The sequence below is a fragment of the Phoenix dactylifera genome, unplaced genomic scaffold (genome assembly GCF_009389715.1).
Source record: "Phoenix dactylifera cultivar Barhee BC4 unplaced genomic scaffold, palm_55x_up_171113_PBpolish2nd_filt_p 000430F, whole genome shotgun sequence".
Classification (NCBI taxonomy): domain Eukaryota; kingdom Viridiplantae; phylum Streptophyta; class Magnoliopsida; order Arecales; family Arecaceae; genus Phoenix; species Phoenix dactylifera.
This window is the reverse complement of record NW_024067866.1, coordinates 250,800-322,888: the sequence shown is the minus strand read 5'-3', so window position 1 is coordinate 322,888 and position 72,089 is coordinate 250,800. Positions and strand designations below refer to the sequence as shown.

Sequence of the window (72,089 nt, the reverse complement as noted above, 5' to 3'; positions counted from 1 at the left end):
TGATGGTGGCACAAGCCTCATCTCTCATTCAACAATAGATTGCCCCAAAATACAAGGACCCTGGTTGCCCCATCTTTGAAATTAAAATAGGAGAAACCATCATTTGGAGAGCCCTCCTAGATTTAGGAGCTAGTGTAAACTTATTATCCTATTCTGTTTACACATAGTTGGGTTTGGAGGAATTAAAACCCATAAACATCACTCTTTCTTTGACAGATAGGACTGTAAAGTACCCCAAAGGAATTGTAGAGGATGTGATTGTAAAAGTTAATGAGTTCTACTACCCTGTAAATTTTGTAGTCCTTGAAACTGAACCAGTAAAAAATCCAGAAAATTATATCCAAGTGATCCTAGGTAGACCATTTTTGGCTACTTCAAATGCTGTAATCAGTTGCCGAAATGGAATAATGACTCTAGCCTTTGGGAACATGACTGACTAGCTCAATGTTTTTCACAGTAGTAGTCAGTCAACTGAGATGGACGATTTGGAAGAAATTCACATGATCGAGAACATAATTAGCAATTCTTTTGAAGAGTCGAGTTATTCTGATCCATTAGAAAGATGTTTGGCTAATTTCGGTCAAGATTGTGAATCCAATCAGGAGGTAAACGCATTGTTAGATTCCATTTCTATGATGGATACTAATAGATGGGCTACCAAGTTCAAATCATTGCCTATTTCAGAATCTCAGCTAGTGTCATCCAATGTCAAACCTCCCCAACTAGAACTTAAAGATCTTTCCGAAAACTTGAAGTATGCATTTCTTGAAAATAACAAGAACTTACCTGTTATAATTGCGTCGAATCTGACTAAAGAATAGGAAGAGAAGTTGTTAAGTATCCTTCGGAAGAATCAGAAAGCTATCGGTTGGTCTGTAGCTGATATTAAGGGGATTAGTCCTTCTGTGGTCCAACATAAGATCCATCTAGAAGAGGATACAAAACTCTCTAGAGAGCCACAAAGGCGACTTAATCCAGTCATGAAGGACGTAGTTCGAGCCGAGATCATCAAGCTTTTAGATGCAGGGATTATATATCCTATTTCTGATAGTCAGTGGGTAAGCCCAATTCAAATCATACCCAAGAAGTCTGGCAACACTGTAGTAAAAAATGATCACAATGAGTTAGTCCCTACTCGAATCCAAACGGAATTGCGAGTATGCATCGACTACAGGAAGCTTAATACCATGACTAGAAAAGACCATTTTCCTCTATCCCTCATCGATCAAATGCTAGAATGTCTAGCTGGCCACTCTCATTACTGTTTCCTCGATGGTTATTCTGGATATAACCAAGTTCCTATCTAGACTCGCCCAGACAATCCACCCATCGGGGCACGTGAGGATCAAGAGAAAACCACGTTCACCAGTCCTTATGGCACTTTTGCCTATCGTCGCATGCCTTTTGGGCTATGCAATGCACCGGCTATATTCCAGCGGTGTATGATGAGTATTTTCTCCAACATAATGGAGAAATTTTTAGAAGTTTTCATGGATGACTTTTCTGTATTTGGATCAAATTTCGATGAATGTCTGCACCACTTGACACTTGTTGTAGAACGCTGTAAAGAGAAAAACTTAGTTTTTAACTAGGAGAAGTGTCATTTCATGGTAGAATCAAGGTATTATTTTAGGACACATTATGTCACAAAGAAGAATTAAGGTGGATAAGGCCAAAGTAGAATTAATTGCTAAATTGCCACCTCCCAAGACTGTTAGAAAAATTCGATCATTTTTAAGGCATGCGAGTTTTTACCGCCGCTTCATCAAGGATTTTAGCAAAATATCGAAACCCTTATGTGATTTTTTGGCCAAAGATGCTATTTCAATTTTTTGCCAACTTGTGTAGCTGCTTTCGAAAAACTGAGTCTGAATTGACTTCAGCACCCATCATAAGGTCTCTTGATTAGAGTCATCCTTTTGAAATCATGTGTGATGCATCTGATTATGTCATAGGTGCCGTCTTGGGTCAGCGAGTGGGGAAGCTTCCCATGTTATTCATTATGCGAGCAAAACCCTGAATGACGCCTAACTCAACTATTCCACCACTGAAAAAGAATTGTTGGCGATTATTTTTGCTCTAGATAAATTTCGTCCCTACCTGATAAGATCTAAGGTTCTTGTTTATTCTGATCATGCTGCTCTTAAGTACCTTCTCACGAAGAAGGATGCCAAGGCAAGGCTCATTCATTGGATCGTACTGCTCCAGAAGTTTGATCTCGAAATTCTAGATAAAAAAGGATGCAAAAATGTAGTGGCTGACCACTTGTCCAGACTGATTGTTGAGTCATTTGTAGAATCCTTACCTGTATCCGAAACTTTTCCTGATGAACTTTAGGACTTAACCATAAGAGAGGCACCCAATCCTCTTTGGAAGAGGATTAGGGCAACACAAGAAGGAGGGATCACGCCCCTCCTCCTCTCCTTGTGTGCGGCATGAAGAGAGGGGCCGGCGCCCCCCTTCCCTCTTTGGAAGATTGTCTTGGAGCTCCTAATTGTTAGGAGCTCCACTCCTTATAAAAGGAGGACTAGGGCCGGCCCCAAGGTAGAAGAGCCCTCTTCCTCCAAGCCGTGGCCACCCTCTCCCTCTCCACCCTTGGTTCAGCCACCATCAGCAAAGGAAAAGAAGAGGAGGCGTCTCCCTCCTCTTGGTCTTCTTCCTTGGCTTCAGCGCGTGTGAAGAGAAGAAGGCTGCGAAGGGATTTGATCTTCTTCTTCTTCTTCAAGATCCTTCTTCTTCCTCCTCTCTAGTGCAATCAAGAGTTGATTGAAAGAGAGGACATCAGCCATCAAAGCTATCTCTGCAAGGGAGCTGGCACCCCGGTGAGATAGAAAGCTTGGATCGAATCCTGCTTCGTGTGGATACCCGTAGAGGCCGGACGTTTGAACGGCTTCAAGCGAACCCTCTTCCAAAACCACGAATTCAGATTTGCGGTGATCATCTACCCGCACAAGGTGAAGATTTGATCTTCCTAATAGTTTTAAAAGTTTTAATTCTTACCTAATTACGAAAGGTCTCGAAACAACGTTCATGCGATGAACGTCGAACCCATGCATGCCGATTCCGCTGCCATCTGAAAAATTTTTGAAATATCAGCGGCATGGGCGGGTTCCCAACAGTGGTATCAGAGCCTAGGCTTCGTAGATTAAGGTAAGAATTAAATATCTAAAGGCTTATTAGATCTGAAAATTGAATGATCATGCATGCTGAAAAATTCTGCATGCAGATTTTTCAGGGGTGCTGATTTTTGCATGCTGATTTTTATGTGATAAAAAGATGATTCTAATTGCATTGTTAATGGGATTACAAAGTTTAGAATCATGATTAGCATGATCAGCGACCTATGTCATGATATAATCAGTTAGTTTTCAGATCTGAAAATTATAATTGTTGCATACGGTGATGATCATAGGATTCAAACCCTTTTGGTATCAAATGTAATGACCTGCGATGTGATCTGCGATGTCATGTAATTTTTCAGATGCTTGCATGCATCTTATTTGATGTTTTGAGAGGCCTGCGTGCCTCCTAAAAGGAGATGTAATTTATTTTTATTTTTACATCTGGTTGTATTTCTGTGATATGATGTACATCAACGATCAAGCTGAAGCAAAGGCATGAGATGAAAGGTGATCTAAGCGGTTGATGGCGATGGGATCAAGAGTTGATCAAGGATCGAATCAAGGAGGCTTAGAACCAATTCAAGAGTTGAAGACCACTTGATCGATTGATGTGCATGTGCTTGTAATACGACCTAATTAGAATCCATGATCATCACCTATTTAAAGTTTAACTTTATTTGATGCTGCGATTATAACTGCCTGTGATGTACCGTTTGCATGAGATATGAATGCGAGTCGGGTAGATAGGTTTACATGTGATGTAGCAAACCCAATTGAGACCTAAATCAAAACCTCCTCAATCAAGTCGAGAGTGAACCGACATGAGCAAGTCATATTAGATTAATTGATCTAATTGGTGTCTAGGAAAGCATGAAAGGTGGTTACTTAATTAGGACCTTACTCTCTGAGTAAGGGGAGCCTCCCACCTGCTTACCTGGCCAATTGTTCGATTACCTCTTATGAAGGGCTCAAGTTGCAAACACTAAATTAACCAATATTAAGTCAATAGGTCTTCCACTGTAGTAGAGCTGCTAAGGCCTTTCTGATGTTGATTTGTCTCGGCTGGACACAGTGGTCAAGTTGCATCGGGGGGCTGGACCTCTCTATAGACATGAGATGTTGTAGGGTAAAGGTGGGGTTGGGCACCAATAACTGTTAGGTGAGGACCCAATGACGACTTTATTCCTACGGTTATACGGTGGGTCTGACTTAACTAAGAAATGGGACCGATAACTGTTAGGTGAGGTCTTCATGGCTTAGAGACCAAGTTACACTGCAACATGCTTGAGAAGCATTGTACAAGAGTTGTACACTCATCCATCTATGTGTCACCAATAACTGTTAGGTGAGGTGGCATGTAAATTGGTGGGACCGCAGTACCCACTAGAAACCCTAGTCGTGTGGAATTTTCCGTTTCCCTACCAGGGGAGTGTGAGGGATTCGAGAAAATAGTGGGAGTTACATTTGTTTTAAAAGACCTTAGAACAGATTAGGATCAAGTACAAAAGTCTAACTAGAATCTTTACTCTCCGCAGATACAATGTCGGCTTCAAACCCTTTGACCCGTATTCTTGAGACCAACCGACTGACCGGAACCAATTACAAAGACTGGCTTAGAAATCTCAAAATAGTTTTGGACTGTGAGAAGATAGGCTACATACTCGATTCAGATATCCCCACACTACCAGCACGTCCTACTGATGTTCAGCGTGAAATGCATAAAAAGTGGTTGGATGATGACATTAGAGTAAAATGCTATATGATGGCATCCATGTCTAATGAACTCCAATGCCAGCATGAAAATATAAAGACTGCTAGGGACATACTGGCACACCTGCAAGAGTTGTATGGTGAGCAGAGTCGCACAGCTCGTTTTGAAGTGTCCAAGAGGCTTTTCAAAGCGAAGATGCGCGAGGGGCAGTCTGTCCATGATCACGGTCTGACCATGATCAAGGACCTAGAGGAGCTTGAGAAGCTCGGTATGGACATGCACAAGGAATTACAAGTGGATTTGATCCTACAGTCACTTCCTGATTCATTTGGTCAGTTTATAGTAAACTACCACATGAATAAGATTGAATGCACTAAGACTGAACTAATCAACATGTTGGTAACTGCTGAGGGAGCCTTGAAAGGTTCAAGGGGCAATGTCCTTGCTGCTGAGTTGACTTCTGGTTCCAAGAGAAAGTCTGCTTGGAAGAAAAAGAAGCCTGCTAAGAAGCAGAAGAAAGACAAGAAGCCAAAGAAGGAAGTTCAAAAGAAAAAGGCTAACGACAAAGGAAAATGTTTCCACTGCAATGTCGAAGGCCACTGGAAGAGAAACTGTCCTTCATACCTCGAGAGCCTGAAGAACAAGAAAGGTGACACACCTTCAGAAGGTATAGACTTGCTCATAATTGAAACTAATCTAACGGTTTCTTCTACTTCTAGTTGGGTTATAGATTCTGGTTCTAGTGCTCATCTGTGCACTACCATGCAGGGTCTAAAGGAAAGTAGAAGGCTGGCGGAAGGTGCGGTAACCCTTAGGGTTGGCAACGGGGCAAAAATTGCTGCTGTGGCTGTGGGCACCTACCATCTGCGACTACCCTCTGGATTTAGTTTAATACTTAGAGACTGCTATTATGTACCTGTTGCTAGCAGAAATTTGATTTCTGTTTCATGTCTAGCACAGGAAGGTCATGTTTTTACATTTGACAAAGACTGCTGTTCTATTTATTTAAGAAATAAAATAGTCGCACGTGGTTTCATGATCGACAGTCTCTATCATTTACATATGGATGTATCTGTGAATGTTACCGAGCAAGATATGAGTGCCAAAGGATCCAAAAGATCCAGAGATGAGATAAACCAAAGATATTTGTGGCACCTCAGACTTGGCCATATTGGAGAGGATAGGATGAACAAAATGGATAAAGATGGGCTTCTCGGCTCATTGACTTCCGAGTCATATCCAGTTTGCGAGTCCTGTCTTCAAGAAAAAATGGCTAGACTGCCCTTTGTAGGACATGGGGAGAGGACCACTGAAATACTTACCCTAATACATACAGATGTATGTGGCCCATTCGATGTGCTAGCCAGGGGACGTTATTCTTACTTCATTACCTTTACCGATGATTATTCATGGTATGGGTATGTGTATCTTATGAGACACAAGTCTGAATCCTTTGAAAAGTTCAAAGAGTTCAAGAATGAAGTAGAAAAACAAACTGGAAAACCTCTTAAGGCTCTTCGATCAGATCGAGGAGGAGAATACCTTAGTGGGGAATTCCGGGACTATCTCAAAGAAAACGGCATAGTCTCACAATGGACACTTCCGGGTACACCTCAACTCAACGGGGTGTCAGAGAGGAGGAATCGGACCCTATTGGATATGGTCAGGTCCATGATGAGCTTCACTGATTTACCTATGTTCCTTTGGGGAGATGCCTTACTCACAGCAATTTATTTATTGAATAGAGTTCCCTCTAAATCCGTTCCTACCACACCGTATGAGATATGGCATGGTAAGAAACCAAGTCTGGGTCATCTCAGGATTTGGGGATGTCCGGCCCACGTCAAGCGATTACAGGCGGACAAGTTAGAGGCTAGGACCATAAGTGCTCGTTTTATAGGATATCCTAAAGAGTCATTAGGATACAATTTCTACATCTCAGAGGATCACAATGTGTTTGTGAGCCGTCATGCCATCTTCTTGGAAAATCAGTTTATCCTTGATAGAGGCAGTGGGAGGAAAATTGAGCTTGAAGAGAAAGTCTCTGAAAAGCAACGAGTCATGGATCCTATAGAACCCATTTATAAAGAGCCAGTACACGATGTCCCTCAACCACCTCGTAGATCTAGTAGGGTCTCCCATCCTCCCGATAGATACTTAGGTATACCAGAAGAGGATACCGAGGAAATGTTCCTAGTGGGAGATAGGGATCACATACAGGATCCCAAAACCTACAACGAGGCGATATCTGATATCGATTCCGAGAAATGGCTGGAAGCTATGAAGTCAGAGTTAGACTCCATGCATTCCAACCAAGTCTGGACCTTAGTAGATCCACCAGAAGGTATTGTACCTATTGGATGCAAATGGATCTACAAAAGGAAGATAGGTTCGGATGGAGAGGTAGAGACCTATAAGGCAAGGCTTGTGGCGAAAGGGTATAGTCAACGCGAAGGCATTGACTATCAGGAGACCTTTTCACCTGTAGCCATGCTAAAATCCATCCGAACATTGCTTGCCATTGCAGCATTTCATGATTATGAAATCTGGCAGATGGATGTGAAAATTGCTTTTCTGAATGGATATCTTGATGAAGATATCTATATGGAACAGCCTTTGGGTTTCACTTCCAGTGATGGAGATCACAAGGTCTGCAAGCTGCAAAGGTCCATCTATGGACTAAAGCAAGCATCTCGGAGTTGGAACACTCGTTTCGATGATGCAATCAAAACGTTTGATTTCATCAAAAACGAAGAGGAACTGTGTGTTTACAAAAAGGTTAGTGGGAGTGCTGTCGTTTTTCTCGTACTGTACGTAGATGACATTCTCCTGATTGGGAATGATATTCCCATGCTAACCTCGGTCAAGGTCTGGTTGTCAAAAGAATTCTCCATGAAAGACCTTGGGGAAAGCATCCTATATTTTGGAAATAAAGGTCTATAGAGATAGATCTAAAAGGATGCTTGGCCTTTCACAGAAGATGTACATAGAGGAGGTGCTGAAGAGGTTCAGCATGGAAAACTCCAAGAGGGGTCTCTTACCCCTAAGGCATGGAATTCATCTCTCCAAGAAGATGTGCCCCAACACATCTGAAGAGATTCAACGCATGAGCAAGATTCCTTATGCATCGGCAATAGGAAGCCTCATGTATGCCATGCTATGTACACGACCTGATATAGCTCTTGCTGGATATCAGTCGAACCCAGGTGAAGAACACTGGACAGCTGTGAAGAATATTCTTAAGTACTTGAGAAGAACTAAAGATTTATTCTTGATTTTTGGAGGATCATCAGAGTTAAAGGTAGAAGGGTACACAGATTCAGACTTCATGACTGATGTCGATGACAGGAAGTCAACATCTGGATATGTGTTCTTGTGCAATAGTGGTACGGTAAATTGGAAGAGTTCTAAACAACCGATCATTATAGATTCTACCTTAGAAGCTGAATGTTAAGCCGTATCTAAGGGTGCAGTGGAAACCTTCTGATTAAAAGTTAATTGCAGAGTTAGGTGTAATGTCATTAGATGCCATAACACTTTACTGCGATAACATTGGCACCATAGCACTAGCTATGGAGCCATGGTCTCATCAGAAGTCCAAGCACATAGAGCGGCGCTTCCATTTCATACGCGACTATGATGTAGAGGTGCAGAGAGTAGACTCCGCGGATAACGTGGCGGACCCGTTCACTAAGCAGCTGAGTCAGCAAAAGACTGAAGCCCACCTTGAGAAGATGGGCCTAAGATATATGACCAATTGGCTTTAGTGCAAGTGGGAGATTGTTAGATGTATGCCCTAGAAGCCAATTTGGCTGACACATTGTTGATTCTAGCGACATAATTTTGTACTTGACTATTTATTATTGAATAAATAAAAGGCATCTTTTCATTCATATTGTTTATGTGTCTATGAATCGTCCAAGAAATTAATAAGATGATGATACATATTCTCAAGAGTTGAGAATTTGAGCCATGTATCATTGGTGATTAATTTCTAAATGCTCCTGATCAATGGATCATCACGAGGACGGTGATCGATCCGATCAGTGCACAGATCACTTTTCTTCTGGATGGACGAGACTTGAGTCCACAGTGTAGGGACACTGAAGTGATAGTGCAGGTGCTTGTTAGAGAACAAGGGTACTGAGCGTGACCAAGACAAGAAGTCACTTGGATGTCTATCCACTCGTCAGTGACTTGCTTGATGTTGCAGTAGTGTGACTGGTCCTTTGACCTGCGGTGCTTCGGCTACTCACAGTGAGGTTATTGTAGTTTGACTGCACACATACATGGTCTCTAGCCATATGGGTCCATGCAGTGTAGATTGGCTGCAGTAGGTTCACTGTAGGAGTAGGGTATGCACCTATAAGGAATCTATCGACCTTGATAGAAGAGGAGTGATCCTATGTGATTTGTTAGACTGAGTTCTAAGACCTTGGCCAGGGCAGTAATATAAAGTGGAAAAAGAGTTTTCCACTATCGAACTCAAGTCGAATAAATCTTGACATATGACAGATGATGGGGTTTGACGAGTTGTCCATGACCTCCGTCCTGTAGGGATCCACGATAGTAGGAACTGTATCACATGTTAACTGCACCTAGAGGTTCATCATTCCATTCTGCTGGGTAGCCACTACATGCTGCTAGGTGTCACTGGTGGATGGTGGGACTCACAGGGATTATCTCGATGATCGATAAATCCTAATGAGTTGAGTTGGAATCGTTCCAACCCATTGAAAGGAGTTTTCAATGATATTGAGATAGAGATCACAATATATCTCACTACCAGTCAGAATAGAACCTATGGGGTCACACACACTAGAAGTATTGACCGATCCGATGGTTGAAATCGTGATTAGGAATCACAAGAAATCAATTTGATTGATAAGAAGTTGAAGAAGGAACAAAGGGAATTAATTAATTGGACTTAAACACAAATCCTATTTCGGGTAGGATTCTTAGAGTCCTAATTGGATTAGGACTAGGAATCCTAGTTGGAGTAGGACTGGGATTCCTATTTGGAATAGGATTCCTACAATCCTAATGAGATTAGGAATTTTGAATTGGATTCCTACTTGGAGTAGGATTCCTAGAAATCCTAATTGGATTAGGACTTCGGATTCAAATGGAGTCCTAATTGGATTAGGACTAAAATTAAACAAATCCTAATTGGATTAGGATTCCTTAAGTCTAAATTAATTAATAATCTAATGAATCAACATGACTCCTAATTGGATTAGGATTGAAGAGTTCAATTGAGTCATGGTTCATTCAAGTCCTAATTGGATTAGGACTAGCGTAGATTGAACCCAATATGGTCAATCCTAATTAGATTAGGACTTAACCATAAGAGAGGCACCCAATCCTCTTTGGAAGAGGATTAGGGCAACACAAGAAGGAGGGATCACGCCCCTCCTCCTCTCCTTGTGTGCGGCATGAAGAGAGGGGCCGGCGCCCCCCTTCCCTCTTTGGAAGATTGTCTTGGAGCTCCTAATTGTTAGGAGCTCCACTCCTTATAAAAGGAGGACTAGGGCCGGCCCCAAGGTAGAAGAGCCCTCTTCCTCCAAGCCGTGGCCACCCTCTCCCTCTCCACCCTTGGTTCAGCCACCATCAGCAAAGGAAAAGAAGAGGAGGCGTCTCCCTCCTCTTGGTCTTCTTCCTTGGCTTCAGCGCGTGTGAAGAGAAGAAGGCTGCGAAGGGATTTGATCTTCTTCTTCTTCTTCAAGATCCTTCTTCTTCCTCCTCTCTAGTGCAATCAAGAGTTGATTGAAAGAGAGGACATCAGCCATCAAAGCTATCTCTGCAAGGGAGCTGGCACCCCGGTGAGATAGAAAGCTTGGATCGGATCCTGCTTCGTGTGGATACCCGTAGAGGCCGGACGTTTGAACGGCTTCAAGCGAACCCTCTTCCAAAACCACGAATTCAGATTTGCGGTGATCATCTACCCGCACAAGGTGAAGATTTGATCTTCCTAATAGTTTTAAAAGTTTTAATTCTTACCTAATTACGAAAGGTCTCGAAACAACGTTCATGCGATGAACGTCGAACCCGTGCATGCCGATTCCGCTGCCATCTGAAAAATTTTTGAAATATCAGCGGCATGGGCGGGTTCCCAACACAACTAATGATGATTTTCCAAACCAATGTTCGATGGTATGCTAATATAGTCAACTACCTCGTTACTGGACAAATGCCCAGATCTTGGACCAAGCAGGAGCAATTCATTTTCTAGGTCGTGTGAAGTGGTATTTTTGGGATGAACCATACTTATTTAAATACTGTCCTGATCAGATCATTCCGACGGTGTATCCTTGAATACGAACAAAGGAAAGTCCTTTCCTTTTGTCATGACCATGCTTGTGGTGGTCATTTCAGTGGTAAAAAGACGGCTGCAAAGATTTTGCAGTGCGGATTCTATTGGCTCACACTATTCCATGACTCACACGAGTATTGTAAAGCATGTGACCAATGTAAAAGACTAGGAAAAATTTCAAGGAGAATTGTTATGCCCCGAACCCAATCTTAATGGTAGAAATCTTTGATGTTTGGGGTATTAATTTTATAGGTCCTTTTTCTATGTCGTTTGGGCACTAGTACATACTCTTTGCTGTTGACATGTGTCCAAGTGGATTGAGGCTGTCGTATGTAAGACCAATGATCACAAAGTGGTGATCAAGTTTCTTAAGGAGTCTGTCTTCGCTCGCTTTGGCACCCCACGTGCTATCATTAGTGATGGGGGGAAACACTTTTGCAATAGAATTTTTAAAGCCCTTGCTAGGAAGTAAAACATCACCCACAAGGTCGTACACCGTATCATCCACAAACGAGTGGACAAGTTGAGATTTCCAATAGAAAAATCAAGACCATCCTTGAGAAAACTGTCAATCCATCTCGAAAGAATTGGTCCCTTAGGTTAACAGATGCATTGTAGGCATATTGTACGGCCTATAAAACACCAATTGGAATGTCTCCATACAGGATTGTCTATGGTAAGACTTGTCATTTACCTGTTGAGTTAGAGCACAAGGCCTATTGGGCAATCAAACGCCTAAATTTTGATCTCGACAAGGCAGAAGAGCATAAAAAGCTTCAGCTCGGTAAGCTTGAAGAAATTAGGAACAATGCTTACAAGTGTGTTAAGAAGTACAAGGATCGCATGAAGGTCATACATGATAAAATGATCACTCATAAGGAGTTTCACGAAGGACAAAAACTCCTTTTATATGATTCTTGATTACATCTATTCTCTGAAAAACTTAAATCTCGCTGGACTGGCCCATACACGGTAGAGAAAGTGCATCCGCATGGTGCGGTAGTAATATGCAATACAAAGGATGATAGGTCATTTTAAGTCAATGGACATCGTTTAAAACCATACCTTGAGTATATAAGTCCAGACGTCGAGGAGATACTTCTGACCGACCCTGTCTATCATGAATGAATTAGAATTGTCCGGCTGAAGACATAAAACTTAGCGCTCTTGGGAGGCAACCCAACATGTAAAGATTAAAATTATTATTATTAAGTTACTAACATACAGGTTTGGAGGTAATTTTTTCCAATCTTTAATTTATCCAGCCATATCAATGTCCAAAAATCAGGTAATGTCTCCTCTGCCCTATTACTGCTTTAATTTTCTCAACATTGAGGACAATGCTGAATTTAGGTATGGAAGTGAGAATATTTTTGATTTTTCTACCTAAAAAAGATCTTAAAAAAAAGGGATTTCAAATTTTTAACTCTAATTCTAATCTTTTTTGGCTGTATAAACTAGAAATTGCTTTGACAATAGCTTTGAGTTAAGAAATATGATAGCAGTTCTAGCTTGAGTCTTCGTCTCACCTGTCTCCTGCTAATATGATAGAAGATGATTTAGCACCTACACGTAAGCACATGAATAGTGAGGTATGTAAACTTGCAACTAATATGAATACTTTTAATTTTCTGGATAATTTAAAGTTGTGTGAGTGATGAACACCTAAAAAAAAAGAAGAAGAAGAAAAATAGAGAGAGTTTATTTTAAGTCTTCTTACTGAGTAACCAGGCCTCTTGCCTAGCAAGCAGCGAGTGTCCGCGTAAAAAGGTGAGGATGACTGGGATTAAACTCCGAGTGACTAGTTCGGCCTTGGAGCCTAGTTGACTTGAGTTATTAAGCATGTTAGGGTGTCTCTACACCTAGTGCCCTGAGCCATCCGGATCGGGAGTCATTGGCCTAACACTCGTGATGCTAAAGTAAAATTGCTCTCCCAAGTGCAGGAGAATCGCACAAGTAATATAACTCGGGAATCCGAGGTCGATTCCTCAGGGAACGATCTATAGATTATTAGCGTAATTTTTAGATGTAATTTTCAGTTGATTTTCAAAATTTAAAAGCAGAGGATTAATAGATAATTAAACAAAGTTCAAGAATATAGAGAAGGCTAGGGATTCGGAATCCTCCTTAACAATATTACTTTCAACAAATAAACTCGGTGATTCTTGATTAAAGATTAATAAGATAGAGTAGTTCAAATCATGGAGTATACAATCTGAAAACATGAATTCAACATCTAAGTATTTATCGTGCCGGTTACGTCTACGACAAATCAAAAATCGAAACAATCCATGCATCAATACCTATATAAACCATAAAAGATCTATCAAATAAATAAATATTCAAGAATTCAAAACATACCAATAGATATAAAACAATTAGAATAAAAGATTAGAGTATACTTGATGAAAGCAACATGACAAGGATTCATCCATCACCCTTTGCCTAAGAAATTAGCAACCATTACAAAAATCAGCATCTCTCCCTTTTTTACTCTTCTTTTTTTTATCTCTTTTTTTTTCTTTTCAGAAACAGGGGATGCCCTGTTTCTTCTTTTCAATGACAGGGCTCGGCTCCCCTCGTCTTCCTTCCACTCTTTTCCTTCAACCCCAGCTGGCCGCTCTGCTCCTCTCTTCCTCCCGTCTTCTTCTTCAAATCGGAGCTCCCGCCGCCCCCTCCTCTGTTCTTTTCCCCTTTTTATACACTCAAAACCCCTCAAATAACCTTCCAAGCAAATCAAAACGGACACTGGAATCTGGGATGCGGAAACGCTCGCTAACGGCTGGGAGGAACTGATGCTTGCTCACGGCTAGGATATTGCGGAGAAATGAAGCCGCGGACGCTTGGGACGCTTCACGGCTGGCTGGGACCATTCACGGGATGCTGTGGAGAAGGCGGACGGATCTTTGGACGCTGATTGCGGATGCCATGGTTCACGCTTGGGATGAGCGGATGGCTGGGATGCGGATCCGGAAGCAAGGGAGCCAATCGCGGTTGAGGACGACGCGCGGACGCTGCTGGGAGGCGGACGGACGCTGGCGGATGACTGGGCGTTGATCACGGACGGCTTGGGATGTTTCACGGCTACCTGGGATGGATCGCGATCGCGGTAGCTGGAGCTGGAGCGTGTGAGGCACAGGGTGAGCGGACGTGGTGGAGACGGGGTGCTGGGATATGGGGTCGCAAACGGAAGGAGGAAGCTGGGAAGTGCCTTAAACGGGCGGAAGATGAGGGCCTTGATCGCGGGATCTGGATGAGGGGTTGCGGGAGATCAAATCACAAATCCGTTGCGGGCTTTTGGATCCTCCCAGATGATGGAATTAGACCCTTAGTGGATCCATCTTGTGCTGCCTCCGGATGGCTGCCATGTGTCCCTCGGGTGCAAGTGTGCTTGACCAGGTTCAATTCTATTCCAGTGTAATCAGGCTTGAAGTCAACCAAATGCACATTTAAACTCTGATTTACGATAATCTGTGCCAAATAAAATATAAAATTAATGCAGCCTTTTTATCATTATTTGTTAGCAATAAAATTAATTTAAGCAACGTGTATAACGCACTTTTGTGCTCTCATCAACTCGCTACATGGATCAGCTAGAAAGCTTAATAAGGCTAGATATTGCACAAGTCATTCTTCTTAGCATTCAATCTGATTAAAAGTTAAATCTTGGATGTTCATTACCATTTAACTCTAAAAAGTCTTGGAAATTAGAGTGATCATGTTGGAAGTAAGTGAAAACCACTCATTTATATGATACTACCTTGCACCTCACTACATTCTTGACTTGTTAGCAGATAGATGGGGTGTAATGAAACTCGAGTTAGAGTCTGCTTAAATATGATAGCAATAAGTCTCTATTGTCCTTGCAATTCTAGGTTCATACAGTAATACTTATTCAAATTTCGAGTTAAACATTGAAAATACCTGACTGATAAAGTTTGTGGGTAACTTCACTATAAACCCTCACGAGACAACACTCGTTCACTAGGGTAACCTAGGGGTTTAAAGGCCTCTTGCATGTGCTAAGTGAAATCGTGATTCCCTACGAAAATGGGTATGTATCTCAGCTTTGTGTACTTAGCTTCAATAAAAAGTCATAAGTTAGACTACATCTTTTGTACTCTCATTTTATCGTTTGCTTGTTGATTGCTAGAGACTAGCAATAAGCTAGTTGGAGGGTGTCATGAGAGCACAAAAGTGTGATCTACATATCACTTAAATTAGTGTTATTACTGACTGATAATGATAAATTCACTGATTTAATATTATATTTTTTGTTTGGCACAGGTTATTATAAATTAAAGTTTAAATGCGCATTTGGTACAGATTAGATTTAGAGAGATGCATCATGGCCTCAAACTGCGCGGGCCCAATCCTGCCGTGATCTGATCGAGCACATTTGCAACCAAACGTCCGAGCCTACGTGCGATCTTCCAGCGATCCGCGCGTTCCATCCTTTCCGGATTGGCACCCGCACTCTTCCAGAATAGAGATCCAATTCTCCACGCCCGTCCGCCTCTTCCGCGTCAAAGGGAGGACCAATGATCCAGCCGTCCGCATCCATGTCCTTCCGGATTTTCTCCCTGCGTCCCCCTTCTGGGTTCGAGACCCCCCCTCCTCCACCTCTGCTTCACCGTCTGCATCCATGTCCTTTCGGATTTCCTCCGCACGTCCCCCTCTTCCCGAGTCTGCCTCCTAGCAGCCCAAGATTCCATCAGCATCCCATGATCCCAGCTCCTGGATCGTCTCCTCCAGCGATCTCGTCTGCAATCACCCGTGATTCAGCCATCCGTAAATCACCTCCTCCACGAGCGTCCGTTACACCTCCATCAGGAGATCCATCGCCGGCTTGAAGGGGTGGGGAATTAGATCCATATAAAAGGGGGAGAGGCCATCGGCTGAAGGGAGGAAGGGGGGTTCTCGGTTGGGGCCAAGAAACAGGGGAGAGCTTTGTTTTTCGAGAAGAAGGAAGAAAAAAAAAGTATTTTATTTTATTTGTTTTAGGAGTTCCACTGGAGGGAGAAGCTTCTTGTTTTCTTTTCTTTATTTTATTTGCAAAAGAGAAGAAGCATTAAGCTTCCAATCTCCATTTTTATTTGTAATCAATTTTCTTTTTTATGAAATCCATCAATTTTCTTTCATGCAATCCGTGTTCTAGGTTCAGTTTAATTTCTGCTTTTTATGCAATTTATTAATTTTTCTTTTATGCAATCCGTGTCTAAGTTTTAATTTAATATTTTGCAATTTATTTTATGCATTCTAGAATTCTTATTTTATATGCAAAAACTCTTTTTCTTTTCTTTGTTTAGTTTTTTTAGAAAAATAGCACTTCTTGGTTAGAGATTAATCGAATATCCTCAATGAATTTTTTTTAAAAAAAATAAACCATAATGGAGTTTCTATTCTCTATTTGTGTACTCCAATCGCCTCCCTGTGAATCGACCTCCTACAACCACTATTCATCGAATAGAGGATGGTAAGAGTATAAAAAAAGAATATTTGTTTGTTTGTTATGATTTAGACAACGACATCCTTTTTAAGTCATCCTCGGGTCTACAAAAAGAAAGCTGACAACACTAGCCATCTACAAAATGACAGATGAGCAGAAGTTATGAACTGAAGCCTAGAAAATCTCTTGAAAAAATTTTTGGCAACCATGTACGACAATGCAATCTCTTGTTGGCACATGTTGAATTGCCTATAACAATTCAATGAGCCAAGCAACTGGAAAATATCCTTTTGAAGCTGTCTATGTGATCTGATCGAGGAGAAAGAAGATTTTTTTTAACACACTCAACTCGAATCTCTCAAAAAAAAATAGAAGAAGATGGAAGAATTTCAAAAATAGGATTTAAGTCTTCTTTTCTTTCATTGATAATCCACCCCTCTTAAATTAAGGTACATAGCCCCTATTTATAATACTAAGGAGGTCCTTCCTTTCGCAATTTAGGTTCGATTCCTCTTCTATTTCAAATAGGGCTAGATCTCCAAAAATAAATATGACTGACAAAAATAATTAAATAAAAAATTAAAATTTTATTAAATGTATATCTTGATTTTTACATCAACTCTATTTTTCGTTGCTCTACCTAATTTTTAAAGGATTGGGAGATAACGTTCAATAAAAGTCTTTCCTAAAAAGAAAAGTTTTGGTTTGACCAGCCTATTTTGAGGCATAAATGATAGAATTTTGGCCCGATTCAACCTTCTAAGTGGTTGGCCCAAAGTTATGGATCTCAAAAAGCTATCTATTTTTTTTAAAAAAAAATACCATCTCAATCGGGCATCGTAAGACCAAGTTATGGCCTTCGAAAGTTTGGCCTATGACTCAGCTTTTCAATATGGCAGATCTTGCTCTTGGACCCTACCTAGCCTTATTCGTAGTGGCCAAAGTATTCCACATTGAGTTTGGTGATCTTTTTGGATACTCGTAATAGCCAAAGTAATTTATATCGAGTCTAGTGATTCTTCTGGATATGTGTAATGGCCAATATAGTCTACATCAAATTTGGTGATTTTTCTGAATACTTGTAGTAGCTAAAGTAGTCCATATTGAGTCTGATGATCCTTTTGGATTGGAGCTTTGCTTATTTATGAGATTTAGGCCCTGCCAAAACAGAACTGAGGATGAAAAAATGTCTACTTTCCTACCTCATAGCTAAACTACTTGGTTTTGCTCAAAGATTTAGAGATACTGGTGCTTATGTCAAAGGCATCGCCAATCGAGATATGATCTTAGTGAGTTAGGCTATTTTCTCATATAGTTTCTGAGATATTCTATCATCTTATCATCCATCAAGGTAGAACTAGCAGCCAAACTTGCTTTATCCTTCAATATACTTTAAGCACCTTCTCCTGACTGCTTGTACTGCTCATGAATCTAGACCATAAACAAAGGCCCCATTTTAGCAAAAAAAAAAAAAAAAAAAAACAAAGGCCCCAACAGATATAGAGGATTAGAACCTTGATACCAACTTGATCTGATCAAATCAAATTAAAATTCCACCCATTAAGAGCAAGCTCTAATAAAACTTGAACTAATCGAAAAAAGAAAAAAAATTTAACCTGTTCAACTAGAATCTCTTAAAAAAAAACTATAGAAAGATGGAGAAATTTCAAAAGGAGGGCTCAAGTTTCCTTTTCTTTCATTGATGATCTACCCCTCTTCAACTGAGGTACATAGCTCTTATTTATAATACTAGTAAGATCCTTCCTTCTACAATTTGGGTTGGATTCCTCTTCTACTTTGAATAGGGCTAAATCTCCAAAAACAAATATAACTAACAAACAATAAGAAAGAAACTAAAATCTCATAAAAAGTATATCTCAACTTCTACATCAACTTTGCCTTCTATCGCTTCGTATATTTTTTTATGGATTGGAAAATAAAGTTCAGTCAAAGGCTTTCCCAAAAAGAAAAGTTTAAGTTTGACAGGCCAGTTTTAGAGTCTAAACGATAGAATTTTAGCCCGATTCACCCTCCTAGGCCCAAAGTTTTAGATCTCAAAAAGCTACCCAATTTTAAAACAAAAACCATTTCAATCAGGCACCGTATGACGAAGTTATGACCTCTGAAAGTTTGGCCTATGACTTGACTTTTCGATGTGGCAGATCTCGATCTTGGATCCTGTCCAGCATTACTCGTAGCGGCCAAAGTATTTCATATCGAGTTTGGTAATCTTCTTAGATACTCGCAATGACAAAAGTGATCCACATCGAGTCTGGTGATCTTTCTAGATATTTGTAGTGATCAATGTGGTTCACATCGAGTCTGGTGATCCTCCTAAATACTCGTAGTGGTCAAAGTGGTCTATATCGCGTTGGTAATCCTCTTGGATCACTATAGTACTCATCCTTTAAGCCCGTTGGACCTAGTACCCCTTCCCAAAATATGCCAATTCAATGAAAATGTTGACAAATGCACTAAGGAGATAATGAAGCTACATGAAGAGGTGCAAGAGAGAGAAATAATAAAGTACCAGTATCACGTCAATAAGTATAGAAAACCAAGTCTTCAAAGAGGATGACTTTGTTTGAGTGCATTTGAGGAAAGAGTTTTTTTCTTCCAAGAATGTAAAGTTATCTCCTTGAAGATGACCCTTTCAAAGTTTTAAAACTTATCAACAATAATACTCACAAGATTGAATCTCTTGGAGATTATGATATGTTTGCAGCTTTCAATGTAGCTAAGCTCTCTCCCTACCATGAAGACCAAAACGACCAAAACTTGATGGCGAGTCTTTTCCAGCAGAGAGTATGAAGCAAACGGCATCCAAGGCTCTTAATTTATGGTCGTGGGTTCAAGTCCATGGTTGGACGCCAATTATTTAGTGATTTATATTTAGTTAGTGGTGAACTTTTCTTTGGCAAACATTCTTTTTGTTATTTTAATTAGGGTTTTTTGGTATGAATACCCTTCTAAATATCAGATTTTGCGTGAATACCCTTCTAAAATTACTATTTGTATGTATACCCTCGTAAAATTCTGTTATTGTACAAATATCCCTAATATAACGATTATTCTAACGGTGTTAAAAAAATCATATTTATATTAATTAAAAATAAAATTAAAATTTAAAATGACATTATTACCCTTGCTCTCCTTCACCTCCACCAACACCCCCCCCCCCTCCCCCCCCCCCCCGCCCGGCTTCCCCATCCCTCGCACCCACCCCCCACCCCCGTGGCAGCTTCCCCACCCCCCGCGCAACGGCGGCAGCGGCTTCCCCAACCCCCGCGAGCTACCCCCCCCCCCCCCCCCGGGCGGAGGCTTCCCCACCCCCCGCGGGCCTCGCCCCCTGGCGCCCGACTTCCCCACCACCACCACCCGGCGCCAGCCTGCCCCCCGCATATCGGGATCCCGATCGCGGGCCCAAGCCCGGAGCCGAGAACTGGTTAGAGAAGAGAGGGAGAGAGAGAGAGAGGAGAAGAGGAAGGGATGGAGTGCTGGTGGGATCAGGTGGTGATTTCGATGAGGCAAGTCTGGATCAACGTGGCTACTTACATTGGAAATCGGAAAACCAGTATTTTTTTTTTGATGATGCTTGTCGAACGAGTCGATCAGAACCATTCCGGTGGGAGGTTAATTAGATTAGATTTATTTCATTGCTATTTTTCTCTATGAACCTATATTGAAACTCTATTTTTTTTGTTTCTAACCGCATATCATATATTTTATTTGAAGATAAGAAAGACGAAATATCATCCATTTTTGATTGATTGTTGAAACATAATATGGTTGTATATTATTTTTTTTTTATTTTGTTAGAATAGGTTTGGTTGATAAGCACTCTCTCTTACAATGTATATCGTGTATATTTATTTATTCAATGCACAGGTTCTTAAATGGAGCAACAACTATTCAAATTAAAGGTAAAATTTTGAGGATATTATAAGAAGGTTAAGAATTCTGCAAGACTTAAGTACTACTTTGGAAGACAAAAGAGCTGGTTAGTTGATGTTGACTGCTATAAAGGATTATAAAGGCTATTACATTAATTAATGTATCTAAATTCTTTCCATCTACTATGATTTTTTTTTGCGTATATACCCTTCTAAATATAGAAAATTGTATGAATATCCTTGTAAATTTACTATTTGCTTGTATACCCTTATATAAATTTCTATTTGCATGCCCACCCATTAAGGATATTTTAGTCATTTTAATTTAAAACCATTAATTTTTTAACGGTGTTAGATGGCATGGGTATATATGCAAAAATAAGAATAAAAAAGGGTAGAATAGCAAAACAAGTATTTTACGAGGGTATATATACAAATATCAATTTTGAAAGGGTATTCACGCAAAATCTGATATTTAGAAGAGTATCCATGCAAAAAACTCTTTTAGTTAAGAGTTATTAAAGTCATAATAAGGATTCTTATTGTACTACTTATAAATACCCCTCTAAGGTTCCCACATAGAACGTCTATTGAATCATTGAACTAGTGAATAATTTTCTTTAAAATATTTTCTTGTTTCTCTCTCCCATTTCTTTTGGTGGATTTCTAGGGTTGTGAGTAGGCATGTGAGAGCTTTATCCTTAGAGTGACCAGTGATTCGGCCTTGGAAGAGAGAGAGAGGGAGACCCATCACTCCTCCAACAACAGTTTGTCTCTACCAGGATTCAACCAGTTTGTGGATTCATCCCTACAAGCATTTAGACTCCATCTTCTCATATCGTACGTGCCGTAATAGGATTTATGTGCCGCAACAATCGGTTCTGTCAACATCCTCTTTGTTCTTTTATATTCAAGCTAATTTAACACCTCCAAGCGCCTACAACTCCTCTTATATATTTATTTCTTATTTATTATATAGATCCATCTTAACATTCTCATTTTTTCTATATTCAACTTATTTTCATATGTTTGCTTATTGTCCAGCACTCTAAGCTATACAAGATGGTAAGCCTTACTATTATTCTATAAAATTTTCTCTTATGTCTCAAAGGTATGTGCCATCATAGATATATCTCTCTACTTCATTCAATCAGCTCTCATTCTATTATACACATTTTCATCTCTCTACTTATTATTTTATATAATAGATCCTAAGTAATGAAATTGGTTACTTTATGGTATCTCCTGTCACATCATTATTTCTATTTCATCAAATTTACATTCTATATACTCTTTTTTTATTCTACCAATCTTTAAGTATTTATCCTCTATTTTTTTTTTCTTCATAATTTAATTTAGTATTTAATCTAGTTTTCTTTTTATCAATAATGCATATCATCCATAAATAACATAAACCATGGTACATCTTCCTAAATATCCACAATACATTTATCCATAATCATATAAAAATATATGGACTTAGTGTTGATCCTTGATACATGTATAGTACCTGGTAATATACTTGCTGTACCATAGTAACTCTAACAAGGCTTTTGATAAAGCTACTTTAATAAGTTTCAAGAATTGCAATCAATACCTATTCATTCACCTCTCAATTTATTGGTACAATGTAGTAATCGGATTGGTGTGGTCAATGTGAGATCGATAGTATCAATCATAACCCCAAGTATTGCTCAGCAACTCACTAACTTCTACACGGACTGGTGAAAAGTAGCGATATGATGATGGATGACCTCTAGCATTTTTACAGGGTTTCTAAGAACAACATTTTTTGGTAACAGCGATTTATTCCCTGGCAAAGCACCCTTTGAGAACTTTTCTTTTCCATAATTAAGAGTCATTTTTTGTCTTAGTTTGCTTTGTAACAAAAAGTAACAGGCAATTAACAAAATTATCTGTTCATCAAAATTCACTGAATAAGACATTATCTCACAACCATAGGTTTAAATTAAGATATTCTTTTAATTGGATGAGCAGCGAAATGAAAAATAATATTTCTTTTTATTGTTGAATGGCCTTCTAAATAAATAACAAGGAAAAAGCAAGTGTTGTTTTAAATCCCCATATATAATGTGATAGGATTACCTCTAAAGATCATTATGACAACCACTTGACAATATGAGGTCATTCAATTTCAATTTAGATTGTATTTGGCATCACTTTTAGAACAACTTAAATTTATTATTTTTTATTTTTTAAAAAACATAAATATGTTTGCAGTATTCAATTGTTTTAAAATCTAAATATAAATTCTAAAAATAGTGATATTGTGAAGATGATGGTAATAATAGTGGCAATAGTGCTAGTAGTTGCAACTTCTAGCAATAGTGATGACACTAATAGTAAAGGTTGTGGTTGTACGACAGCAATGGCGACGATAATAGTGGAGGCAATGGCAATTGTGGTGACAATGATGAAGGTGACGATGATGGTGGTGGGGGCATGGTGATGGCAACAATAGTAATAGGGTAGCAGTGTTAGTGATGGTGGAAGCAACTAACCTTTTTAAGCCACTTGTAATAGTTTTCATCCTTTCAAAAACCAAACTAGAATTTTTGGCAAATAAAAAGTAAAAATAATTCTATCAAATAGCTTCTTTGTCTTGATGTTTATATTTTAATTTTTTACACAAATTAAAAAGTATAGTAATACCAAGCAGAGCCTTAGCTATAGAAGTTATTAAATTATTTATTAGATAAAGGGCTAATTTGGATACGAGATGATACTATTTGATTAATAAGATCTTCGTGATGGTTTTTAGTTTTAAACATACAAGGAAACATGATAGTTTAAAGAGATTGAGACAGCTAGGGAGCAACTAATCCTTATTTTCAGGGCAAGCTAAGAGCAGTAGATTGTATCATCTCAACCATCTATTAATGTGGCACCAAGAATATATTGGCCGAAGAAGAAAAGATATCAAAAAGACAATAATGTTTTGCTCTTATCTTTCCTTTGGAGTAATTATCTTAAGCTTTTTCCAACATTAGGTTGGTTTTATAGATCCTCATTTACAGAGCATTCCTATTTAGGATAGTCTCTGATATTATTCCAAATTTCTTCATATTCCTCCCTCATAATTTCTAACCATAACTCTTTGGGTCTTTCCTTCATTTTCTTACCACCTTCAAAACAAACTAAAGTACCTTTCTTTGCTAGAGCCTCCTTAAATCGTCATTATATATATGTTCGCACCATCTCAATCAATATGTTATTACTACTTTTTTAATTTTTGCATATCCAATAGATCCTTTAATTATTAATTTATTATTTTATCTTTTTTAGTTTTTCTACACATCTATCTTAATATTATCAATTTTTACTCCATTCAGCTTATTGTCATGTACTTTCTTTAAATTTTTTATTATTATTTCCTATCACATAACATTCTGGATGCACCTCCACTTCACCAAACCAGCCCCAATCTTATTACCTATATATTCATTATCTTTCTATTATTTTAAATAATTCATCCAAAGTAACAAAATAGTCACATTTTATGGATCATACACCATGTAATTGCTTTAAGCGATTGTACATAAATGAAAGTCCAGCTAACCTTCAATATAAAATAAAATATTGTGTATTTGATTTTGGAACCGATCATACTTGGCTGTTGGACTGTATCGCTTCCCTCCTGCAATACTGGTGCAATACAGGTACAGATGATCTCACCCAGATTCATATGCAGGACAGTGCAGGTAACATGGTGAGAGATAAAAATGCTAAACTGGCACCAATGCAGACAAACCACCGTGGGTCAAAAACAAAAAAAAAAAAAGGCCAATGCCTGTCTAACTGCATTCATTTGTGATGATCCTCGTAAAAGGATGAATTTCGAAGCAATAAACCTGATTTTTCAGGGTCCTTTGCCTACAGTGTTACAGTTTAGCATTGCCAGTAAGTTTTAAATAGCAAGTATTCCACTGATTGTTGAACAATCCAAGGTTTTGACAGATGAAATCTTCCACAAAAATACAAGTTATGCTTCCTGGAATTTGTAGGTTGGGCAGGACTTGTCATGAACAGCTTTCATGTCGATCGTCCACCTGCTGAGACACAATTCAAGGTTTGGACAGGTGGGAATCTTCTGAAGAAACTATAAATTATCAGGTGAGCAGACCATAATTCAAAGTTTACCTCTTGCAAGACTTCGGGAAGTCTAAATGGATAGCTACAATCATGACAGTTTAAGCAGCTGTTAACCACACACAAAAATTCAAGTATAATAGATAACTGTACTAGTTCATAATACGCCATAAAAATTTCAACCAACATCCAATTCATGGAAAAGAAAGAATTGACACAAATGTGAAGCGTATCCTGCAACAAATGCTTCACCTTATACCAAGATATAGAAAATACATGAATGAATCTTGCCGATTCCCTGCAATCCAATGATAATGACATAAATGTGCACTTGATCGATAGCAGAAATATGGCTCGCATTTCGCTGATGACTAGAAGGTACATTAATTTGCAATTAGCTTTGGGGCTGGCTGAATTAAGTGTAGGCTCCTTTGATCCTCTAATCTTTCTTTGTTCGGCTGCATGCTGCTCTGGCCATGGTTGAACGTTCAGACTGAGAAAATAGAATAAAGACGTGCATGACTACTGTGACCAGTAGTAGTCCCGCTGTTGAGAATGCGACTCCTTTCCATGTTGACAACAATGCAGACCATTTGAAGAATCTGAATGCAGCATATGACAGCAGAGATGACCAAAATGCAACCACCTGTCCTAATAGAATTATTACTTACAAAAGGATGAAAGAGTATGGAATAGGATAAACAGCATATGCTGGGAAACATCAAATATATCATTTCAACTGAAAATTACATATTTGTGCACTTCGACTGCAACTGGTATTGGGAACTAGACCTTTTATTATTGATTTATATGACAAAACCTACTGATGCCTAGATTACCTTGAAATGATCAACAAATGCTTCCGCAGTCATATTTTCGCAAGTGATCATTTGCAATTGAGATTTCAGCAAGTGTTGTCATTTTTAGCTTCTCCAATATTTTCTTCTAGGTTTTTTTAGAAAAAAAATGCCGCATGTGAATCTGGTTCACACTGCAGCATGTGAAAACATTTTCGAAATACATAAAACGGTGGGAAAAAATTCAGAACTACTGTACATAACAGAAACATCAAATTACATATGTTTGCTTCCTACAGTCCGGGAAAAAACAAAAAAAAAGGATCTTTACCGTAAAATACATTTTGTATGTGCTTAAAGTAATATCTTACCAGCAAAGACTTAATTGGTCGACCAAGTGGTCTTAGTTCATCGCCAAAAGTCCCCTCTGCTATATGTTCATCTAGTAAAGCATCCTGTCCAGCAGAAAAGGAAATTAAAATATGTTGATAATTGAATTTGGAAAATGAGGCAGTATAGATAAAGCAGTGACACATCTCCACATAGCAGTGAGACAGATATCTCAATAACATGGCACATTTTATTGCACAACTGAAACAGAAGCTCCTCATATACTCTAATTCAGCACTGTGGTAAGAGTACAGTAACATGCCTTGGCCACAAATTTTTCTCTACACCATTGTGCTACTCCATCATCTGTTCGAGGCAAATCATTCATAGAATGTCGTTTCATGTGGACATGCACCTGTACATAAAGTAAATCTCAGCAGAAAAAAAAAGATAAATATCAAATGTAAACTACCATAACTCTATTCTATTCATTGTGTCAATATGTTGACCAATAGTATTTCTTTTTTTCTTTTTTTTTTGGGTGGGGTAGGGGGGTATTACAGTTAGCCTTATTAGTTGCATATATGAAAATTATAGTAGAGAACATTTAGCAATGCATTGATACACATCAAGAATTACTCTGCAATCTTGCCAAGGAAGTGCTTGAGGGGTAGCAGACAAATTCACCACGGAATTAGTGGAGCCCAATGAAACTTCATCATCACAAATATATAAATATAGTTCACAGGCTTAAAAAGCAACATCATTAGGGAAATAAATTGTAGTGAATAACATAGAGAATTAAAATGTTCACCCTCGTGAGCCAATGGTCAACAAAATAAGCATCATTGAGATTTTAATTTTCCGGAATGTTAATTGTGCTATCCTTCCCAAATGCAAGCAAATGACTCAGATACGAACAGCTATATCTTATACATGTTTATTGCAGTTTTAGGCCTCGTGGAAGCCAACAACATGTTAGGCCTAGGGCTGGGATAGTTGCTGCCATGTTTTGAAGGAAGTTGGTTGAGGTACTGGTGAGGAACAGTGGAGACACTGCTTGCTGACCAGAGATGGCTAGAGATGCAGGCACCACAATGAAGGCCATAAGGAGGGGCCCGGGTTGCCAACAGTGGGGTGGACCTGGCAATAGAGAGATTGGAAGGGTAATGGGTAGCACAGGAAAGGAGGAACAATACAAAGGAGTCCAAGCAAGGGAGAGGAAAAAATGCAGGGTAGTTTGAGTCTTTTATTAGGACGGGCCAGGGCTACCGATAATGGGGTGGACCGGGCAATAGAGAGAGAGATTGGAACGGAAGGCATAGGAAAAGAAGAACAACACAAAGGAATCACCTGTTCAAGAGAGAGGAAAAAAATGCAGGTCAGTTTTAGTGTATTGTCAAAAAAATGATTGTATGCACATATCTTAAAGCCCATTCATATCACAGAAAAATTAGGAAATTGGGAAGCCAAAGTGGCAATGGGAGCTAGATACCAAAGCATATGCAACAACCTTGGTAGACATTTCAACTACTAATGCGGCAACGATAAGACCATGCTCAAAACGACTAGCTAGATGGTACTATCTAGATTCCTTGCTGTTGAGATTATAACCTTCTAGCACATAACACAATTGCATGGATCCTCACATACTTCCCCCATTTAAGTTTGGCATCTTCTCCAAACTAAGGTTATAATCTCAACAGCCAATCACATTCACCATGATACGCTCATGGTCAACCCCAAAAGGGCGCATGATGCAATGTCCCTCGAGGCTATCAGCTAGGTCCACTTTGATATCATTTTGTAATAACCTAGGACCTTAACCACAAAGGCTCACCGAAAATTATATTTAGGTTACTTGGCCCATATAAGTACCCAATATCTCTCAAGCACACAATCAGTGTGGGACCAAACACACCTGCATAAGTCCTCACAAAGGCTAGGAGTTTCATTCATGATAATTGTGCACCTTTAGTGTTGATGTAAGAAGAAAAACGTGATAAAGGCAAGGCAAGATGAAGAACATTAGTCAAACATTCATGGGTTAATCACTGGAAACATTAAAACTATCAAACATCAGATTGGGAACCTAAGTGTGAATACCAATGGAAAGATGCTACAATGGTCTAGGAGGATTTGAATCTTCAATCGAAGGATGTATTTGAACTATTGAAGTCAACAATAGGAAGATTTGACATCACCAATACTACAAATTTGCTTTTCATTATTAACATATGCTCCCTAGAAGAACATTCTGTAAGACGCCAACTTAGTCCAGTGCTTAGATCTATTAAATGAGAGTGGGGCGGTCATCCAAGAAAGTCTTTTACAGCTGCAAATATTCTATAAGAAAATGTGCGGAAAGTACAGGAGGAAAACAAAAAGAAAGGTATTTTTATTGGACAACTAAACATTTGTTACTTAACTGAAGGGGCAAAATGGTCATTTGGCACTTCGATAATTAGCCAACTCAAATCTGCTTCTCTTGTTTTAACAAACAATAATAGTTGGGTGTATGCGAACAGAAACAGAACCATGATTTTGATCGAGGTGAGCCAAAGATAGCAACTAACTTATGATCCTTTAATCTTAGTTGAAGAACTAAACAGCCACCTGGAGTAGCCAAATCATAAGATTCTACAATAAATTTAAAATGTCTTCCTGCAAAAGAGAGGGCTCTCAGACCTTGGTATACCTAGAAAGAGGTGAAACAAAACGATGAGAATCTCCTAGTTTGTATGTGTTGTGGAGAAGGGAGTCAAAAGACAGAATGCCGTATGCTTGAAAATAAAAGATGAAACAAGAAGAAAAGAAGGTAGAACTCTTAAAACTTTTAAATGATTCAAAGAAAATATTGATATTCAAAAGCTAACTCAAACAAGGTTACTTAATTTCGGATACAGGCCTACAACCACATTACATTTGGATGGGCATCCCCCATTAAGTTGTATACTAGTGGTTCATGTTAATAGCAAAAAACCCAATTTGTGTCGCTACCCAAAAAAACCCAATTTGTGGGGGACCCATTTGAATGTAAATGGCAATGCTGAACTCCATGAAAATAACTGCCCATATTTAACAATCTACAAGGATTTAAGGAACACATTAGAGGGGAGGGCTCATCGTGCTTCCTTTGGTAATCAACCTCAAAATTTTAATGGGCCAAGCCTCATCTGAATTATTTTGACAAAAACCCATACATACAAACCTTCTAATTCTATGAGGATGACTAGCGTCCCTCAACCTCTTGGTTCTGATGCTGTCAACATAGAAACATGCTCATTTCTAGGGTGATTTTTGCAATGATCCTCTTTTTAATGGTGATATTTAGTCCCACTACTTATTGTAGATAATCTCTTTTGAAATATTTAGGAGTGAGAAATTTTTCATATGCAAGGAATGGATAGCTTTAACATGTTACCATTCCCATTTCGTTCCATTCTTTTTTCTTCGAGAACCATCCATGCATCTTTAGAAAAAGCTTTACTTTGTTTAGGATTTGATGATTTTTTGGTAAACTTCTACTTTAATTTTCCTAAAACATGTTTCACTCAATATGGTTATTCTCTTCTTCTTGTTCACGGACTCAAACCCCCCCCTTCCCCCTCTCCAGGGGGCAAATCCAATGTAGTTATCTACTTGGTCATAGACTCAATCAAATCTACTATATTAAATAAAATTTCCCTTGGATATGGTGTTGTTCGAGTTTAACCAAATACTTTATTATATGATAAACATAGTGAAAAAGGTCCCATTAATGCACTTGGAACCTCCTATCTCTCGCAACATCTCATATTGCTTCCCATGATCGAACTCTTTAAAAATAAAATCAATTATAGAATTATTTAACTTCTCGAAGTTTATCTTCAGGCATTCTACCATCCTCCAAAAGTTTCATGCATGCAGATATGTCTAGTCTCTCTGTCTCTACCTCTAATTTCCCAATACATTAGAGTCTGAATATCTCTCCTGCAATCCATCTTTTCATAATTCTTTCTCCATCCTTGAGAAAATGTTCCATATAGGGAAAAGATTGCCATCTATTCTTAATTCCTACTAAGCTATGTCTTAGAACTCTTGAAAGGTCAAATTGTGAGTTACGTGTCTTTTTTTGTGGCTCTTTTGTGGGGTTTATGCAGTTTCCTTTTCCAAACATAACAATTTTTCAACATAAACTTAACTAAGAAATAGGAGATAAAAGATGCTTGGCTTCTCTCTCTCTTTCTCAATAAAGCAATATTGAATCTATTTAATTGGGGAAGAAAATTAGGACGTTGTGTCCTGTTCTTTTGCCTATCAAATATCACAAATCTTATATTAAAGGATGTAATATATAGAAATGAATGTTCCATTTTTTATGATCTATGTTTGGATTTCTAGTTTATTTCATATTTTTTGTTTAGATGAGTGGTGATGATCAATAATAAATTTTTAATCAAAACTCAGGTTACAGGGGATTGATTTCAGTATAAAATGACATTAAACTGATGCACAGATAACTCCAAGAGCTATAGTATGAGATCTTGGATTGAGTCTCCTAGAGTGAAGATAGGCTTGGGAGTCTAGTAGAGTGAAGATAGGCTTTGATGAAGGTTTATGATTAAGATTTTAATTAATGGGAGGCAGATCTATGTTTTGATTTGTTCTACATGATAAACAAACAGTAGCAAGTAAAGAATAGCAGAAAGCTTAAAAGATATAAATAATGGCATACGTTTTAAAAGACTGGAGCGAGGAGAAAAGAGATAGGAGGAAGCGCACTTAACACATAATCCTAGCGACTTGGGACTTCTCCAACAGAGTATATGCCAAGAGGATGTTGCGGACTTGTCCAACTCAAAATAGGGAACTAACATGATTACTAAATAAATAACAAAACAAAAATACAGTATAATCCAAGGTCCGCCGTACCGGTCGGTCGGCGTACCGGTGGCCGGCCGGACCGGTACGGTACCGGTCCGGTACGTACCGGCCGGTACGCGATGGTTTCAAAAACCACAGTGCGCGGCGCTGTGGTTCTACAAAAAAAAAAATCGTACCGGTGCGAACCGGCCGGTTCGGATAAAAAACCGGAAATACCCGTTTTTTTGTCATTCCGGTACCGGTCTAGAAACGGACCGGTACGGGCCGGTACGGCATTCCATGGTATAATCTAAAAGTAAATAATTTCTTTTTCCTTCCCCATCAACTAGGTTTTGCCAAAAACATCATTAATAGGCATTAACAACATTGTTAGAAGATGTAGATGGCCTTAACTTTCAGTCCATACAGATTTATGTATTTCTATAGAATGTGTCTGCACGAATGCTTCTCTCAGTCCATTTCTCTTAACAACAAAATGAAAAATTTTAAGCTCATTTCACTTCAGTGACAAACATATAAACTTGAGATATGAACATGCGTGCATCCATCACGTGCAGTTGTACAAAGCCATGTATCAAATCCCATCTTTTTGGTTTCTTTCAAATAATCTGAGACATATTAGCATGGACACCAGAGTCCAGTTACACACATCCACATCAAAATCGGTAGACAAATTGTAATGATATAAAGGATTTCCTATAAATTATGATGATCCAAATATAAGACAATAAGAGAAAAAACTTAGCAACAATGAATCGGCAACACTTACCACCGAAGACTGCCCTTTCAAAATCTTAAGCATCGTAGGTGAAGGCTGATCTTTAGGAATAGCCACCGTTACATCATATATAGCTGGGACAAAAGAATGCATGGTACTTACAGCTGAAACAAAACCCTGAAATTTACTAAGAACAAAATTGTTAATATACCACTATTTCACCTTGAATTATAAAAAATAAATCTACATGCAAAACCTCGTAACTATTAGGAAGGAAGAGATTATTGTGGAATGCTCTGCATTTCTTTGTCATGCAAACTTATAACCCTAATAATTTGACAATTGCACAAAGAGTAAAATGTATGTTTTATGTATGAGGAAGATTTAAAACCAAACTCAAAAAAGATGAAGACTTTATTGCATCTAGAGTTATAATCCAATACTTATTTTTTTGCAGAGGATGAACTCAGTTATTGCTGTATCATTTAACCCAAAAAAAAAAGTGCTTGCATGAAAATTTAAGATTTACACAATCAGGCAACTATGTCAACCAGCTGGGTCTCTACACAAAGGTGAATAGATGTTGCCGTGCCACAGTGTCGAATAACATGTGTGATGTACAATCACGTCTTATTGAGACACTAGGGCTTTCCTCTGGACAAACATGCACATTAATATGTAGTCCAAAATTGTTGTCAAGGAGAAATGACTACCAAATGGGATACTGCACAGACATAGAGATGTCAAGTAATAGTTAAAGAATATTTTTTTTTAATGAATACAGTTAATGATGAAATGCTTGAGCCAGTGTCAATGATGCCCTACAATGTCACCTGAAAATGTTGACCTTAAAATGTTCGATTTTAGAGAAATATAATGTACCATATGTATTCACTTTATTTCAGAAAGAAGTTCTATTTTGCTGCTTTTTTTTCAAACATGGTATCAGGGCTAGTTTTATTTTCATTACTTATCATGCACATGAATGACCATATGTCAAAATTTAAGTAGAGTTGTGGACCACATTTGTCGTCATATCTACGCTTTAAAATTTTTCATGTTTGACACTGCTATCCTTATCATCATGCAACAACCATATCCATGTCAACCAAAAAATTTAGTAATGAATCATTTTGCACATGCAATTAGCTAAGCCTCTTGAGAAAGTCATTCCAACTAATTTAAGGCAAGGTATATAAAACAACCTGGGCAATCATCTAGCAAATTTCAAGTTATTCAAAAAAAACAGATGAACCTAGAAGAAGAAAACAGGAAGAAAGAAACCATATGCTTAATTAAAAATAAATAAAAATCAAAGTCGCCAAATGTTTAACCTTGGTACGGGGTATTAAAACATTTCTTGGGGTAGGCAAACCCTGTGATGCTGCATATTCTTGTGCTGCTAAAAGCTTTGTTGGGGTAAAGCGAGTCCCCTCAACAAAAAGAGCCAGCCAAAATGGCCTGGGGAAGTCCCTGAACCGTTGCAGACCTAGCTGCATGATACAATCATGTATGCAAAATCAAGAGGGGAAATAAAAAAGAAAGAAAAAGGTCACCACAGAGGCAGAGGCACAGACTTGGATTCATCAGAAAGTAAATAATACCTTTAGTGTGTTCTCATCCTTGGCCCAGTTTCTTTCCAGGAATAGATATTCAGCAAACCACATTGACCAACCAATAACCTGCATGGCAGTGATCCCATATCCAATTTGTGAAAACCATAAAACAAAGGTTTATACCTCAAACACAAAATATTAAAATAGTGGGCAATGGGCAATATAACAATGGCTGCAACAGCTTCTAAAGTGGGCAAGGTAACATGAATAAAGAGCATAACCCATATGTAACAAATCAGTAAAAATAACTGCTTTGCTCAAAATTAAACATGCTTAAATTTCAGATACCATGAAGAATGCAGAAGACCAATATGTACCAGGGAGAAATAAAGAAAGATTTCCTTAAAAGAAGATTAAGAGATGACTACAAATTGGGTGGACAAAGCAGAATCAAAGTGTTTCCTTAAAAATTATTCACCAACAACTGAACCATAATATATGGTTTTGTACAAACACAACCGTTACCAAAGAAGAATTTGTAAGACTGCATGTTGAAGTAACAAGGATTTAGTTTGATCTTGAAAATAATGTGCCACTCGTGAAGATCTGATTGTGAACTTAGAGCCCTTTTTCCCCCTACCAAATATACTTTTATCTATTTAGCCATCAAACACAACAGTTGTTCTGGCATACCTAGTGAATGCTTCATTCAACACATTGTGGGGTAGGACAAATTCTTTTAATCTGCTCGAACTCAAGAAATACCTTTTCATTATCATTGCAATGAGATCCATCAACTTCCGAGAATAACCAGTCCCTTATTCATTCCTACCAATCTGAAATTGGTTGTAATTGAAAAAATGTGGACAAAACTGACATTGGTGAGATGATCATTTGATTCCATTATACAGGACCCCTTGCTCCAACAGTTCACTCCCTAATTATATTATATTTTTATAGCCACCAGTGTGGTGAATCACACATACCATAGTTCGCAAGCTTAACTTATTTAGTTTTTTAAACGGTGGTCATCTTGCTACCAAAATCCTAATTTAGCTTTTTAAAACCCATGGTCATCCTGCTTAACTTATTAAAAGACTTAGAACTTTGTTTCCTCTACTATCAAGATTCATAACATGACTCTTCAATACAAAATACTAGAAAAAACCCAAACCCCTAAAAATTGCAAAAACCATGGTGTTGAAGAGGTCCATGCAGCCCCAAAATATGTGTTTCAAATTTTTCGCATATCAATAAACTGCAGCATCAAAGACCCGATGATGTAAGAGTATGTTCTATCTTTTGGAATTATAAAAGGAAAAAAAATGCCACAATCCTCCCTAGCCACCACAAGAACATCCTTCTGCTAAACCTCCACAGCATCTACAGTGTTCCCTAATCAGTTGAAGTCTTGGGCTTGGTACCAAGGACCTGGGTTTGAGTCCCACCCTCACTTGGATTTCAGCTGAGATTTCCCTGTCCAGTTCTCCAAAAAGAAAAAAAAACAAAACAGTTGATACAAGTAGGGGTGCAAATGGATCGGGTCGGATCAGGTCCTGGGTGACCCCGATCCGACCTGGTTTTTTGTTCGGATCCTAATTTTGGACCCAGACCCGACCCGGTTGAAGATTGGGTCGGGTCCGGTCGGGTCCGAGTTGGGTCCGGGTCGGGTCCGAGTCGGGTCGGGTTCGGGTCCGAATCGGGTCCAATTTTTTTATATTTTTGGGAAAGAATTTGGGCAAATCTAATTTGGTCATATCATAATTATGAGGTGCTGGGTGACCCATGACTTGAAAGACTTGCAATTGATCTCCAGTCAGAACAGATGATCCCGACTTACTAACTAAGTCGGTCTACAAGCCAAATTTCATATCACACTATTTTTTGTCCATGTGACTGATTGGACGGAACTTGGTGTCTCCCAGCTCCCCTCTCACGAGGACAAAAAAAATCCCAGACCTTCTTCCAAAATCCAATTCCATTGCAGAAAACTGGCACATGACCCATATTCAGTTCGGTGTTCCCTCACTTCCTCCCTGTAAAAGTTAAAAAAAACAGAAACCAAAAAACCGAAGGAAAAAAGAAAAAAGAAAAGCCAGCTACCGAGACACGACCCAGAGGTATCAACAGTGTAATAGACCGAGAGAGGATCCTGACGGACCAATAGTGCCACAACCCACAAAAAAAAAAGAAAAAAAAAACTCTCTTTTGCTTTTTCCCCCTCTCTCTTTCTCTATTCGGGTCCATTCGGGTCGGGTCGGGTCCGTTCAGTAAACCCAAACCCGACCCAGAAAATGATTCGGGTCCAATTTTAGGACCCGACCCAGACCCGCGGGTCCTAAAATTTGGGATCGGGTCGGGTCTACGCGGGTCTCGGGTCAACCCGACCCATTTGCAGCCTTAGATACAAGATTCTTAATTAGCAAATATTTCATATTTAAAATTTATTTGGTCTCCAGCTACTCAAAAGACCAGGATCAGTCACTTGCTCCTGAACCTTGCACAAGATTGTCCCTTTTTAATAGCCAAGGGACAAATTCCTCTAGATTTGAACAATGCACTCATCATTCCACTGTTCTTTGCAGATCCCCAACCTTGCACAACCTAACCAAGCCCTGCTTAATCAATAGAACCATCAGTCCATGGAGGCAATTAATTGACATCCATCGCACAAGATACCAAGCTCACTACCAAACGAGGCTATTTAATCATATAGGATAATCATGATGTTATTGATTTGATCATGAAACAAAAGTCCAACCACTTCGAGGCATGATCAGGATCAGAAGAAAGAGTCAACTTTCTGTATCATCAACTCCCACAGTCTCTCAAGTCACGAGAGGATTACACTGTAAAATATATAAAGATATAATGTAATGCATGAGGGCCCTTTTATCACCAAAAAATATAAAGAAAAAGAGTCAAGTTTCTGAACCACCTCAAAGAAAGAGTTAATAAGAAAATCACTTCAAGGATTCCTCTCAGCTCCACCTCTTCTGCACTACCCAGCTTGTCATTATCAAAAACCAAGCAAAGAGCTGCACAGCAGTAAGACTTCCACAATAACTCCTCTGCAAGGTTACTATTGGCAGCATCAACACCATGGCATAGGCTACCAAACAGCTTAATAATCCCAAGATGCTATTAGTTGGGTTCAAATATGACCTCTTGTGTATGAAGATCTAGCCTTTAATTGATCACTCCAACATGCACTATGAGGGAGTTTAACTTCTGTTCTACTTAAAGGAAGCCATGGTTTAAAAATGAATAGACATATTAAGTTCGGTGAGAGGGGGGCACGATTATTGAAAACATCCCCTAGAAGGTCAATGAATGTTACTACTGGATCTATTAAGACAAGTAACTTACATTACCTCTTCTAAAAATGCCTCACTCGTTGTCTCCATCTTAAGAGGCACCTTATTCATTGGTTCAGATGTAAATGTCTTATTCAATAGTTTTATAACACAAAATTTTACCTACAGCTTCAAATATAAATCTGGCATTTGTCCTTTTATCATCATAATCTAGGCTCCCCTCAATGCACATTACTTCTCCCTAAACTCAGTGAAGGGCCGTTAACTTTCATGATAATAATCTTCATCTCAAACAAATCAAATGTTTTGTTTGACTTCAAAAATGGGCATTCTTGACCATAATTAAGTAACAGTACTATTCGCAATCCCTACCAAGTAAATACAATTTTCATGCTCCTAGAAAACCTTTTCAATTCTAAAAGGATGCAAGTGAACAAGAAGTCTCAGCTATCATGCTTGTCATGAAAACAAGATTATCCTTCCTAATTTATGGATATAAGAAATATATTCAATGTGGACATATGCTCAGGTCCCATGCTATCTATTCTATTACATAACTCAAAAGTCCAGAAACGAAGCATTGGTGAAGTTCCACATTTTCATGCATCTCCACAGGGTGAATCAATGGATCTCCACATTTTCATGACTTTCTCATCACATGTGTAATACGTGCCACACTCTACCTCCAGTATGCTTTTATTAGAATAGATAGAAATCAAAGAATGTATAAGCTTGAAATCTTGAATGACATTATAATAGTATGATCCAACTATTTTCCGTCTCAAAAAATACATGATTATTTTGGGGTGCCCACATGCACCAAGAATTTGCACCAATTATCTACATGCAATACTCTTCAATATGTCAATTTTCTCCAAGCATCTTCCTTTCTTCTCTTTGGTTGTTGCAGCATCAAACCTCAATAAGCAAACTTTTGGATATCATCATCGTATCTCATGTTTACCTATGAATTCATTTAACTGATGAGGGGAATGGAAAAGATAAAGTTTAAAAAAAAATTGTTTTATAAATTTTTGATTTTTGATCGCATTTCTGTGTATGCGTGCATAAAGAACACATTGTTTAGAAATCTCGTCTGAAAAAAAACACATCTCAACTAACATTTTTTTTAACCTTTTAGCTGTTTCATCTAGTGAACAAATATGAGGGTGTATTACAGATGTTAATCAAGCCAACACAACTTCATCCAGAAGATACAGACATACCCTATGATGGTCTCACTCAAGCCTTGACATGTTATCATATACTATGCCGGTAACACTTAGTTCATCTATGCTTAATCAACTGTAGTATTTTTGGCGTATCAGTTTTTACTACTTCATGAAAATGTTGATTTCCCAATCTAGAATACATTAACATGTGAAGTTCAAAAAATTACACAAAATTTGCTAAAGAAAATGCCTTATTCTTTTCCTAATTTTTCCTTTTTTGTATATCTTTTACTATTTTAATCTTTTATCTAATGATTTTTTCCTAATGATTTGGCTTGTTTGGATGAAACAAACCCAAAAATTGAAAATCATCCAAAATAAATTTGTATCATAATCGGGCCAACATCAAAGAAAATACGAAATCTAAATCTTAGTGATGAATGTGACAGCAACTCGGGTCTGACCATTTGGTCTAGTAGTAGAGAGACATTGCTCTCCTATCAACACTGTTTCTAAATCTCACAGTGCACAGTTCAAGCCTTTTGTGTTGAATAAGTTGCTTTTTTTGGTAAGAAAACAGTCGTAGAAACCCGACCAATTATCCATGCTTTTGACACTTTCCATTAGGAAACATTTACTTTTATTACATTGTGAACAATTTGACTCAAATATAGACATGTTAAAAGAGTGTTGACCCTCTAATGGATTTTGATGAATACAAAACACTAGAGCATAATTCCCTTTATCTTAACAAGTTATTTGAGGATTTTAGTTGGTTAATTAAGAATATTGTTAAGAAATGTCTAGGCAAGTTCCCATGATTTTTAAGAACTTATTGAAGAATTTTTGAGATGAAAGAAAAAGTTCAGGGACAGCCGAGACGTCTCCGGGTTGTCTCCGAGACGTCTCTGGCACAAACAGGAAGAACTGGCACGTCTGGAGACGTCCCCGGTACCTGCGGAGTCGTCCCCGCAAGTAAAAAGCAGACCAGCGGAGTCGTCCCCTAGATAGCGGAGACGGCTCTCTCAAGAGAATTCCAGAAGACTTGTTTTTCGGAGATATAACGGCGGAGACGTCCCCGTAAAGCGCGGAGACGTCCCCTGAAAAAGCGGAGTCGACTCTCTCAGAGAATTCCAGAAGACTTGTTTTTCGGAGATATAACGGCGGAGACGTCCCCGTAAAGCGCGGAGACGTCCCCGGAGCGCGGAGTCGTCCCCGAAGAAGCGGAGTCGTCCCCATGCAAAAAAGCGCAAACAAGCGGAGACGTCCCCGTAAAGCGCCTGGGACGCGACTAACAACTTTTTCAGGTTTGATTTGAATTTCAAACGTCTCTTTTTTTGTGTCTAACGGCTATATTTGCTTTTTGGGCTATAAAAGGGACCTCTTAAGTGCTTCTCAACAACTTCTCACCAACCCAACACAAGATCATTCAAGAGAGAAGAAAGAAAAAGAGGTTCAAGGGAGTTAGAGCTTTCAAGAGGAGAAATCAAGTGCATTCAAGCTTTCCCATCTGATTTCGAGCTCATCTACTCACTCCCACTTGGCAATCAAAGCTCGCATTCAAGCCAACGTGATCCACATCAGAAGAACCACCATCATCCACGCTTCCAACGGCAAAAAGGGTTCTTCCGATTTTATTGTTTCTCATTGTTATATTTGCTTCTTAAGAGCTTTCAAATCTTTTGTAAAACGTTTGAATATTGAGCTTGTTTCAGTCAAGGGACTTGGAACAAGGGATAGGCGTCCCAAGCCTAAGTTAAAATTGGGGGATTGTAGGGTTCGTTGTTAGCCCGGGGTAAAACAACGAGTTGGGTAGTTCACTCGAAAAACTACCGGATTGTAGGGTTCGTTGTTAGCCCGGTGTAAAACAACGAGTTGGGTAGTGCACTCGCAAAACTACCGGACTGTAATCTGGAGGATTGTAGTGAAATTCCCAAGAGGTCTTGGGGAGTGGATGTAGGTGCTGGGGTGCACTGAACCACTATATGTCTGTTGTGTTTGTGATGCTTTTTGTCATTGTCTAACTTGCTCACTTACTTAGATAAATTGGTTGCTTAACTCTTATCCGCGCATCCTTTAGTTGCAAGCATATTCAATTTACTTAATCAAGTCTCATTCAATAAATCAAACTGTTGCTAAGTTTAAATTCCACTGTGCATCTTTACAACTTAGTATAATTAATTGAAAAGTGTTAGAAGTAGCCTAAAAGTTTTAAAAAGACCCAATTCACCCCCCCTCTTGGGTTGTATCTACTGGGCAACAAGTGGTATCAGAGCAGGTGCTCTAAGTTTAATTGTTGATCTCACGATCAAGAGCCAAAGATCATGACAACTCAAATAGATAGTTTTCTAGGAGAAGGACAATCAATTGATACACCTCCACTATTTAATGGCTTAACTATACACATTGGAAAATACGCGTGCGCATTTTTATTCAATCACAAAACTATTACTTATGGAAAATCATAATAAATGATCTTCACACACTCTCTCAAACTTTTAATGAAAAGGACTTAGCACAATTGAATGCTGATGCCATGAACCTATTATATTGTGCATTAGATAGGAATGAGTTTAATTGCATATCTTCTTGCATGACTGCTAAAAGAAATATGGAATATGCTTGAAGACAAATATGAATGTACTAACAAATCTGAACATCATGTGTAGAAGGAGAGCAGTATCATATTGAAAATCCATGCTTGGTGGCACAAGAGGTACATGCTGAAACTGAAAGCAATTTTACATTTGATGAACTCCATGATGCCTTTTCTGATTTGTATTTAGAATATAAGAAACTTATTTGTAAGAACAAGAACTTGAAGAATGAAAATCAAATTCTAATAGATGAAAAACTGAAACTAACTAGTAAACTGAAATCTTAATGAAAGAAAATCAAGAAACTAAATCAAAGAGATCAATCTCTCACTAAAAGTCATGATAACTTAAGAAAAACAAATGAATTACTTTCAGAAGGATAACAGAAGATTAACTAAAGAAGTGGACAAATTAAAAACCTGTTGTTGAAAATTACCCTCAGCTCTGAAAAATTGAACCTAATGATAAATAATCAAAGAGCTGGAATTTGATAAAGGCTACATTAGGATATCAACCTTGGTACACCCAAAAATCTTTTAAGAATATGTTTGTTAAAACAGTTTTAATTATTCTAAAACAGAGTCTTATAATACTGATAAACAAAAGCTAAGTAAAATCTCTTCTGTTGTTCCTAAATCTATACATTACAAATTTGATGAACCTAAAAGGGGAAAAACAGAAAACTGAAAGTCTTTCTACTAACTCATGTTCGATCTAAGTTTGTTAAATTCAACAAGAGGATACAGAAATACATCCCTTGTAATCCTAAAATCTGTAAATTCATGGACAAAATAGCTATTAAGAAAATATGGGTTGCAAAAGGAACAATTATAGCTAACCTACAAGGACCCAAAAAGAGCTTGGGTTCCTAAGTTGAAAAATATGATTATTCTTCAGCAAGTATGTCTAGCTATCCAAGGTTCTAATAAAAGATGTTATCTAAAACAATGGGTGCTCTAGACATGTGCTAAGGAATTGAATTTAAAATGTAATTAAGAAGAATGAGTTAAATGAAAGAAATAATGATATAAGTTATTATTGCATCCTCTCATAGTGAAATTACTTTAGTATTCGATTAAAATATGAATTGCATGTATTGATCAATTTTGTGATATAGAAAATACTTTTGGAAATATAATCAAATCACTTCATTTATAGTATACTTTACTCACTATTGGATAAGTGCAAAATGATTAATTTATTAAGAATAATTCTGTGAATTCTCTATATGCTTGATTGAGAGTTTTTATCCATGGCATTATTGTTTATTGATCATAGATATGATAATGTGTACTTGGTATGTTTTTGGAAATATATGCACTATGAATACCAAGATTAAAGAAACCATCTTAGCATACAAATCAACTCATGCTAGTATGACTTAATCTCAAAAGACCTTGCCATAGCTACTTAGATTATCCTCTTAAAGGTCAAAGCTTTGCTATGCATGCTAACTAAGGGAAACAAAACAAAAATTTCTAAATCTAGAGATGTTGTTTCCAACACTAATTTTTTCAAAAGCTTACATTAGCCTTGTTCTTGGCACTCAAATTGAAATTATTTTCTGCTTGGGCACAAACTCACAAAAAGCGATCAAATGATAAAGTTTGCAAACTATGAATCACGGCATAGGTTTGAAAACCAATTTTTGTGTTAAGTTGTGCACAGAAATAGTATTGAATACAATTGTTTCTGCACCAAGAACACTATAAGTAAAATAGAATTAATAGAATCTTTGAAGAATTGAAAAAGGCAATGTGTATGATAGCCATCTACTTAATGCTTTTAAAAAGCTATCATCAATACTTGTCATACATATGACTTCTATTAGATCTATCTTTGATGAAAACTTCTCTTGATCTTCTGAAAAATAGAAAACGAACTATTGCGTATCTCTCATATTTTTCAGTCGTACATGTTATGCTTGATATGTTCTCTTGAAAAATAATGCCAAATCTAATAAAGATATTTCTATCCTTGGATATCATTCATCAAGCAATGCATATAGAACATTCATGAAAAATTCTAGTTGTAGAAGTATCAATTCATTTTATTCTTTATGAGACTAATGATCTATTATCAAAATACTAAAATCAAATTATATGGTTAAATCTTTTACATATAACAATCTGAAAAACTTATTAATTAGAACCAAATTGGATTTTTCAGATATACACTTAATGATGACTACTAAAAGATTAAATCAAGAAAAGATGAAATAGATCTTGATAAGATTCTTGCATGATTAGAAGTAAAAACCACCTTTATCATTTATTTGCTTTATAAACATTATATCCTATCAAATGAGTGTGTAGAATGGACTCCTATGTGCTTACTTTATATATGTTAGGTAACCACCATATTTGAAAACACTCATTACAAATATGATAAAGCATTATATGATTTGAAACAAGCATCAAAAGCATGATATAAAAGCTTAAGCAACCTTTTTGATAGAAAGTAATAATGATAAATCTATGTATCAAAAGGAAGAATTTGTGACATTATTTTTGGTTCTACTAATGAAGATTTATATTTTTACTAAGCTCATACAAGGTGAGTTTGAAATATGTATGATGAATGAATTAACATCTTCTCTCAAACTCCAAATTAAGACAAACAGGAAAGGGGATCTTCATTGACCAACATTAGTCCACAAGAAAACTCTTATAGAAGATTGGCATGAAGAAGGTATATCTATGACCCCATCTTGTAGAATTTGAAAAGGATGAGCAAAGTAGATCTATTGTGTTAAAGCTGTATTGAAGCATGATAGAATAATTATTTTATCATACAGCTAGTAGACCAGATTGTATGCTCATTATGTGACCGTGTGCAAGACTTCAATCTAACTTTAATTAATCATATTTTATTGATAACAAATAAATCATAATCTGAATTTTGATAGAAACAAATGTTTAAGATAAATTGATTAAAACATAGTTAACATATCTTATTGATAATTATCTTAAGCAAATAGAATCTAAACTAAATTGACTTGAACTATCTTGGTTAATGAATCTATCTCTTTAGTTCAAATGATATGTGCTTGCTTATATTTAGGCAATCTCTTGAGTAAAGTGACTCAACATGCAACTATTGTCATATCTCATATTGAGTCATCTAATTAAAAAATATATATATGTTGGATGAATGCTTTGTATCTTAAAGAAACTAATGACCTTCCTTCAAGAAAGGAAAATGAGAAATTTCAACTTGAAGGATATCTTCATGTAAGATACACTAAACATTCACATGCAAACAAGAGAGAGGATCTTCTTCAGCCAAAAGTTCACACATAAGAAATCTAGTTTGGCTTGAAGAACATATAATGAATAGGTAATTTAGATACCTTTCTCACAAATTAGTTGAGCAAAGTCAGTAACTTAAATCTTATTATGGCATGATTAAATTCTTTAATTATTAATTTTTGATATCATGTCTATATGTGTATTGACTGACTTATACTTTTAGAAATTATTTCATGGTTTGCCCAAACTAAAATATATCTTTGCCTATGTCATAACCATGAAATACACAAGTATATGCTTAAAATTTTGATGTAAAATAACTTGTGAGAAGTTATGAATCCTTGAGCACAATGAAAATGTTGTTTGCATAATATACATCTATATGATACATAAGATTATCTCTTTATTCTACTCTTTCATGTAAATTACATGAGAATGACAAAAAGAGAGAGAGATAAAGAAAAAAAAATGGACATTGTTCAAGAGATGAAAAATCTGAGCAAAGGCAAGTACTTCAATCTTAAGGAAAAGCAAAAACAAGCATAATATATTCGGCACATTTGGAAGGAATAAAATCTATAATTAATTACACTCAAACAGGGAGAGTTTGAAGTAAACATTTAACATTTCTATATTGCTCATCATAGGGATGGTGCCAATGGGGAGGCTAGTGGTAGTACCCGGCACTATTTGACCCAACTCCACCGGATAGGGAGCAAATAGAGTATAGAGCATAAGAAAGTTAAAAATGAAAGACAAAGTAATGAAAGTATATAAGAAGAATCAAGTCAAATTTTTAATCACTTGAAAACACACTTTAATGATGAAATCAGTGCAAAATTATATAGAGGGAGTTTATTTGAAAAGAATTGATTTTGATCCTTGACATTCTTTTTCTTATTATTTTAATGCATGACTTAACACATAATATATTTTGCATGTGGCATGATGTCTTGAATTATGGGTTCTCAATATTTTTGTAATGCCTCATACTTGGACAATTTGATTGAATGTTTGAAATACTACATAACATCTTGTGTTTGGTTTTATTGAAAAGAAATTTCAGATTTGTCGTTCACAATCATCGTTAAATCTGAAAGTTAAATAAATTTGTAAAAAGGAGAAGAGAAGGATATCTCTATTTAGGGCAAAATAAATTGAGTTTGTTTTATCTTTCAACTTGCTTAACTTGGTATATAATGTGCTAATTCATACAAAACTCACATTAAATACAAAGATTCTGATATGCTCTTATATGTTTGAAATATAAGTTTTCAATCGTAATGATTTAAGATGAGCTATAATGTGGAAGATACATATCTCAAATTATGACCTTGAAAGGCTCTATTGAAAATCTTTAATGAAATTCAGAATCTGATTTTGTATAAAAGCTTAAACTCATATGATTTCTAAATAAAATCTTAATATAAGAAAAATAGAATTAAAATTTGATGCCTTGGTTGATTGCTCCGATACGCATCCGAAACATATCATTTCTTATCTTTAAAGTGTACTAATATTGGTCCAAATGATGTGTCTTTCGATGATTTTGGTTGCAAACAAAAATTTCTAAATATATGATCTTATCTTGATATTAAAAAGATTTATTGTGGTTTCATATATACATTGGTGAAAAACTATGATTAAGAAATTGAGTTCTATAAATATATATACCTCAATGATCATCTATATGTTTTTCTCTCCTACATTTCTTAAAGACTTCCATCAGAATATATATATAGAGTGAATGATCTTAAAGCTAGAAATATTTCAGCTCACTCAAATGATTCTTAAAAGAAAGAAAATGTAAATGTTTTTGAAAAAAAAAAAAAAATTGAGCTTCAAATGAATCATTTTCTGATTAATATCTCTATACATTTTCTCTAAGATTAGGAGAAAGCATAACTTGTGCTTAAAAGATTAAAAAGGGTGATTGCTATAAATTTTGAATAATTCTTGATCACTCGACATTCTCGATATCATAGAATTTCAGTTTTATTCATGCTTGTCATTAAAATCTGAAATTCAACAAAGAAAAGAATGATTGAAGAGGAATGCATCTTTTGAGGGGGAGCTTTAGATATCTTATCCTTAAAGTTACTTTAATTTGATGCATACCTTGATTTTTATGGATTGATTTTGATGAACATCCTTATATTGCAATACATGCTTTAATTATAAGTTTATACCTTAAGATGAGTTCTATAAAGGTTGTCTTATCTCAAACCTTGAGTCTTATGAAAATAAGCTGAAACTTATAGAAAACATATTTTTGAGATTGACAATTTTATTGAACATTATTTACAAATTCTAAACTCTTAAAATGGAATGATCAATTAAGGGGGAGAAAGAAAATTTCAGAAGGAAAGATCTTATGGAACTTAATCGCATAAATCTATAACTAAAGGAGAGGGAAAGAATACTAAATGAAAAGTGATCCTAATACTCTCCAATATGTATCATCTGAAATTTAAATCTGAAAATCTTTATGATACACCTTGAGGCGTGTTATTTGGTTAGTATATCTCATGCATCACTCTTGAACCAAACTTGCAAATTTAAGAGCCTCTAATTTAATGAAAAGGGGGAGAATAATGTGTTAAATTTTCTTGAGTATCTCTTAGAAAATCTATTTTTGAACTTCACTAATGAAGTCCTAATTGGTTGCTATTTAGCATCAATTTGTGCCATTCATTAATTTTAGTATCAAATTGTGCTTATTCTCTAAAAGAAATAAAAGAAAGTCTTTAAAAAGAGCTCTAAGAACTGTATCAAAGTTGATGAATTCAATATTTTGGTTTTGGCCCCAATGCTCTTATTATCATAAAAGAACTTTGAAGTCATTAAGAATTAATGATCCAACAGGATGATATGTCTTTCAAATATATAAGTTTTGATCTTTTACTCTGAAAATCAATTGAATTGCTCTCCTATTGATAAAATACTTAATAATTAGGCAAAGGTCTTAAATGAACAAGCTTTCCCACTTATTATTGAAGAGAGGTCAGATTTCCATTCGTGCTTTCCTTGAATATCATTTGTGGTACTTCTTGAATTAACCTAAGGAAGATTCCACCTACACTTGATTAGAAAACTATCTGTGGTATCAAATTAGAAAATTTCTTGAAATCACATTCGATGTGTTCTGCTCTAGGAATTATCTTAATTGGCTCTGATCTATGCTCATTAATCTTTTTCTAACATTATTGCCTTGAGTTATATGATTCATATTCTTGCAATAACTTGACATGCAAATCAGAGTACAATAAGAAAAAGAAATATCTGAGTATTCTTATCTTTGTGCTTAATGTTCCACTATCTTTTTGATGTTGTCAAAAAGGGGGAGAAATATCTAAGTATATGCTCATAATGCTTTTATTTTATATTGAATACCAACTCAGCTTAACTGAAATAGGTTGATTGTGTTAAGCTGATTAAATCTAAAGCATTATCATGAAGTATGTTTAAATATTATTTTATATTGAATACCAACTCAGCTTAAACTGAAATAGGTTGATTGTGTTAAGCTGATTAAATCTAAAGCATTACATGAAGTATGTTTTAAATATTTATGTTTTCTACTTCATGCAACTTAGCTATGCATTAGTCCTAGAACACAGTATATTTATATTGCACATACTCCAAGTTTTGTCATCATCAAAAAGGGGGAGATTGTTGACCCTCTAATGGATTTTGATGAATACAAAACACTAGAGCATAATTCCCTTTACTTAAAAGTTATTTGAGGTTTTAGTTGGTTAATAAGATATTGTTAAGAATGTCTAGGCAAGTTCCATGATTTTAAGAACTTATTGAAGAATTTTGAGATGAAAGAAAAAGTTCAGAGACAGCCGAGACGTCTCCGGGTTGTCTCCGAGACGTCTCTGGCACAAACAGGAAGAACTGGCACGTCTGGAGACGTCCCCGGTACCTGCGGAGTCGTCCCGCAAGTAAAAGCAGACCAGCGGAGTCGTCCCCTAGATAGCGGAGACGGCTCTCTCAGAGAATTCCAGAAGACTTGTTTTTCGGAGATATAACGGCGGAGACGTCCCCGTAAAGCGCGGAGACGTCCCCGGAGCGCGGAGACGTCCCCTGAAAAAGCGGAGTCGACTCTCTCAGAGAATTCCAGAAGACTTTTTTCGGAGATATAACGGCGGAGACGTCCCCGTAAAGCGCGGAGACGTCCCCGGAGCGCGGAGTCGTCCCCGAAGAAGCGGAGTCGTCCCCATGCAAAAAGCGCAAACAAGCGGAGACGTCCCCGTAAAGCGCGGAGACGTCCCCGGAGCGCCTGGGACGCGACTAACAACTTTTCAGGTTTGATTTGAATTCAACGTCTCTTTTTTTGTGCGCTATATTTGCTTTTTGGGCTATAAAGGGACCTCTTAAGTGCTTCTCAACTTCTCACCAAACACAAGATCATTCAAGAGAGAAGAAAGAAAAAGAGGTTCAAGGAGTTAGAGCTTTCAAGAGGAGAAATCAAGTGCATTCAAGCTTTTGATTTCGAGCTCATCTACTCACTCCCACTTGGCAATCAAAGCTCGCATTCAAGCCAACGTGATCCACATCAGAAGAACCACCATCATCCACGCTTCCAACGGCAAAAAGGGTTCTTCCGATTTTATTGTTTCTCATTGTTATATTTGCTTCTTAAGAGCTTTCAAATCTTTTGTAAAACGTTTGAATATTGAGCTTGTTTCAGTCAAGGGACTTGGAACAAGGGATAGGCGTCCCAAGCCTAAGTTAAAATTGGGGATTGTAGGGTTCGTTGTTAGCCCGGGGTAAAACAACGAGTTGGGTAGTTCACTCGAAAAACTACCGGATTGTAGGGTTCGTTGTTAGCCCGGTGTAAAACAACGAGTTGGGTAGTGCACTCGCAAAACTACCGGACTGTAATCTGGAGGATTGTAGTGAAATTCCCAAGAGGTCTTGGGGTGGATGTAGGTGCTGGGGTGCACTGAACCACTATATGTCTGTTGTTTTGTGATGCTTTTTGTCATTGTCTAACTTGCCCACTTACTTACTTAGATTGGTTGCTTAACTCTTATCCGCGCATCCTTTAGTTGCAAGCATATTCAATTTACTTAATCAAGTCTCATTCAATAAATCAAACTGTTGCTAAGTTTAACTTCCACTGTGCATCTATACAACTTAGCATAATTAATTGAAAAGTGTTAGAAGTAGCCTAAAAGTTTTAAAAGACCCAATTCACCCCCCCTCTTGGTTGTATCTACTGGGCAACAAAGAGAATCCCAAAGAATAAGCATTGTGGATCCACATAATTGACAATATTGAAATTTCCTTTGTTGCCCTAAACTTTCCATTTTGACATCAGAACAAGATTAGGAAACCAAACTAACAACATAACCCTAACCAAAATAGATCTATGATATTATATCATCTCAGAAGGACCACTTGAGAATTGTTAAACATCCCCCCTTGGCCCACTCCACAGGACAAGCCAAAAGCAAATTTAGGTTAAACAAACAAAGAGGGATCAAAACGGGCCACTCTACAGGCCTTTTTTTTTTTACATTGATCAGGCCAGGTATTTGGGCAGGCACTATGTAAATTTTTATAATATTCCGCACAAAGCCGAGCTCATTTTGCCTGAAAAAACCAGTAACGAACAATATATACCTACACGCACATACACACACATACACGCATATACTCATGCCTCCCAATGCAATTCAAATCAAGATCTAAAAAAAGAAACCACATAAATGAATCAATAAAATTAATGATTTTATTTTTGTATGTCAAAAATATGTAGTTTTAAAATTACATTTTATTATACTAATATACAAATATTTTAAGAAACTTATTATCTTATACTTCTTTGGCTCCTTAAGGGTCATTCCAAATGAATCCTTTGATGTAAACAATAGGCAATCATAAGTTGATCATGTTTATTGAAAGCAAAATGGAAGCAATATTAATCACATCGACAATCTTAAGATATTCAATGACTTTAAACCAATACTCCAGCATGTGTGATGCATGTTTGGGGCAAAAAAGTCATTTAAGAAATTTGATTTGGTCTGGAGGATAATATTTGAACTGATGTAATATAAGAAGAGGGCTAGGTTAGCATGAAGAAGGCTACTTGGAGAAGCATTAAGACAGAGGAAATGAGACATACAACCTAAACTGTCCCTTTTTTAATCAATGTGATTCTTATTTAATGGGAAATGTACGTATTGTCCCCAATTTACCCATGGACATAATCTACATAATAATAATTTTTAACAATGAATTAGTAATTTTCCGATTTGTAAAATATGACAAATCTCTAATCACTCTTATATGGCATAGTATAGATTAAAAGTTGTTGAAGAATTGTGCTTAAAATATAAATTATGCCAAACTAAAGTTAAGCTTAGAGTCACAAATGTAAATTCAAAAGGAAAGCACGTTGTTGCATTGTTTTAGATACATTTTCCAAACCCCACACATACCTTGATTCTATTTTGATATTAAAAGATGCTCATAGAAGTTATGCAATGACCAACCTAAGTGACTAGTCTGCCGCATAGCTTGCTATGTCAACCCGTACCACCCGGGCAACAAGCGTAACAGCGATGCACTTATGGTACTGAGGTTCAAAAAAAGTGCAGGGATCAGGCTGGCCTATACCAGTTGGATCAAACTGTTTCTCCCCAGATTCATGTTATACCAACCCATGCCACCCAATTTTGGGGGTTTGTGGCTGGACATGAGGAAAGGGTCTCCCAACCCTGTGCCCATATGGAAGCTATATCATACGATACCCACAAGGTACGAGTATGGCACCAATACAAATATAGCGAACATTGATCTACAGGAAGAAGACACTAGAGATGGAAAGAGAGGCATGAGCACTCAGGACACAATCTAGAGAAAGAGTTGAAGAAAGAGGGGGAAGATGAAACATAGTCAGTTAGAGTTTCTTTTTCTTTAATAGTTACTTGGGGTGAGGAGGGCTCCAATGAGAGAAACAGAAAAGGTGGTGGGACATGTCAAGATAGAAGAGATTGAGGAGTTAAATTAGCTAAGATTTCTGGATTAGAAACCAAAGAGTCTATGGGGCACAATTATAAGAGAGAGTAGCAACATAAGCTACCAAATCTCATGAGTATGTAAGGAGACCAAAATTTAAACATTATAACAAGGAAAAGAAGACAAGGGATTAAAAAATTATTATATGGCGGTCCATAAAAGATATTTTTTACATGCTACCATATGATGAATTCGCATTCAATGATTGGAAGGGTGCCATCATGGGCACCACATGCACATGTAAAGCAACCATGTAAATATGTACAATGCATGTATATATGCAAGGCAAAGAGACAAGAAAAGATTGTTATAGAAGGAAGGAAAAAATGAAGGCATGAGAAAGATATGATGACTAATTTAATACAGATTTTGGATGTATTTGGTAGCTTGTGGTTGTAGACTAGGATGCATGAAATATAGACAATGAATAGTTAGAAAATTATTAAATAAAATAAAAATAAAGAAGAATCAAAGTATAACACAGAATAATAGAATAAAATAGAAAACTAAGGAACAATACAAAATTCTAGCATAAAAAAAATAAAAAAAATGAGAGAAAATTCAATGGGACATTATCGTGCAATCTGAGTGTACAATCAAAATCATTAATTTATTTCTTAAAAAAGAATGTGAATTGCTAATATACTTCAATTTTTGTTTAGTTACCTGCTTTTTTCTCTAACAAAAGAGAATCAAAAGGGAGTAACATATGAATGAAAGAACAAGAGTGGATAAAACATTTAAGGATGGTGAAACAACAATTAAGGAAAGGAAAGGAAATAGATGTCCACCAAAATGGAAATAAAAATTCAAAGCCAAATCTATTAGAAAAGTGAGATGTTAAACATATTAAAAGAAGTATTTGATTGAAAAATTAATAAATAAGACATGGTTTGCAAGGATGCATTAGGAAGACACATCTCTGTGTGTAGTGTGAGAGAAAGAAAGAGAGGGAGAGAGATTCTCGATGGGAATCATTCAAAATCCCCTTTTAGAAAAGAAATCAATTAGATGCTCAATCGGTTAGGATATATATGAAGGAGATGTGAGACACGAAAAGGATCACAAGTACAAAACATTCAGAGTCCATTTTTTAAAGAAAAGTCAAATCTGTCAGCAGAATTTCCTTTATTAGTCTGATAATATTCACGAGAGCATGAGGTGGGCAGTTAATTGAGTCCAGGCGAAAGAGACTATTCATAGAAAAAAAAAAAAAGATTATAGAAGATTTCTTATTCTTTCATATGAAGTATTCCATGAAATTGAGGCTACAGTATTTTAGAAACAAGAATTGACTAATTGAATATGTATAAAATATTTCTAATTTTCACAATCTTCTCTTCTAATATGGTATAGATCATAGATAGATGCATTGCATACACATAAATGTTTAACTGCAGGATACAAAAGAGCTCTCCACTCCTAAGCAATTGGTCCACTGGAGAAAATATAGAAACTAGAATACTAAATGACAGAAACTATATGATTATTGATATAACTTATCTTTTCCAATCTATGACCCTTCAATTTTAAAGTAAAAAACAGTGGATGTATCAGAAGAAGCACAATAATGGTATGTACCATAAAGACTTACTGGCAAAAATTTTGATGATTTCTTCATGACAGCTATCGTGCTACCGAGGCAACCCGAGCGCTGGGGTAGGCAAATAGAAATATCAGGTAAATAAAGAAAAATAAGAATGCGTCCTCTACATTTGAGAACACAAACTTATGCATGTTTCCAGCATGCAAGTTTACAACTGGTAAACATACCAAGATACATGATATAGCCAAATTAAGATTCTCATGCGACATGCATATTAAATTTGTTATGCACCTGAGCTAAAATCCATCCAACAAGCCAGTCAATGTCACTTCTGTGATTACAAATGACCAATGCATGCTCTTTACCTATAAAAGTTTTCCATGTCAGCTCAAATTTCAATCTGAATAAGTTCTAAGTTAATGTGGTTAACAATATCACTCCACACCAAATCATATACATTTCTCAGGATCAAAGTTGAAAATTTCAGTCCTCACCCAGTGATTTGTATGTTTCAGAATCAGCGTATAAGTGTACCTGTAACCAGGAACAAAGCCATATTAATCTTCATACTCTGGGAGCAAAAGATGGTATCAGCAAAAATTCCTACATCTTTCAAAACATCTTCTAAGTTGATCAATCAACTAGACGCAATATGGAGGATGTAATTCCAGTGAAGGATACAAGTACCACAAATACTAATAACACAACTGCCTGTGTCAGACACAACATATCAACATAATCAAGGTTTGGCTGTAAATTGGTGGTCTGTAGTGGTAATTTACGAAGTCATAAAGAAAGCTTTACAAACTATGGAGTTTAAAAAGGAAACAATGAACAAGTTCTACAATAGCCAAGAAGGAATTAGTAAATTGTTACTTCTTTTAACTAAAAGATTTACCTTAACACCTGCCCACCAATCAACGAGCCAAACAAGCTGGAGCCACAACAATTCGGCCACTACTCTGTTGATCTTCCTATAGAGATTCTTCGAGAAAGGCCTTATCATAACGAAACAAGTAGCCTGCAGCAAAACCCAAAAAAAAAGTCATCATGCCTGGAAAATGCTGAGAAACCACAAATCAGATCTTTCCTAAGACTACAGAAGGGTGAATCAATTTCAGGCTATGAGACAAAAAGATAAAAATCAATATCATACTTTAGTACATTACTGCTTCCAGAACGAAAAAAGGGAAACAAAAAAGCGAATGAACCAGAAAACGGACAAATCTTAGCACGAATATTAGACATACCAAATGCTAATAAACACCCATCAAAGAAATCAGCTAACAATCAAAAACTAACAACAGGAACAGTTAATATCGAGAAAATCATCGCAAATTCAAAATATCCAACGATCAAAATAAAACCACCAAACTCCCCAAAACCTCTCGTAGCAAGCATCACGGACTATTAGAGCCCATATAACGAGATCAGACAATCAAAAATTCACGATCCAGAACAAAAGAGCCCTTCTTTTCCCTCTAAACTTGCTCCATCTCCGACCTGAATTAGGTTTACGACCAAACCCGAGAGAAGGAAGAGAAGGCCGAGAGGAACCACCACCAACGCCGCCACGATCGCCATGGCCGAGAGAAAGAGACGAAAACGAGAAGAAAGAGAGATTTTCTTCCGAGAAATTGGAGGGAAACGGATAAAAATTTGGCGGTTTTTTTTTTCCTATTTCGAGAAAGGGTTTTTTATCGAGCTTCCGGTCGAGATTCGAAAGCCAAAAAGTGTCATTTTTTGCATTCGAATGGGTCGCAGGAGATGTACGGGACCACGGAAAAGGAGGCGAGCCTTTTTTGGATGGAGTTTCCACCAGAACAGAGGCCGTGATTTCGACCGTCGTATCCGCGGGTTAGTCCTTCAATCGGGACTTGGGATCCTCTCACCTCCTACTCATGTGCCCGCTTTTGAGGGCTAGCCTAGTTTGCGGATCGTGTTACCGGTGGTGGGTGAGCGGCACGATGATTCAGGAAAAGGGGGCCGGGGGAGGAAGCTGGAGTTCCGGACGATGCAACCCTGATGGGCATTAATCTTCTTGTCCCCTGGCACCTGCAATGCCGGTTTGGTTGGTATGGACTACGGAGGATGGACGATTAATTGATGGATATTTTCATCCCAACTCAAAATTTCGGTCGGATGGAAGGAAAAAGCATCGATGGTGATGCTAAAAAAAATAATTTTTATTTAAAAAATATTTTGATTTTGATAAATTTTAATAAATATTTATTTTTATTATCTTAAATAATTAGAATGGACTTCTATTTGGAAATAATAATAATAATAATAGTACATATAAGGGCTTTTTTGGGTAATTCAGTAAAATTGGATTAAATTTCGTGCTAGGTCTGTGACTTGGATAGCCCATTTGGACATAATTCATATCAACGCTTAGTCCCAATGCTGTGGGAGATACAAAGATCTTTATGAATTTTTTTTTCTTCTGATGGACCAACGCGCACAAGCTAGAACTTAGGCTAAGACCCTTTTTTTTAGGTACATTAGAACTTAGGCTAAGAGTTGAACAAAACCCTAGAAGGCTATAGATTAGGTAGGCCAACAATTCCAATTTCCATAATATATTCCTATAGGAATATCTAAACAAGTCTTAAAGGGCCTTCATGACAAGTTTTTCATGTAGATTTTTCTTTTTTTGGGAAAGAATTAGGGCAAACTTTTTATAGGGTTGAAAGCGGGACAGATGTGATCCAATCATATCCATTTCTACGATTAATTAGGGTTGGATTAAGTACAAAAATTTGCCAGATTTGAATATGGATTCGAGTATTACTTGATTTGTCTAGATTCATATTCAAATATCCAAGGTGCCACTAAACCTTCTAAACCGGATCCCAAGCAATCAAACATGTACCCGATTCAAAGTCCTTTCCTTCGAACTCACCCCTCACTTCCTCTAGTTTTGTCCCTTCTTAAGCGGCTAGGGTTTTGACTTTGCTATCCAATCCCTCATTTCTGCTAGGCAACTAGCAACCGGCGACGGTCATGAGGCTCCTTGGAGGCATTATAGGTCTCATCCACGTTGGCAATGAACGGCCATAACTGGCTGTAACAACTCAGGACCTCACCCAAAATGGCTAGCCGGAATGTATTATTTGGGTTTCTTGATCCTGTATAAATACCCAAGATCTACCCAGCGAATAACCGATGTGGGACTAAACACACGCCCGCACGGGTCCTCACATACTCCCCCCGTTCAAGCCCTAATGTCCTTGTCAGGCTAAGGGTTCAAATCCATTCAAATCTAATCACAAACACCACGATCGGTCCGTGGTCAACCCTAATGGATCCGTGCTACAGTGTCCCCTAGTCCACATAAGTTATGGGCCGAGTTCGCTCTGATACCATTTGTAACAATCCAGGACCTCATCCAAAATGGCTAGCTGGAAGTTATTGTTTGGGTTCCTTATTCCTGTATAAATACCCAAGATCTACCCAGCGAATAACTGATGTGGGACTAAACACACGCCCGCACGGGTCCTCACACTGGCAATATGAGGCGGTCCGCAGCATTGACCGATCCCATCCACTTCAAGATTTAAGTAAGAAATCATAGATCATTGGTTTATTCTTCTAGGATTTGCCTCCACCACATTCTTGATCTTGACATTTGATTTGGGAAGCAAGATTATTTGCTTCAATCTAAGAAAAACCATAGGTTTGCATCTTCTTATTCAGGTTGATAGTCATAACAACCAACAGTCTTGGCAGCTTGTAGTTGTGGCAACACCACATCCTATACTAGACTTGTGCGCATACCGCCCATGCAAACTAGCACCCATGCCTCAATTGTGCGACCGGTCGTTGCCTGGCCATCATTGCACGCTGCGTTGTCTCAAGTAACGATAAAGCTAGCTCCCCAATATAAGGAAAATAACCCGGAGGACTTGAAGTACGCAATATACACACAACCTTTCTCATAGAGCCCTCATCCTGCTGAAATTCTCTTCTTCCACACTGTTGTCTCTCAATTCTGACTCAAGCATTAGTAAGGCTGCAAATTGGTCGGCTTGACCCATGACCCGACCCGGTACGACCCAAATGACCCGTTGGGTCAAAAATTGTAGCCGTGAATCCTATCCGATCTTCTATTGGGTTGGATTTGAGTCCAAAATTAGGATCCGAATAAGAAACTAGGTTGTCGGGGTCACTCATGACTCAGTCCGATCCAACCCATTTGCACCTCTAGGCATTGAAGGGTCTTCTGCCGAAAATTCTCTAGCAAGCGGGCTGGTCACACACGGAGGAGATCCATCCCCTGTACTTTGTTCAGCTTACTCAACTCATCTCAGCCGATCCTCAGGTCATCTGAGTTGCGCTCTGATCTTAGCCCAATTTTGGTGGCAATGGAACCTTTTTCTTTGTGCCAACAAGGCAAGTGTCATCACATCACTTTTCTCCTCATTCACTCGGAGATTCTGACTCTGACTCAAGTTAGAGCTCAGGCCTACCAAACCAAAAATCCTCCTCAACATCATCTCAAAAGGAGAGCGATGTGTCCAATACAGGCCTACTCTGTTTTATATATGGTAGACCTAGCATATGCCCAAAAGAAGTGCCACTGACCCTTTCCTTCTATTCACGTGACATAGATGGAATGAGGGTGACCATAAAATTGACAAAGTGGCTAAAGTAACACCTTTTGTTGACCATATTAGTAGGGCCAACAGTAGGTGCTTTGCCTCTACTTTGCTTTGGGGCCATCTAAGCTATCTACATCACAAAAATATTCAAAAAAAAAATTGAATAATATCAACTCAAAATGCATGATCCTAAAAACTATGTTTGGGAATACAATTAGCACGGAATAGTCATATTTTATTCATAACAAATATCTCAAATATGCTAGTACAATCTCTCTATCCATTAATTGGGCAAATTCTAACCATTCCCACAATTTAAAAACTAATGCCCTACAATACTACTAACATGTTGGTATTCAAAAAAATAATTGGAGAAAGTATGCGGCAACGGTTGACAAACCTGTTGAAGAAATGCAGAGACGCCTTAGGAAAGAATGGAGAGAGCAATGTTGACCAAAGCTTCCGCTACAAACGAATAGGGCGAAGTCGGTTCGAAAGTCGACTCCGAGGCTGGACGGAAAATATCTGCTTGCTCTGAAAAATTGGGTCAGAAGGGTTCTCTTTTTCGATGAGGGGAACGGCTTAACAGGGAAAGAGAGGAAGATCGAATACCGGTGGGATACGGTTTGCAGTTGTAGGGTTTGAAACAGGGTAGTAAAAATCAAGCGGAATTGGGTGAGAAAAAAGAGGATTTTTTTGGTTCCAAGAGAGGATTACAAAAAGAACGAAGGCCAGAATCGGTGAAGAAAAATAAGGCTTTTTTTCAAATGAACAGAGTAAGCGAAATCCTACAACTGGAAGAGCTGAGGGTCAAAGGTATTTTGGTTTCATAATGGCATTTCGAAATGTCACTAGACCGCTTGTTATTAAAAAAGTTAATGGGGACTAAACGTTACAGTCGGGTCTAAGTTTGAACCGCCAAGTAATTTCTCTTATAATCTAAGCAGAAAAACAAGTACAAATAAACTAAACACCAAATCTACAAGTAAATACAAGACCAAGTAATCTCGAAGAAAACCCAGAAAAGAATCAAGTAAAAGCTAATAGAACCTCAAAGGAAAGAAAAGATTCAAGATTATTAGTGATAAAGAGAGTGAAGAAAAAAAGTTACTCTCCTCGTCCCTTCTCCATCTCCGCTATTTGGTCTCTTTCTATTATCCTTCTTCTTCTTTTACGGTTCAGATAGATCTCTAACTTCCTTTTCCACCACCCTCCTGAAACTACAACACATGCAGCTGGCCGACGTCGACTGGAAAAACATCAAATCCAAGTATGTGAGAGACGAAGTTTACGAGCACATCAATGCTCCCAAATGGATCAACCTTGCCGCCCCCGATGCTTCGCCGGTCGATGACGAAGCTTGGTTCTTCCGCCCTGGTGCAACACAATTCTCTGGAATTCCTCATTCTTCCATTTGAAGAATTCAATCTTTCCTCACTTGTTACTATCCTTTCTTTTCCCAGATTGCAGGTATCCAAAGACTGCAGAAGATTTCCAGAGATAGACTCCTAGTCCCAAGGTTCTAGGCTTTCGTAATCTCCCTCTTTTTTGACCATCTTTTCCAATTTCTTCCTTAGTTTTGTTTCCAAACTTTTCTAGAAAAATAGGTGAAACACGTGAGATCGAGCTCGGAGATCCTGCCACTAGAAGAAAGTAATGGCAATCAGAGGTGTAAGACCCCTTAAAGAGAGAGAGAGAGAGAGAGAGAGAGAAAAGATAAGATCTTGTTATGGAATTTGTTTTCCTCTTTTAAGCTTATAAAGTAATGGGCTGAAGCCAGCAGACCCAGCCAATTTTAGCACAAGGCCCCTTTTGAAAGAAGACAGAATCACGATGGCGATCCTCTTCGGCTTCTTCGGGCACGACGAGAGCGGAGGCACCGCAAGCTTTTCGCAGCCACCCCATTATTGTTTTGCGGCAATCTCGCAGCCGCTTGAGCGGCTGCTGATCACGCTCAGCTACCGCAGAAATCGCAGCAGTGAGCCGTTCAAATTTATGTTATAAAGCCTATCCTCCCCAGCAATCAACCCACCTCTAATCCACCTCTGAGCCTTCTCCTCGTTCACCTCCTTCTCCAGTGGCTGGCATGGCACCTCGGCCAAGCACCACCACTTGAGATCTCTTTCCTATTTTCCTCTATTCTGAGGCCCACTTCATTGCCGGAAGCGCCGCCGCCTCTTGACTGCTGGACCGAGCCACCCTTGGCCGAGATCCTCTCCTCCGTTGACGCACCGGTGAGTCACCTCTCTCTTTGTTCTTCCATTTCTAGTTAAATCGAAGCAACTCTTCCCCCTGTTCCGGACCCAAACTAAGATCTCTCTCGATCTTCCTCCCCACCGGCCGCCATAGTTGCCACTTGTTGCTGACGGCTGGCCGACGACCACCCAGGCTTGGCCACCCCGTCGGCTTCTCCTCCTTTCTTCCCTCTTCCTTCTCCTTGTTCTTGAGCATCGAGAAGAACAACAGTTAGGCCGAACTAGGCCGAGTTTGGGCCCAGTTCAAATTTGGGCCCAATTTAGTGATTTTGGGCCCTGTCGGGCTATGCCCATTGTGAGCTAAATTTAGGCCCAGTTCAATTATTTTGGGCTCTATTGGGTCGTGCCTATTATGGACCAAATTTGGGCTCTCTTGAGCTGCCCATTGTAGGCCAAATTTGAGCCCACTCAATCATTTTGGACTCTATTGGGTCATGCCCATTGTGGGCCAAATTCGAGCCCAGTTCAATTATTTTGGGCTATATTGGGCCATCCCCATTGTGCGCCAAATTTGGGCCAAGTTCAGTCATTTTTAGCCATATTGGGGCCATGCCCATTGGGGACCAAATTTGGGCTCAGTTTAGTTATTTTGGGCCCTATCAGGCCGTGTCCATTGTGGGCCGTATTTGGCCCCTGCTCATCTTATGGGGCCCTACTCATCGATATGGGCTAAGCTTGTTTAATGATATTAAACAGATGCACCTGATCCGTTTGCCTGAAGTGGAATTTAAAGCGAAAAGAGGTAAATAACATAATGCTTCAAAGTATGTTTTTTGATTTTTTTGTAAAATATTAACTATTTGATTAAATTAATTATAAAATATGTTTTATACTTAGTTAGGGCCGAACATGTTAATATTATGATTATTTTAAAATATGTTATGTGCTATGTTATTAAATATGAAAAATATGATTGGGCAATTTATAAAATTTATTTTATATGTATGGTATTTGTAGCATAACTATGATCTGGCCCCGCCAATGAAAATTTATCCTTAGCCCTATCAACTTGTAATTTGTGAGAAACTGGTTTCCACACCATACTACCGGTGATTAGAATAGTGGTATTTGGACACTTTACCATCAGTGGTTAATAATAGTGGTGTTTGACACTTTGTGTGATTCATGCCACTAGGTTACATGGCCATAACCCATTAATGTTGGGATCTTAGTATCAGTTTTTATGAAAATGCTTAATAATTTTCAAAAAAAATATTTATTTGTGATTTATTTTTTTGGTCATTATTTTACATTTTAATTAAATATTTGGCATGCTTTGACCTTATTGTGGGGCATTATATTGCTTACTGGCTAGTGTAACTTATTATTATATTTTCTCTATTATTAAGATCTAGAGATATGATTGCACGGAACTAGGGAGTGCGCTAGATTTGGAATTTTTTTTAGTTATTGACATTTTAATTAGATTAATTAATATTATTTGATTTATATTAGCACACGTTAGATTGAAATTTTTGTGAGAATTATTTGAATAAATTAATAATTAAATAAATTTTAAAATTTTGTTATTGCTTTAATATAATCTATTATTTTGCATGTCTCTATATTCTGCGGTACGTGCATGCCGCGTCTGTGGTGCTCCGGGCTAGGGCGTGACACCGTGGGCCTTTAAAGACCAAAGCAGCTGCTCCCAAGAAGTTCGGAGATCATCTTGAGAACCAGAATCCCAATCTTTCTACACCTCCTCCAGCTAGCCGGTCATTTGGTGCTCCCAGAAGGACCAAGACTGCTAAGGAGATGATCCAGTCAAGCGCAGAAAAGGTGGAGGAGGAGAGGGAAGAGTGGCAGCAGCAGAAGAAGTCTCAGCCGCGGCACAAGAACACTCTCTCGGCGAGGAATCTGTTCTCAGGGAAGGACATCTTGTGCCAGATCTCCGAATTCTGCCAAGAGCTCAAGAAGTTGACAGTCGGAAGTGAGAGACCTGCTGCCCAAGAGGGGAGGCTAAGGAGGAGGTGGTGAAGAACGTTTTAGAGGCAGCTCCAGAAGAGGTGGAGAAAAGGGAGCAAGGAAAGAGAGATCTGGATTCAAATTCCAAGTTAACACATAAAAATATCAATTCTGATGACAGGATTGATGCAATTCAAATGTGCTATTGGTAAAATGGCTTGCAGGAGAGATGGTGGGTCGGGGAAGAAGAGTGGCAAAATGGCAACGAAGGTTGAGGTAGAGGAGGAGAAATATAAGAAGGGCTTTTATGAGAATTCATCCATACTGAGGGAGGTGAGAGCTTGTCCTCCCACTCCTCAGCACATTCCTTCGCCCTCAAATCGTCGCCTCAGAAACCCCAAGGCCACCGCAACCACATGCTCTCCTCTTAATTAGCCTCCAAGATCTACAGCTCTAGTTAAGTCATGAAATGTACCTGCTAAGTTTATGTTAATATATGAGCATTTTACCAATAAAATAGTGTTTCTGCAATTAGAAAGTATGCTGAATTGAATTTGATAATTACGTGCTTATGTTGAACCGTGTAATATTTTCGATATTTCTACTAATTCTATATGCTACATGGTGAGTTACATCTTTATGGCTAATTATGCTCGACTTAGTCTAGTACATATACAAGCATATAAATTTTCTTAATGGCAAGAGAAATGTTACTGATTCATGTTTTTGGTGATGATGCAATTAGAACATGGGGATACTTCAGGATTTGGAGCGGAGTAGAGAGGAGAAAAGAGAACTGGCTTCAAACGATGAAGACTAGCAACAAGGCTTCTGTTGCTTCCGATAATGAAAGAAGTTCAATGGATATGTTTTGGTTCTTGAAGCCCTGCGCGGGCTGCACTTACCTGGTAAAGTAGGTTACAGCGTTAGAGATACCACCAAGTCACTGATCGTTGTTTCATAAGATCTTATTTGATTCATTTGTTCAAAGGATGGGGGAAATTGTATCCATCCGATGAGAACATAAGCATGTGCATGTGTAATTGTATGTATTTATGTTTGTTTTATACAAAAATATTTTTTCAGTTATATCTACATCAGATGGTCTCACTGTTCACCATCATTCTGCTTGTGCTTCAGCATACTAAGAAAGCTTCATGTAAACACTCCCTGGTAAGGTAAGCTGACATGCATAGCTCTTGGCTCTTATCCTTGGGGAAGATGGAGCAAGAATAAGGGCCATATATTAGCTATGCATCCAATGATGAAATAAGCATGTGCAAGTGTCACTGGGTGTATTTGTGTTTTGTTTTATACAGAAATATTTGTTCAGTAATATCTATGTTGGATTGTCATATTGTTCAGTAAGAAAGTTTCAGATAAACACTCCATCGATATAAGCTGACATGCATAGCTTTTAGCTCTCATTCACAGGGAAAGAATAACCTACAATATTTGTTGACTATTATTGATAATGGGCTGCATATTTGAAAAATATATATATATAGGAGGTTTCATGTTACAACTTGATCATGAACATGAGCTAACACCAGCTTAATTACTATTATCACAGGAGCTACAATATTTATATGTAGTTCACCTTCAAATCCTGTGAATTTGCACTAGTTAGTACTAATGGCACAAGACTGGAGGGATGTCAAATACATAGACTTGCTGGTTTGCTACTATCATAAAAATCCGCCAGTAAAATAAAGGTACTCTCTCCTTTTGATGAACCTCAAGCTAATATACACGACATTGGTTTTCCTGTTTGTGTTCTTTTCTCAGTGGCAATCTAGTTGGCCTAGAAGCATGACATGACATTCTTATGATCTGCTTCATTTTGATCCCACCAAGAAAAGAGAGAGATATATCCTTGCATATGTTATGCAGTATCAAGAATTCCTTGCTCCTAATACAAGAAAATTAGCCTCTTCTATCAGCTTACTGTAAGTTACGTAACAGTTGGCATTGAGTAACTAAAACATTTGATTTACTCCAGGGAATTTCTATTTCAGCTAAGCACTAACAAGACAACCATAATTTATATCAGCTGATGAGAACCATGCAGTTGAAATCTTTAAGAAGGAAAATTTCAATATTCATCCAATAACACCATGCCTATGCTGCATCTAATGTAAAAACTTATTTGAAGATGTGGCATTTACAAACAAAACACAGAATTCTAATTATTTATTGAAACTAGTCTGATTGAAGAGAAGGAAGATTTTCTTCAACCCGCTCAACTTGAATATCTCGGAAGATAACTAGAAAAAAATAGAAGAATTTCGAAAGTAGGGCTTTCAAGTTGCATTTTCTTTCATTGATCCTTAAAAAAATGAAGTACATAGCCTCTATTTATAATGTGAGGTCTGTACTAATATAATTTGGGCCGAATTATCTTTCCAACCTTAGTAAGACTCTTTTTCCTAAAATAAACATATGTAATAAAAAAATTTTAGAAAAAGCAAATAATCTAGAGGAGATAGATTTTGATTGACATCAACTTTGTCTTCTGTTGCTCCACCAGATTCTTCATAGATAGAGAGCTACATTTGATCAAAGTCTAACCTGAAAAGAAAACTTTCAGTTCGACTAGCCCGTTTTGGGGCCTAAAGATAGAATTTCGGCCCGATCGCTAGGAGCACCGCCCTCCTAAAGGGTGGGGTGTCATATTGTAGATCTCAAAAAATTGGCCGACTTGAAAAGAAAAAAAAGATCATCTCAATCGAACATCGTATGACCAAGTTATGGCCTCCAGAAGTTCGGCTTGCCACTCGGCTTCTCGATGTGGTGAATCTTGCTCCTAATCCCTATCCAGCGCTGCTTATAGTGGCCAAAGTGGTCCACATTAAGACTGATGATCCTTCTGGATCAGGAATTGAAGTGAAAATAATAGCAGAAATCAATTTAGGGACTAAACAAAACAACGATACCATAGATTTAGGGTAATCAATGTAATCAGCTAGATATTTTATTTGAGCTTGTGTTGAAGAAGTGACAAATTGGTTTGCATGATTAAGGCTTGCGATAAATAAGTGGTTCCATGATTCTAAAACATCTTGCATAGGCCTATTGTGTAATATGGAATAAAGGCCTCTGTTTCATGTCCAAGCAGCCAGCTTATCCGGATTTTTCTCTCATTATTGCTATTGAAGGGTTGTTAGACATACAGGTTCGGAAGGTAACTAGTCCTTTCAGTTGGATGCACTTTGTTTTTAAGGGCCAAATTGATGATTATGAAAAAGGAGGAGATGGCCGTTAAACTAAGTTTAGCTTGGTTTAAACATCGTATATGCTTTAAGGTAATACATATGATTTAAGGTGCATTCTTTTTGATAGAAATGCATTAAGGTGCATTGGAAAAGGTTTTATCAATATACATTTGATGAAATGGTACCACCATTCAATAGGTATAGGCAGAAGTTTTGCAAGTTCTGCTCTTGTTTATTTTATTAATGACATCCAGTGGATCACCATTTGTGCTTTAACCAGGAGAAAACAATGCCATGTAGTTCATAAATTAGGTAAAGCTTTAAAACTATTAGGAACAAAGGCAAAGGAAAATTCCTAAAACCCAAACTAATAGGTAGAGTGCTGTTGGTTATTGTGATGGAGTTTCTTGCTTATGCCTAATACCTTGTTATGTGGAATTCAAATTGCATTCTTAAACCTACGGGGATCATTAACTTCCTATCCTTCAAAGTAATATAGACAATGCCATGACGTTCAGAATTCATTCATTGATTAAGTTGAAGTAGTTAACATGATTAATATCAAAGTTTGCCAGCTTGGTACCAGACACTGTATCGATACCATCTTGGTATGGTGTTGATACTCCCAATATAGGGGTAGGTTCAATATACTAATACTTAGTACACCCCCATACCATATACCTGTTTGGTATCGGTATGGTTTGCTACGCCTAGTATGCATATGTATAGACCAATATGGTGTACTAGGAAAAATATTAATTGGCCTATTATCTATTTTCAAACTACCATTGTCAATCAATTTTCACCATGGTAGATACTTAACTCTTGTATAAAAAAATTCAAGAGATAAAAAACAAGCAACATGGAAGGTTTAGAATTTGAATGATTTGATAGAGTAAAAGAAGCAAACAGAAATTAAGATTGCAAGTTAAAAAAAGGCAAATTAGAATTTGCTTTTGGATATGCTTAAGCCCTTGAGCCACTTCTTTCATTGTCAACCTTCCCTCACCCTCTCTAATGCATTTTTACGGCAAGTTCTACGCATGCCATTTGCTGATTTGTCCTTTCCTTCTCTAAAAGTCAAGCCTCTATGACAAGGCCAGGAGAATTCACTTCCATAGAGGAAATAAAAAACCCAAGATTTTCTTGCTATTAGGACAATTGGTCAAAATTAGCCCTAAATATGAGAAACGCACAGAAAATTGTTTAAAAAGTTAATATAAAATCTTTTGAAATTCTTCAAATAAAAATTAAAAAAAATAAGGGTAAACTATACTTTTAGTCCTCCAAGTTTAGGTCAGATTTTATTAAATCCTTGAACTCCAAAAAACTCAAATTTAGTCTTTATCATTTTGCCACTATTTTAATGTCATCTTTCCAGCCAATTTCGTCCACTTTCTCTCACTAGAAATCTTAGTTGGCATTAATCGGTGATTATGTGGCCGAATATACGGCATAAACCACTTAGATAGGTGATTAGATGGCTGATTAGTGATCATGAGGTATTCTTTTTCTTGCTAGTACCACTGTCAACATATGGGTGATTGTTAACCTTAAAGGATGAATTTTGATGGTCACGAAACAATTGAGTTAAATATGTACTCTAATGATGTTGGCTTGTGAAGGTTTTAAATTTCAAGAAGAAAAGAGCACTTACAACCTCTAAAGAATTAAGAAAATAAAATCAAAGGTCTCTGAAAATTCTGTCCATTATTTGAATAAGTCGACCCCTGCAATAAATGAGTCGACCCCTACAATAAATGAAAGACAGAGAAGAATCGCCGCCTGAGACAAGTTAGATGAGCCGACCCTTATATTTAAAGAGTCGACCCATTATTTGAATGAGTCGACCCCTGTAGAAAATGAGTCGACCTCTGCACAGTTCAAGAAAGACAGAGAAGAATCACCACCTGAGACAAATTAGATGAGCCGACCCTTGTACTTAAAGAGTCGACCCATTATCTACATGAGTCGACCCCCGATATTGAAGAGTCGACCCTTTGAGGCCAGCGTAGGAATCTTGTATGAATTGAAGGAATGAGCCGACCTATTTGCTTAGTGAGCCATCCCCTTCAGTACATGGGACGACCCTTAAATTTGAAGGGACGACCCCTGTCATCCTAACTGTTCCAACAGCTATTTTCGACGAAATTTGCTTGGGTCTCAACGGCTAGTTTTTTGGTCTAATGGCTAGTTGATGCTTTCCGGACAGTATGAAGCCTATTAATTCAAAGGAGCGCCAAAGGAAGAAAAAAGGAACAAGAGAGAAAATCCAAAAATCCAAATCCAAGCTTCCAAAGATCAAATCCTTACAAGAAAGCTTTCAAAGAGAAAAACCATTTTGTGAGAAAATTCGTGGGAGATATTCAACAAGAGTTGCTGCTGTACAATTAACATTCAGCTGCAGCCAATAACCATCTTCAAAGCTTCACATCCACATTGTTATAGCATTTATTACCTAGCTATTCACTCTACCGTAACAGTTTCAGTTGTTCTGAAACTGATAAAGGTTCTTCCAAACCTGAATTAGAAATGGTTGAATTAGGAGATTCAACAAAGGTAAAGGTTTTGGTTGGTGACCCAGTGAAAACCGAGTGGGTTATTTGTGATTCCAGAAAACAAACGGATATAGGTTTTGGTTGGTGATCCTGTGAAAACCAATTGGGTTCGTTGTGATCCCGGAAAAATAACGAGTTGGGTTGTGAACTCGAAAAACAACCACATTGTAATCAAGGAGATTATAGTAAAATTTTCAAGAGTTTTGGAGAGTGGACGTAGGTGTGAGTTACACCGAACCACTATAAATTCTTTGTGTTTGTGTGTGCTTGTCTTTTTATACTCCTGCCTTTTAAATTTTGCCATCATTCATTCATTGATTCAGCACTTGTATCTTTCAAATTGAAATTATCATTTATCCGCTGCATTTAGTTAAAAAGTTTTTATAACCCAATTCACCCCCTTCTCTTGGGCTGCATATCTGGGCAACAGTGATGACGTGGAATAACAGATGAAAATTTTACTTTTGATAACATGGCATATAGGTGATGATGTGTCATATAGGTAATGATGTAGCACATAGCATATGCCATAATGTATTATATGTCCGGAAGTATCTAGTCGGTGAGTGCCACATCATCATCCATATACCATAAATTATGTTTTTAGTCCTCTAAGTTTCATAAATATTTTTATATGATTCTTATAGTTTAAAAATCTCTAATTAGATCCCTCGATTTTTAGGCATGATTTAATGTAGCCTTTCCGACCAATTTCGTCCGTAGTTTCTAACAGTGGGAATGCCCAGGAACCTTCAATTAGGACCCCATATGCCCCCTTCCTCTGCCTTTGGGCCTCTTCCTTGTCTTTGGCACCAAGCCCCCTCATCCTCCCCCTCCTCCTCCTCCATTCTTGGGATGACTCACCCCCTCCTCCTTTGCCCTCAGCAACAACCGAGCCCCTTGCCCTCATGATGACCCAGCCCCCTGCCTCCTCCTCGTACGACAGTCCTCCTTTTGCAACGTCCTCGCCTTGGAGTTGCACCTGCTCTGCCTCGACCTCCTCCGCAAGATCCTTGCCCTTCCTCCATCATTGAGCTTGCTGCTCGAGCCCACCATTGCCTCCCCCCACTCAAGCTTGCAATCATGTGGCCTTCCTCCTCCTCCTAATTAGAGATTTTTAAACTATAAAGATTATGTAAAAATATTGGTGAAACTTCTTGGACCAAAAATATAATTTATGACATATGGGTGATGATGTGGCACTCAGCAAGTGTACACTTTTGGCAGAAAATTCTATTGTGGCATGTGCTATATGCCATATCATCACTTATATGATGCATCATCAAAACAAAAATTTTCATATGTTATGCTACATCATCATTCATATGCTGACAGTAGTGCCGGTAAAGAAAAGAATGCTACATCATTAGCAATCAACCACGTAATTGTTGGGAATTATGTCCTAAATCCAATCAATTGTTGATTGTAATTGTATTTGAATCAATTATAAAAAATATGGTATTTATTCATCACCAGAACATCTTCACAAACTCCGATGTGATGAAGTCCTTAGGACTGCTTTGTGTAATGAAATATAATTTTGTCACACAGGTCTTTAAATGTTCATGACCGTATGATATACTATTAATAGGACGATAGTATTATCGGGCGTAGGTCATTGTTTATAATATTTGTTGGTTATCTTCCAAACCAAAGAGTATAGAGATACTAGTATGGTATACAGGTGAATGGTAGTGTACGTTCACCGAACGTGACCAATTGACAGACTCTCTCTTGTCAAGAGTTGTTCCGAGTGGATATGGGTATATGTATCCTTTAGACCTGAGATTGCAACCGGTGGCTTGCAAGCAACTCACTGTACTTTGGTGCCGGACTACTTGAATTTTTAATCCAGCGACGAAAGATTTTTGGGTCCAGTCAAGTATTTGTGGTAGTCAGTTGCAGATCAAGATGGGATTGACCTTCCTTAGAAAAAAGGATGAATGCCTTGTGTTTTCAATTAAGTAGTACCCTGGCCAGAAAAAGTCAAATCTCTATCACTTGACTTATTGAATTGAAACATATTTCTAGATGGATCGTTTCAGGGTAGACAGACTCTGAACACACCCTGGGCATTTTATGGTCAAGAGGATGAATTATGCGGTAACCATAGTCCATAGGTTCTAGAATATTGTTTTGTGTCTATTCGGCCTATCCGGTCGTCGGGTCCCATTGCTAGATGGTTACTTCGATTAGTGCAGAAAGTGTTCTTGTACTACCGGCTTAGGTTCGAACCTGTGAGGTCACACACTTTGAAGTTTCTGGATTGATCAAATAGCTGATTGACGATGGAGAATCGTCTAGAGATAAAATAGTCAATGTAATTGACTGATTGCCCTAAGCAATTGTTGCTTGAAGAAGTTAATTGGTGATTGGATCACTGATTAAACTCAATTTGATTGAGTAATAGAGATTGGGCTTGACCAAATTCAAATATGATTTGAATTGGTAAAACCGTAATTGACACCAAAATTGGTTTGGTCAAAATATCTAATTTGCCCTCAACCAAATCAGATTTGGCTTGAGTCAAATTGGATTAAAATTAATTATGATCCTAGTATGACTAGGACTTCCTTCCCTATGTGGGACCCACATACTGTATGTGGGACCCATGTCCTGCTTAGGTGGGATCCACATTCTGTATGTGGGACCCACATCCCGATAGCCCTCCAGGCCATCTCATCCCTTTGCATGCGTGACACGTGGCGGAGCAGGACACCTCTTTTGCTTGCATGCGTGACACGTGGCGGAGCAGGACACCTCTTTTGTTTGCATGCGTGACATGTGGCGGTCCTGGACACCTCACACTCCTCCTGATGTCATCCATGACCTCATCTGCCTCATGAGGTCATCCATGACATCACCCTCCAGGCCACCTCACCCCTTTGCATGCGTGACATGTGGCGGAGCAGGACACCTATTTTTCTTGCATGTGTGACATGTGTCCTGGCAGGACACCTCATAGGGACACCTCACCTTCTTCTTGGCCTATAAATAGGCCACCCCTCTTCCTTCTTCTTGACATCAAGAGCACCAGAGAAAGAGAGTGAGAGGAGAGAGTAGCTCTGAAGGTGAAAGCCCAAGAAGGAGTTCTTGAGCTGTGAAGGTCCATTTTCTTCCTTCTTCTCCCTTTCAGCCAACCTTCTGCCTCCCTGCGAGCTAGCACTCCCCGGAAAGCTGATCATTCTGAAGCTTAGTGTAGACGAGTCATCGAGGCCGGACGCTTGTGCGGCTGCAAAGCATCCTTGAAGGAACCTCCTTCTAAAGGTAAGAGATCTGATCTCTTTTATGATTGGGATATGACCTCAATCTTCAAATCACAAGAAGTTGTGATTTATGCATATTTATTTGAATCACACAATCCTCGGGATCTGAGGGCTTTGTGATATTTGGTGTCAAAGCAAAGGATTAGTGGAGACTATCCGATTCCCGAGAACTCTCATGCGTGATCGTGTGACGAAGCGTGGCTCTCCACCCGGGAGCTCATATGATGAGTGCTTTGATAGGCACGCACGGGTGTCATCCTATGTATTGGGATTGAGCCGCGCCACATGTGATGTGCAGTTGAAGACTGTCTTCGACTGGTACTAGAGTCAAAATATCTAAAAATATCAAACATGTTTTGGATTAAAATATTTAACCCGTTCTTTCCGCATAAAATTTTTAAAATTCATGCTTAGCCCTCTGCACACACACCATCAGTGGTATCAGAGCCTGTCCAGGTTCTTTGTGATATCAAATATCTACGCAAGATGTGATCTTTTACATATGATGTAAACTGATTATATTATTTCATTATGTTATTCATATGATGAATGAACATGTTTGTTTGTATGATTAACTTGAATCTTAAAAGTGTTTTAAGGATTTAAAGTTATGGAGCATGCAAAACAAAGATAAGACATGAATAATGCAATATACTTAATTATGAATTGAGTAATGATATAGATCCTAGACTTTAAATGTGATTTGAACGTCTAAGACATTGCATAATTTATGGGGTAATGGGTTAGCTAAAACAAATCCAATTGAGTTGGACTCAATGGTTGAAATCAAACTTGGTAGAGTAGTTGATCTAATCTAATTAAAGTTGTTTCTTAGATTGGGTCAAGATTACTCTTGATCTTTGCAATAGTTGTACTTGATCAAGTCCATGTCTTTGATTAGACCAAATGGATGTTGATTTAGGCTTCGTGGTTGAGCTTGAGTTATGATATTGATCGAATTGAAATTGATAAACCAGTTGGTGTCAAAGGCAACTGTAATCAGTAAGTTTTTAATTGGGAGCTACTTGCTGGGTTTCGGTCCAGTCAAGTTAATGGCATACCCTTCCGCTGATCTCACTTACCTGGCCATCTTGGTGAATCTCTTTTGATCAAATCTCTGATTGACTCTAATTAACCTATGCCTGCAAGAAAATCAATTGGACTGATTTAGGTGCACTGTCTTGAATCTATTTCCTATGATACCTGACTTATGAAGTCAGTGGGAGGATTTGGATTGAGTCAGTTTTTTATTAAAAAAATTCTCTAAATTATTAGGTCCATAAAATGATATGGTTAATGGAGATGACAATGTCATAGCCTCCCATTAGTTGTGTGATAATGAGTCCAATGCGTCTATATACATTAAAGGCGCATGCGCGCACTGGTGCGTATCGGCCATTGGAATTATCATACAATAATGATGAATCAGTTGCAACTATTGGAATGGGTGGTCCGGTTGGATACCGGCCAAAGTCGGACTTGACCATCTATTAGATAGTTTGCATTGATTGCAACATGTTAATGATTGGACCTAACCGGGACTTTCAGTAATGTCGATATACGCCTGCTGAAGTGATTCCTAGGGCAAAATGATCACTAGAAGTTGTTTAGTTGAAATAATTTGTTATGAACCTACCTTCTGGTGTATTTGGGTTGATACCGACCAAAGCCGGGCCTAGGTGCAGCCTATTGGATTCTAGTGCCCACTAAAGAATTAAGAGTAATTCTTTGGAGTAGAGGTAGAGGCTCCTGATTTGTATAAAATAGTTGGAGGATCTTTAGACTAAAATCCATGTCTTTAGATTAAATTGATTCATTTACTAATAAGGCCTTGGTTTTGTCCTTTATGCAGAGATGTCCTGTTAGAAGTTCCCCCAATCACTATTGGATAGTGATGAGCTGACTAGACCTTTAATTAAGAATCAGGCTAACTCGAGTGCTAATGAGAGAAGTCAGCAAAGAGTTGCTGGTCAAGGTGGTTATATGATAACACCTTATAATTTCTTTGTCTGTGATATTATGACTTGGGTATTGGATACCGGGAGTCCTTTTAATATCTGTAATACGTTGAAAGGACTGCAAGTCATTAAAAATTTCGGTAACAATGAGAAATTTCTAAATGTTGGAGATGGAAGAACTGTTCCAGTTCTAGCATTAGGTAATATTCAAATTGTTTCAAATTCTTACATAATTGCCCTTGGTGAATGTCACTATTGTCCTAGTTTCTTAATAAATGTCATTTCCATTGGTCATTTGGCCTTAAACGGTTATGAAATTTGTATAAAGAAGGATTATTGTAATATCATTATGAATGGTGTTATAGTAATCAATGGACGATTAAACAATAGCATTTATGTATTGTCACAACCTGTTAGTGTAATGTACACTACAAGTAAATGCCCTAGATTTGATGATGTCTCTGATATCTATCTTTGGCATTGTAGGCTAGGTCATATTAACAAGAACAGGATCAACAGGTTGGCCTCACTGAATATTT

The 72,089-nt window shown here is 37.9% G+C and overlaps 2 protein-coding genes across 3 annotated transcripts; one reads left to right on the top strand and one right to left on the bottom strand.

Moving 5' to 3' along the window:
* Positions 1-24,710: 24,710 nt before the first annotated feature.
* On the bottom strand, positions 24,711-53,552 carry LOC103724105 (1-acyl-sn-glycerol-3-phosphate acyltransferase PLS1-like). Of its 2 annotated transcripts, none has more exons than XM_008815261.4 (11): positions 53,290-53,552; positions 52,685-52,807; positions 52,281-52,320; positions 52,078-52,151; positions 51,835-51,894; positions 32,914-32,991; positions 32,644-32,802; positions 31,361-31,486; positions 26,048-26,140; positions 25,767-25,850; positions 24,711-25,244 (listed from the first exon to the last, which is right to left on the bottom strand). In XM_008815261.4, the coding sequence occupies exons 1-11, from the start codon at positions 53,368-53,370 to the stop codon at positions 25,038-25,040; spliced, it is 1,125 nt and encodes a 374-aa protein (XP_008813483.1). In that variant the 5' UTR covers positions 53,371-53,552; the 3' UTR covers positions 24,711-25,037. The 2 variants fall into 2 exon arrangements, with proteins under 2 accessions (XP_008813483.1, XP_008813484.1); XM_008815262.4 differs by having other exon boundaries at positions 24,711-25,200.
* A 3,605-nt stretch (positions 53,553-57,157) lies between these two features.
* Positions 57,158-61,440, top strand: LOC103724109. Its single transcript, XM_039118840.1, has 5 exons — positions 57,158-57,206; positions 57,498-57,767; positions 60,261-60,621; positions 60,709-61,009; positions 61,299-61,440. Exons 1-4 carry the CDS (start codon positions 57,158-57,160, stop codon positions 60,986-60,988), a joined length of 960 nt encoding a protein of 319 aa, XP_038974768.1. The 3' UTR covers positions 60,989-61,009; positions 61,299-61,440.
* Positions 61,441-72,089: the final 10,649 nt, after the last annotated feature.

Coding starts and splice junctions, on each gene's coding strand:
- LOC103724105 (XM_008815261.4), bottom strand. CDS start 53,370: ATGGCGATCGTGGCGGCGTTGGTGGTGGTTCCTCTCGGCCTTCTCTTC. Junction 52,321..52,684: donor ATTGGTGGGCAGGTGTTAAG/GTAAATCTTTTA, acceptor TCCTGGTTACAG/GTACACTTATACGCTGATTC. Junction 25,851..26,047: donor GAGAAAAATTTGTGGCCAAG/GCATGTTACTGT, acceptor TCTGCTGGACAG/GATGCTTTACTAGATGAACA.
- LOC103724109 (XM_039118840.1), top strand. CDS start 57,158: ATGAACAGAGTAAGCGAAATCCTACAACTGGAAGAGCTGAGGGTCAAA. Junction 57,207..57,497: donor GGAAGAGCTGAGGGTCAAAG/GTATTTTGGTTT, acceptor GAAGAAAAAAAG/TTACTCTCCTCGTCCCTTCT. Junction 60,622..60,708: donor GGGAGGCTAAGGAGGAGGTG/GTGAAGAACGTT, acceptor TCCAAGTTAACA/CATAAAAATATCAATTCTGA.